The sequence below is a fragment of the Ctenocephalides felis genome, unplaced genomic scaffold (assembly GCF_003426905.1).
Source record: "Ctenocephalides felis isolate EL2017-DRISC unplaced genomic scaffold, ASM342690v1 CF-g0.4_SCAFFOLD_01886, whole genome shotgun sequence".
NCBI classification, from domain to species: domain Eukaryota; kingdom Metazoa; phylum Arthropoda; class Insecta; order Siphonaptera; family Pulicidae; genus Ctenocephalides; species Ctenocephalides felis.
The window spans coordinates 98,490,108-98,562,196 of NW_020538040.1; the positions used below are offsets into that span (position 1 = coordinate 98,490,108).

General features: G+C 28.9%; 3 protein-coding genes across 3 annotated transcripts; 2 read left to right on the forward strand and 1 right to left on the reverse strand.

Moving 5' to 3' along the window:
- Nucleotides 1-737: 737 nt before the first annotated feature.
- Nucleotides 738-38,979, forward strand: LOC113375580 (probable G-protein coupled receptor CG31760). The gene is made up of 14 exons (XM_026615512.1): nt 738-776; nt 6,070-6,256; nt 10,294-10,498; nt 24,180-24,323; nt 25,934-26,069; nt 28,150-28,261; nt 28,334-28,466; nt 30,446-30,599; nt 31,149-31,258; nt 31,377-31,521; nt 34,494-34,702; nt 36,564-36,669; nt 36,745-36,885; nt 38,773-38,979. The coding sequence occupies exons 1-14, from the start codon at nt 738-740 to the stop codon at nt 38,977-38,979; spliced, it is 2,028 nt and encodes a 675-aa protein (XP_026471297.1).
- A 6,885-nt stretch (nt 38,980-45,864) lies between these two features.
- Nucleotides 45,865-47,757, reverse strand: LOC113375226. Its single transcript, XM_026615171.1, has 3 exons — nt 47,649-47,757; nt 46,816-46,998; nt 45,865-46,531 (listed from the first exon to the last, which is right to left on the reverse strand). The coding sequence occupies exons 1-3, from the start codon at nt 47,716-47,718 to the stop codon at nt 46,317-46,319; spliced, it is 468 nt and encodes a 155-aa protein (XP_026470956.1). The 5' UTR covers nt 47,719-47,757; the 3' UTR covers nt 45,865-46,316.
- A 4,109-nt stretch (nt 47,758-51,866) lies between these two features.
- LOC113375228 lies at nt 51,867-52,686 on the forward strand. The gene is made up of 3 exons (XM_026615172.1): nt 51,867-52,008; nt 52,095-52,256; nt 52,459-52,686. Exons 1-3 carry the CDS (start codon nt 51,939-51,941, stop codon nt 52,677-52,679), a joined length of 453 nt encoding a protein of 150 aa, XP_026470957.1. The 5' UTR covers nt 51,867-51,938; the 3' UTR covers nt 52,680-52,686.
- The last annotated feature ends 19,403 nt before the right edge of the window (nt 52,687-72,089 follow it).

Genomic DNA, 72,089 nt, shown 5'->3' on the forward strand with positions numbered 1-72,089 from the left:
AGAAAAATTATATATTGCAGAAGAAATAGAGGATGCTTTTTGCGTATTAAACAACGTAAAATGGTTTTGCTGTGTTCGCGCTCTTCACGGGTTGATGTCCCAAGACGTTTTTAATGTTTTATATGGGCACACGACGGGAAACTGGGAAACCATGGCTGATTTCATAACAAATTCGAAGTCATTTAATGTATAAACCCTTTCAATTAATTACTTTTACAATACAATTAAATGTAACAACGATATTATTAGTGATAGTATTAAGAAATTGCTTTTTGTTTCTAGGCGATCTACTGTAAATTTGCGTTGTATAAAAAGTCTAACAGAATAAATTTTCTTGAAAAATTATAAAGATTCAACCTTTTTGGAATATATTAAATTCTTTTCAAATGGATGCTAAATTTGAAAATATGATACTTTTCAAGTACTTCGATCTCAGATGATTAGAAATACAAATCAGCGAGGCTCTCTGGAGAGCAAAAAATGTGTGAGATTACTTCAGGTGTAACACTATTGGGCGCGACTCAAATGATAGATTCTGGAGGTAAAGACTTTCTCATCTGGAAATGGTCAAGTACTCCCGTTTGAATATTCAAGTAGAGGCTCCGGATGGCAAAGCCATCGAGACTACCATCAAAGCTCCAGATGAAGGGTCGCCTTTTGGGTTATCAACGGAAAACCTGGGTAAAAGGCAGAGAGGTTGAAGTGTTTCAAAGGAAAACGTTATGGTCTACTTAAACATGTGGTTGTACAGAGGTGTGAAAGTACCAGGAAAAAGCGTACGTTATCAAACACTGTATAATTGACAAAAGTTGATTCAGAAACAGCATTGAAAATGTTAGGTTTTTTTCAAGTCGGTATAAAGAAATAAATTTGAAGAATGATTTAAAAAAACGTAGATGGCACCTGGAAAGCATTAGACTATATAACTTTAGGTAAAGGTCATGAAAATCTCCACAAAATAACAATATCACGTTTCTATAAATGCTCCTAATCGTCATATGATCCCAAGAAAAAATACAAACTACAGTTTTTCATTGTGGAGAAAGAAACCACATATTTGGGACCAATCACATTGCTTTCTGCTCTATTTTTCTCACCTGTGATAGATTTTCTTGCTTCATAAGTTGACAAGTTAAGTAGACCAGAAGTAATTTCACTAAAAGACAAAGACTGACGCTATCAAACCAGCCACATTTATATATTAAGCTCCAAAGTCTGAAGCATCAGATATATTAACTAATGATTAAAATACTCAACTTGGATCATCAGTTTAGAATTTTTAGAGTAGGCAATTTATGCAACAACCATTTAACGTTCACAACCAAATGGTCTTATTGAATGCACACAACCCTAAAAACTGAGTTTTTCTGAATCTTGGTCTAAAGTTCTACCTTTTGTGCTACTTGGCATCATATATAAAGAAAAAATAAAAAAAAATCTGCTGCAGATTTGATTCACAAAACTACCTTGGGAATACCAAGTTTCTTACTTCCGGAAACATGTAAATTTATTATTATTATTTTTATTAATTTCAGTTCATATTGATTGATTATGTCTTTTATATACACATTTCGGAACAGAAATTCGGAACAGAAAATTAAAGATTTACTTAATGTCTATGTAGGACAGTTGTAAATATATTGTTGAATAAAAAAAAAAAAAAAAAAAAAATATTTTTATTAATAATTATCGTCAGATCATTAAAACTGGTCATAATAACAAAACAAAGGTAAACAATAACAGTTGTAAAGAAATTTTGAATACTGTAGCTTATTTTTAATGTTGATTTTTTTTTTTTTTTAAAAAAAAGTAAAGGTAAAATGCGTTTAAATATGAGGTATTTATACATCCATAAAGGTTTTATGGAGATTATTTAAAATATATACGTTTTGTCTCATGTCTTAGTCTTCATTTCATGGGCAAGTACTAAAAAAATATATTTTTCAATATTTTTCATATATAGTTTTTGGTCATGTATAGGTTTTTAGTATGGTTATATTTATAATATTGAATACTTATATAGAGCAAAAATGTTGTGTCTCCGCCATTGAAATTGTCAATTTCCATGTAATATTATTGTATATGTATGAAAAACATGAGAGTACGATTTATTTTTATACACAAGTATGACCGAGCGTTTACTGAAATGAAAGACGTCATATGCTAACAAGTTTTTTCAAATGGCAGCTTTTTGTTTTATTAATGCAGCGTAGAGAACGACAACTACAATAATAGAAAATTCTGGAATGTATTTGTTTGTGTCACTAGAGATTTCTCGTAAATATTTTCTTTTGGCTTCTTACATTGTTGTCAATGGCACTCAACTATGAATTAGTAGCATTAGTTGCAGAAATAATTCTTTCTTTAAATTTGTTGAAACTACTCAATATTTTTATTCATGATATAAACTAATGTTGCATGTTGCATGGCATCGCGCCTTGAGGTAAACATATTATATTAACATTATTTCATTAAATTGGTCAACGGGCGTATTCTACAAACAATTTACGTATATCTTTACAAGATATGTAAACATATATGCATAAACAAAAACTAATCCAGCCAAAGTAGAATAAAGGCATTCCAGGAACTTCTGAAATAAAACTTTTTTGAAAAAATGATTTTTTGCAAAAATTTAAAATTTTTTGAAAATGTAAAATTTTTCGTAAATTTTGAATTTCTTTGTTTTTTTTAAAAAAAATACTAAAATTCTCAGATTTTTGAAAAATGCTGGATCTGCCTTTCTCTAAAATGTTTTTTAAATAATTCAAATCAATTCATAAAATAAACTTTTAATATTAAAAATCTTGGTATAAAACCCGCAAATAATGAAAGCAATTTCTATAATACAACTGATAATTTGATTTGCATATGAGCAAGGATTTCTTATGACCACAATTTTTTTTCTATTTTTTTTTTTGCATATCCAAACCCGATGAATCTATCTGCCACCTCTAGTCAATTCTTCATTTCGTCAATGCAAGTAAAACGTCTTTTAAATTATTCAAATTCGTTGATCCGTGCTTTCGAAATCGTTGACGAAAAATTATATCCGCACACGTACACACACACAAACACACATCCATTTCTTCTAAGATATGACAAAACGTTAAAATATGCAAAAATTTTAGTTTTTGATTTTTTTTATTGTTTTGCGATTACTATAACTTACCCTACGGAAAGTTAATAAATCGTATACATAACTAGTGGTGCATAGCATCGTAACTTAACGCAAATTGTTGTAACTTCTCGTACCGTGAGAAATGAATATCATCAATAAGCAATAAAAATAGTAATATATTGATTATTATAAGTAATTTGAAATTTTTATAAATACTGCAAATATGTAAGTGCTAATTATTATAACGTCTATCAAAGATTTATAAATGTAATACAAAAGTGAAACATGTTTTATCCTATGCAAATCGTTGAATAAATATATCCTTTTTCACGCTTCTTACATTTATAAATTAGATAGATTTTTCATAAAATATATTCTTATCAAAAGCATTTATTCTATGATAAAAAAATATGTATATAATTATATTTTTGTATTTCTTCGACAAAATTCAAACTACCAATTTAAATATTAATAATTTTAATAATTTTACTTTTATCATATAAAAATTTCACAGCACTATTGATAGATTCGGATAACACCACCTATATTTGACAGGGATAGAGGATAAATTAAAATCGGAATATACTTCAATATTTAGTTAATTAATTAAATGCTTAAATTTTGCAAATAAGAAACGAAACTAGCTGTAAGTGGAATTCTGTCTTGAGGCAATTATGGCATCGTGCCTTAAGGCAAATTGCTGGAACTTCCCGCACCGTAACAAAATGTTCGAGGAATACTGAATGTTTTCAAATAGATTATTATAAATATTGTAACATTGTGTAATATTTATAAGAATTATATAAACCGAATTGCAGAGTTGAAATTATTTGTAAAGTATATTAGAACTATAGTCAGAATTAAAAATAAAATCTGAAATATGTTCGATATACAAAATACTTAAAAAAAAAAAAAAAAAAAAAAAAAAAAAAAAAAAAAAAAAATTGGAACAAAATTTTTTTTTCCAAAATCAATTATTTTGTTAAGACTGTTCATTCAACATTCAACATTTAACATTCTGTTAAATCGGTTGATCCGTGCGCCCTAAAACGTTACTGGAAATTTGTATCCACACATACATACACACACACACACACACATACACACACACATCCATTTTTTCTGAGGTATGCCAAAACGTTCAGAAACCTTCAAAACGTCGAGAAATGTAAAAATTTTCAATTCCGATTTTCGGCCCATTACAATAACTTACCCTACGGGAAGTTAAAAAGTGTACGCAACAGAGCATTACATAATGTTTATAAAGAAATTACATCTTATCATAAATAGAAGTTTTCACGGTAAATAAAAAGAAATATTCGTTCTGTAAGTGTCCAAATCATTAACCGTTTTTCCCTAAGGGCTATCTATCTATCTGCGTTCGTCTGCCAGATCAGTCTCGGCCATTTTGGGCTGGTGGAAAACCGGATAAAGGAAACCGGATACAAAAGTCGCAATTCCGATTTACGACCAACTCCATAAAATGTTATTACTTTCTAGTATCTACTCTACGACGAAGAATGCCCGAGATACAGTTATTAGATTGTAGATTTCTTAGACGCAGCAGGAAATATGTGTATTTAAAAGGGTTTCGTACCTAAAGGGTAGGAATGACCTATTTGCGTTGGTTTTCGTTTTTGCTGTCGCGATAGTAGAATTTTATTATTTTTTAATGTGTCATTAATGTGCAACTGTTATGAATTATTCTGAGCAATAAATGTGAGAATAAGCAGTGCAGATATTTTTATCGTTGATTTTTTTAAACAAAATAAACTTCATAAAAATGTAAGGTTTTTGTTTAAATAAGCTGTTTTTTCATAATACTTATGAAAAAAATGCAGATCTCATCAACGGCGATCTTTTAAATTCAACTAAGTCGTAAAATATAAAGTGGGATAGATTTTGAAGGTCGGCGGATAAAAGGGTCTACCACCATTGTCTCAAAACAAGTAAAGAATATATAATTATTTAACGATACTAATCAAAGTAGAAGGCAAAGTATGTACAACTAACTATCCATAGTCTTAAATCTTACTTCTTCTGTATCAGGAACTAAACGGTCATGTATCAATACTTATAACAAAAAAACTTTATCCGATTTGAGCTTTTTTATTTATTTCATGATACCTGAATATAATTTTAATTATACGCTATTTAATTGTTTTATAAGATGCATTGTTATTCTTAAGTTATATTTAACATATTTTATATACCAGCTTTTATTAAATTTTCTTTTAAAAAAAACGGCTTAAACTTTTACACTATTGCAACTACGAGGATAATTTCTTCTGACGATTATCCATACGAAGGTTGTTTATAATCTTAGTTAAAAATGTACCAACAAAAATGTAGTAGTTCATATAAAATTTGTTTCACTTTATTTGTAATTAATAAAGAATAAGTCTGATTATGATAAACAGAAATACCTAACAAACAGGATTTGTTATAGTAGTGAAAAATTTGATGAAGATTTTTGTTTAATATGTTTAATGATATATGTTTACATTTTTTTTTTATTTTGTTCAGCTTAATAAACTGCATCGCATTGATTTCATAATAAAGCTATCATTTCGTAAAACCTCTGAGATTATCAATAAATAGTGGACAGTTTGCACCCTGTCTGACCTTTTTTATCACGCCTATTGGGGAAAAGAAAAGGGACTTTTACTGAACATAGTTTGATATTTGCTTTTCCGATATGTGTTATATGTTGTATATATATATATATATATATATATATATATATATATATATATATGTGTATATATATACTATTCTTTAAAAATGTAGGTATGAAAGTAAACTATCATTGAACTATATAAAATGCCTTAAATAAAGTTTTATTTTAGCTTCAACCTTTATTATTTGTTATATAGTGAATTATGTAAATAGGTTGTCGACGTAACAATTGTACGAATAACGTCCTAAATCAAAGATTTTTTTTTCAGGATAAAGTTGAGGCCTCGTTATCTGCGGTGCATCAGATATCGTCCGAAAGCCTCGGTTCTATATGCCTCACCAGGCGCTATAAGTCCCTTCAGGTACCAATCGCTACCGATAGATACGACAGCACCAGGCAGAAGGCCGATATGGCTGCCAAGATACTGCAGAACGTGGGATTTCGCAATAATAAAGGTAACTATAAAATCTGTTGTTCGCAGCAACCGCATACAATTTTTTTTCTAGCAACCCCTGCCCCCTATAATTTTAACTATTTGAACAGTTTATTATTAAAATTGTATAAATATTTAGGTTTTTTTATTAGATTTTTAATCATTCTGGATACTAAATCCACAAAAAATTATAATCCAAAAGCGTAAAAAATACATTGATTATAGAAAATCGAGGCGATTTGCGGGTTGAAAATAATCAGATATTTTTAAATGTTCTATTATTTCTAACGTATGTGTAATATTAATATTTGGGGTTTGAAACATTTTACTTATTTATTATGCGATTTATTCTATTGAGCTAATCATACCAAGAGAGCAAAACAAACTAACCTCATTTTTATACATAACACTCGTATTTCATGTTGGATTTTAAAAATTTTAATTCAAAATAATTTTTCATTATTTACAATATCCAGAAGTGCATCGTAAACTTCTCCTTATTGATATCGTAAGAAGCGAATTGTATTCACCTTTAATTTCCTCACCACATTCAGAGTATTATATCGTTGTTTTAAAGTTAAAATTTTAACGTATTTTAAAAATATTGTCCAGAAGTTAGTAAAAGGTGCAAAGGAATTACATATTTCTTAAACTATATTTAAAAAAACTAATTATTTTTGTATCTGTATTATTTCTGCATAGTTAATCATTAAGTTTAGGGTATAGGCACCACTAGGTATAAAAATGTCAACAATTTTTGATTCAAAGTAAATTATGCTTCCATTTTTTGTATTTGCACCACTTTCATAACCCTAACTACGCATGTCTTGAACGTCCAAAGTTCATCAGATGCGAAAACATTTGCAATAAAAACAAAAGTTTTTAATTCAATTTCTCGGAATAAATAAGCCAATTTCTAGGCACTGACTCTCCATTTTCCATTTTTTTCTGTTATAATCTTTATCCATTTTTAAACAATTTACGTTTCAACTAAATCAATAATTGACTAATTTGCAAAGTTATCAATAGGTTAATTGTTCCTATTGATATCACATTGCAAACTATATATGCTTTTTGTGTCTCCGTATCCATAGTTAAATTAGATTTTTGATTATAATATATCAAGTTTTCTTGATTTTATATTTAAAAAAAAATGTAAATAATATATTATAAATTTCATTTCCGAATCTCGTGTTGGCGCCCCCTAAGGCGCAAAATCCATTGTTTCTTCCGTCAATACAAATGAATCAAAATAAATTATTCAGATTGAACGCTCCGTTCTCTCTGAAACTAATTTGTCATCTTTGTACTTTTTGCCTCGTATCTTCGAAACCGCTGCACCTGCCTTTTCCAACAACTAATTACCAAGTCTCTTCATCAATATAAGTTGAATGTTTTTTTAATCATTCAAATCGGATGCACTGTGCTCTCAAAAACTTGATTTTTAAATTCTGCACTCTTTGCTTTGTACTTCCAAAATGGCTAGAATCGTCTTTGCCAAAAACTAATCACCACAATAGGAATCGAATGATTATTGAATTATTAAGATTGGTTGAGCAGTGCTCCCGAGAAAATCGAAAAGTTGTATTCATACATATATAAATACTACATACAAACATACGCACACACATATTTGTTCTGAGGTATGCTAAAATGTTCAGAAACCCCTAAATCGTAAAGATATGCAAAAATTTTCAACCTATTTTTGGACGATTACTATAACTTACCCTATGGAAAGTTAATAACATGCAGTATAATCTGCCACTTAAATTTTTAAAGACCGAGTAATTTGACTGTGCAAAGTTTGTATAATTTGGTTTGAAATTCATGCAAATGTAATGTGTGAACATGTTTGCATTTGAATATGTTTGAAATGAAATTACTGCTGTATTCTACAAAAAAGCTCAATAGATCATTTAAGTAAAACTCAATAGTTATTTAAGGTACAAAAGGCCAGAAAAGGGACGAAAATTGTAATATTTTAAGTATTATGCAGAAAAATTAATAAATAGGAGAATCTTGTCATATTTTTTCATTTATTTTTTTTTTAATTTTAAATCAGTTGATCCTCAATTTGGACTTCAGGATTCGTGTTCAGCGGTAAAAGATATATTGGAAAGTATATGCCGCATACCTATTAGAGACAACCTTTTTTTGGGGATCTGTGTAATTTTGCTGTTGCAAACTAGAATGATTGAATATAATAATAACTGTTTTAATTAAAGTATTTCTGATATAAATTTTTGCATTATTTATGACCTTAACTCTAAAGTAATGCATAGAATAAGTTTTTGTAATAAGTAAGAATAATTTAAATTTTTGTAAATAATTTTAATAATTTGTGAGTAGATTTTTTTAAATATAATAAATCACTCAATTCTCTTACTTATTTTGTAAATTAACACTATTCCTACCGGGACCGGTCCAATGACCGTTTTTAATTTTTCGATGAGTATTTTTCATATCAAACGTAATTGAATCGTCATCAAACTTTTTGACTTTTTCTAATATGTAAGAATGTAACATTTTTCAATGTTAATTTGTTTTTTCAATTTTTATTTTTGGAAGGGTATCTCTTACCTACCGCGACCGGTCATTTGACCGGTAGTAGGAAAGACGATGTTCGGACGGCATTTTTTGTTGTAATTGTTAAGAATATTATCAAACTTACTAGAAAATGTAAATGCAGAGGTATTTATAGTGGTAAAAACAGCCTTCTGCAAATTTATATGCATTTTTTTCAATTTTGTATGCACGCAGCGCACATGAGGCAAGGAGTATAAATATTGCACTTCTACGGTATAAAATGTGGGTTTTTCATTTTTGTTCAATTTGTATGTGTAGACAGATTATTACGAAGAAATCCAAACAACAAATTGATAGGTTTTGTTTTGAATCCAAAGGTTGGTTCAACTTCATTACCAGCAATCAAAATTGTTATAAAAGACCACGTATTACTATCGACAAATATATATTTTCAATAAAGGTAAGGTGTAAATTTATTCAACACATGATCAATAATATAAGGAAAACGTAGTATAACTATAATAAATTTTAGTAACCTTTCAATATACGATATAAATATAATTATGCCCAACAAATCGCACAAATGGGGTGTAAAATTTTGATAACCATCCAGTATACGTAGCAAACTAAGAAATTCTTTGTGATGGTAGGTACAATTGAAGCAATACAACAGCTACAGATACTGGTAGAAATAAAAATCAAGGACTTCATCACTCAAATAATATTGAAAGCCAAGAAAGAAGATTCTAATTTTCACTTACATACACATATGTTGAAAAAATTGCACTGATATGAGAGTCAATTCAATTGGTATTAGCGCCGCGTTTGGTGTAGATGTCATTCATAAAATAGTGAGAAATCATTTGGCAAATATGAATTTTAGAAAGAATTTATGGAGGATTTACATTACTTTGGATTTATTCAGGATAAATCCATAGTTGTCACATAAAGAAATTACGGAAAGACAATGTACAAGGCAGGAACTTTTTATTCCAATTAACTTGCCGTATAGTTCCAACAAGAATTCAGAAAAAAATCAACCAAGTACAAGTACAAAACAGATTCCCTAAAAAAATATTTTAGATAATGTTTTAGAAAGATGACAGGGCAAACAAAATCAGCCAAAAACGTAAAAAAATGCGTGTGCAGAAAATACACTATAAGAAAAAAAAATCGTAAAAAATTGATAAAACATAATAAAATGTAGATTTCGCATTCTAAAATAAAAGAAATATTTTTTATTTGTATTTCTAAACTCTTAAGCTAGCATTAGCCTTTCATTCAATACTGAAAAATATAGATTTTGCATGACCGGTCGTTTGGCCGGTCGCGGTAGGAATAGCAAACATGTCGGTAGGAATAGTGTTAAATACTCACAATCAGTACACACACACAATATCATTTTTGTGGAAAATCTATCAATAAGACAATATAAAATAATTTTGGAATGTTAAGATATTAATAAAAAAAATATTTTGGGTTAATTTGTGATTTATCAGCTCGCTATAAGTAATTTGAATCATTCCATTGCAGATGTTTCCGACAGTGTAGCGCGAAATCTTCTAAGATCGGAGCCGCGTGTTGTGGGCTCTAGAGTTTTAACTACAAACGCTAGTAGCGGTCAACTGACCGCAGTTTACTGGTGGACAAAACCGCCTGATGAACAAGATTTAGGTAGAAAGAAAAATATTAGTAAAGAAACGCAGATACGAAAGGGATTGAATTCTGAATACCCTTGGTAAGTCCGATTTTGTTATCATAAAGAAGAATAAATTTGTAAAGAAATGAATTTATAACATTTTATCATTTAAATCTTCTACTATATAATATTCATATTGTTTTATTTTAAAACTATATTGTGATATTTGCCTATATAACATATATTGTTAAGATAATTGACATCAATAGAATCAATAGTATAGGTGGCCTATTATCAACAAAATTAAGTTGCAACTCAAGATTCCAGTGGCATACAAGATTTTTTTTCTGAACATCAGAAAGTAGACCTACATGCTCTTATGATTATACTTTTTAACTACATATCTTTTTGAGAAAACAACCTAATCTATGTTTTTAGAGTTTTACCAATAATAATAATATATTTTTAACTTAACACAAAAATCTATATTATCAAGTAAAAATAGATACGGCTTGTTAAGTTGTCTGAAACGCAAATTAATGGACCGATTCTGCCGTATAACAGATTAATGTTATGGAAAGGCTATGTTATGAAGAACTTTCCATACTATTTCGTTCTAAATATTGATAAAAACCATGTAGTTACTGTGCAGTCAGGCATATTTCTCAGGCTGTCAGAACCTTACTTAGAAATCGCATAAATATCAAGAAAACAATCTTAGATAACAGGGTCTTTCTGACGCAGCTTCATAACATACGAGTGACATTGTAGTTTATGTGTAAAACGCGTGAAGGCACAGCAAAAACGTGACATGTTGACAGTATTCAGTATGATTCAGTACTATAATGTATGAAAGTTAGAGCGTAACATGGCCTTGCTATAAATTGGTCTGTTGTGGAGCAGAATCGGCCCATAAACCTGGGACTTCAGAAGTACGAAACTATGCTATTACCTCTGCGCTATAAACTCATTGTACAAAAATTTGAGATTTTGCATTTTTATTCAAGGGTTTTCAACGTTTTTCAACAAAATGAAGATTATCAATTCAACCAGTTAAAATTTTAGCTGTGTACGTTGGCTCGTTTTTGATTATTATCAATGCAACCAGTTTAGATGTTGACTGTCTACGTTGGCTGTCTCATGAGAAGTGTGAAAATGCTCTCGTTGCCTTCATGGCTTTACTTTACAGTAATATACAAGTTCCATAAACCAGTTTTTTGAGCTTTTGAATTTCATATGCAGATTTCTATTGCATACGAAAACTATTTTTATATTGAAAAATAGTTAGAGAAGTGAAAAAGCATAATTTCCACAACCAACACACCAACCGTGGGATAAATATTGCACCTACATACCAGAGAGAAAAATGCTCTATGTCTCTTGTTTTATGTAAACAATAATAGAATTAATGTTTTTAAGATTCATTAACAAAATGATGAAAGTTTTTTTTTAGTTTTAATTTTCGGTACGTGAAGTTCCAGCAATTTGCCTTAAGGCATGATGCCATGCATCACTACTTTGATAGTATTCGATTGAAGTACAGACTTTTTACGCATTAGTGGAGAAAATTATCAAATCAAAGAGGACTTTAATTCATATTGTGGATGCAACGTCGAAAGTTGTTCAAAATATAATAATCCTACAGTTATGTAGGATAATAAATACGATAGTTGCGAGAAATATGCAGGTTATTAGATTTCGTGGAAATTGAATGTAATTGCTTTATATCAAGGGCGAGCAACCTTTTTCATCCACGGGCCAATTTCAATTTTAAAATTTCATGGCGGGCCGCACGGATTTAATATATACTAGCTGACCCGGCAAACGTTTTGCCTCAGGAAATATTTTTAGAAAATCATTAGTATAAAAAATGGCTTACTAATTCTGAATGTACAAATATGTAGTATATAAATTGAAGGGACAGCTAACACAAAAACACATTGATAATTTACCCAATGCAACGCTAGAATACTAACATCCATATTTGTATTATGTTATGCTATGCTCAGCGAAACCAGTAAGCAGTAGCGGCGCGAGGCGTCGGCGGTGTCGGCGGCCGCCGACGGCCTCGCGCCTGGGGGGGCCTCGCAAGAGGCCCCGGAAAAATTTTAATTATTTAAAATTTAGTTAATTTTCATACGGATGTGCGAGTAAAAAAGGTGATTAGTGGTTTACAGGCACTATCATTTTACTCTTTTATCTTTTATGGACATTATCTAATATCGTCTGTCAACACTATAGATTATTAAATCTAAACAACTTTGCGCAAGCTAATTCTCTGGTTGTTTATATTTGTGTATTTCTTATGGGAGCACTATGTAAATCATCGAAACAGTAATTAAATATTCGAGGAATAAAAATTTATCAGTGAGAAATAACAATGAGATAATAGCAAAATCTGTTAATTTGAAACTAATCATTGTTTCACACCGTCAACACAAGCAATATATTTTTTTAAACATTCTATTGGGATGATCAGTTCTTTCAAATAAAATTGATAACCCTTTAAACTTTTTTTGTATCTCCAAAACCGCTAAACCTGCCTTTGACAATTTATCAACACAAATCGAATGTTTTTTAAATCCTTTAAATCGGTTGATCGGCTCTGATGTCGTCGACAAAAAATTAAAGCGTCTTAAAAAAACGACATTTTGACATTTTTGAACCAATTTTAAAAATTCAAAAACGGATCGAAAGTTTTCAGTTGGCGATCGTCCTGAATTGTTTTTCGTCAAGATCGACCGCACAGTTTCTTCGTAATTTATTGTAAAAATCTTTTTTCAAAAACTTGTTAGTTTCATCTAACATAAATTTTATGGAACTACGATAAATGATTAATTACAAAAACTCATTAAATTTTAGAATAATGGGACGAGCTTTTAGACCATGTGTACCTACTATGTGATGTGCGGATTTGTGCACTCAAATTAGTATGAACATAGATTTTTTAAATCTAATTAACCACTTGCAGATTGCAAAATTTTGTCTAATTAGTTATTAAGTCGGTGATTTCCAACCATTTTTTATTCATAATGATCGAAAAAACATAAAATTTACTAATCAAATGGTTGGGCAAAGGGAAACTTTTTTGCGATAATTATTTAATTTTAGTGCTTTTTAATAGCTGGAGAACAAACCATTTTTGCCGAAGAGTTTGTTTATTTTAACTTGTGTAATGTCTATTTCAATTGGTGTATTTATCTGATTAAAAATAAATCTCATATACAGTTATAGTAATCGCAAAAAAATCTAAAACAAAAAATTTTATATATCTTCAAAGATTTCTGAACATTTTGGCAAATTTTCGTCGGCGATTTTGCGAACATGGATCAACCAATTTGAAAAATTCAGAAAACATTTGTCATGTATTGAAGGTAAGAAGACGTGCTGATTTCGAAGCCGTTTCGAATATACGGGGCAAAAAGTGCCACCCTGATTACATTTTTAGGAAGGCAGGTCTAGCGGTTTTGGAAATCCAGTAAAAAAGCACAACAAAAGCCATTTGGCATATGCACATCAAATTATCAGATATTTTATAAAGATTTTAATTAATAGTGAGTTGTTAGACTGCAACGCGCCGTTTACGCACTTCGATATTTCGTCTCTAAGCAGCTAACGCAACGTGATTGCTTTGAAAAAAAGTTCGAAATTTTCAACAAAATATTTCAAATTAAAAAAAGTCAATTTCTTTCACTTTTCAAATTTTTTAAAAGCTTTTTAAAAATTTAAATTACGGCACGAAAAGTTTCAGCAATTTGCCTTTAGGCACGATGCCATGTACCACTAGTCAACTTGCAACTGGCAAAAAAGGGGGGCCTCGCAAACGAATTTCGCCGACGCCCACGAATGATCTAGCGCCGCCACTGCCAGTAAGATTTCAATAATTTTAAAAAAAATCTATCTTTTTTTAAAAACAGTTTTATCTTCAGATTTTAATATCGAATTTCTAACTTTTTTTTTGCTAAACTTGCTTCTTCTGCAAGACATTCAAAATTTGTGTACTTTTTATACACATCGTGAAATATTTGTACAATAGGATAACAGTTAACAGAAAATCAGTTAGTTTTATCGGAGGTAACCATTTCGTTGCCAATATCTATGAATCGTTTTTAAAATTTTGCAATGAATAGAGTGGATAAATTTAAGCTTTTCTATAAGCTCAGAAAAATCTTGATCGAATTTCAATTAAAAACAAAAAAGAATCATTGTTAATTGATCGATTATCGAGCTAAAATGACTATTATGAAATAAGAGAGTGAAATTTGGAGTTGTATATAGTTTTCCATTTCGCATTAAAAAAAATTAAATTAAAGAATAAAATTTAAAAAAAATTGTTACGTTTGTACAACTCATAAAAAAATAAATTGCTTTTTATTTTTGAATAAAATTTAAAATTTTCCATAAACTCAAAAGTTTGAACTAAAATTAAGTCAAAAAGATTCATTGACTGAGCGCGAGAATAATGTAAATGCAACAAAATTACAAAATTGCAACAAGAAAAGAATAAATATACAAAAATAGAAAAGTATATATTTTATATAATTACGAGTGTATATTATAAGTGTATATAAATATTAATACAAAATAAAAACAATAGTTAAATACAAAAACTAATTTACTTGAAAACTTTAATGAGAAATTTGCCACTGCTTTTTCATATATGCTTAAAATCAGCCGTTTTTCTTCATTTTATTTTTTTGAATGAGGAAAGTAGCAACGCGTATGCAGCTTTGATGTTTCACTCAATCTTGATCGATGGAAATTTTTTATGAATTTTATGGTTGAAATTAACAAAGGATCCACAAAAAGTTGTCTGGATTGGGTGTGTGACATATGTTTTCTCATGTACCTTTTGTACCGCTGAAGATAAATCTATAGCCAAAATTGGGACGCAAAATATTTAAAAACTGGTACAATAATCTATAAATTTTCCTAAATGAATTATTTTCCAGCGACTTTTCTTTTGTGGACCTGTGTAATTATTTGTACACATACGTACTTCCAAAATAATAATTTATCATATTTTTGTTTGTTTTTTTTTTTTTAAAGCAAAGATTTCTGAGAGCTGACCTGAGTTTTATAAAAAAAAATCGATTTTTACAAAAAAAAATACATTTTTTAATCTGTATAATTTTGTATGCTGATCACTTTCTGTGGTGGTTTCATAAAGTGTACCTACATCGATGTTAAATGGCAAAGAAAACAGCTGTCCTGCTAGCTTTGAACATTTGGAATCACAATTAAAATTTGTTCACGTTTCTTCTAAATACGGAAAGTGAAACCCAAGATTCTGCAGAAGCTATTATTCTTCACTACCTAAATCGCGAAAGTACTACAATTATTCTTTCATATCCAAAACAATTGTAGTTTTGCCATTTGGGTCATATACTTCTTTAAGCATTGCATTACTATTGAGATAACGAATTTTGGTATTAAAAAGCACATCGCCATGAACACGCTTTAAATTCTTCAGGAATTCTTTAAATTTACCATAATTTAACCCTCGCGACTTTATAAAATTTACTTATTTAATTATTTTAAATTTGGAAATGCGTTATTGCTATGTTCTTGGACAAGTTCTCAATTTTTCTTGCAATATTGTTAAACTGACAAAAAAATTAGCCTTTACAGCCGTATTTGATAAATTATCTAGAAAAATAATCTCTAGTTTATAAACGCTTGGCGGGCCGCAGAAAAACACACGGCGGGCCGCGGGTTGCTCATCCTTGCTTTATATAATCCCAAATAGAGCCATCCACGTAAAGTTTATGAATATATGTACAAGTATATGCAAATAGAAATAAATATCACGCATATATGCATATATATATATATATATATATATATATATAAAGCAATATATATATATATATATATATATATATATATATATATATATATATATTGATACAGGTAATTAATTCTGTTTTTTGCGTAACATTTTTTCAAAACTTATTTATTTATTATATATATATATATATATATATATATATATATATATGTTTGTGTGTGTATGTGTGTTTATATACATATTGTAGAATGTGAATTGCAGAAATTATATTTCAATATTGAGCCAACTAACTTGTATTTTAAAAGTTATTGCGACCTCTCTCAAGCTAGCAAGACCAAATTAGCAAAATCGATCCGGACCTGTTGTATTATTCAGTACTTATTTTGTACTAATTTGTACCAAAAAAAAATTGTACGGCGTACCGTTTAAAAAACACGCTTTAATATTAAGCTAGCAAGACCACTTTTTGTTTTGGAAGAAAATAAATAAAATAAAAGAGAAATTGATTAAAAATTATATTATTATATTAATTATTATTATATTAATTATTAATTATATTAATAAAAAAATTAAACCAAAAAAACAAATAACCAAATCATCCCCAAAATAATGATAAGGCATTTAGTACGGAAAAAATTAAATTGAACAAGAATAATCAAATTATATCAACACATTATAAGCAATTTACTATTTATTTCTAAATTATTTAATTTCAGATTTTGTACTCTTACCCTTACGTTTCCAATCATCCCCAAATTGTACTTACGTCTATGTTGTACGTTGAATCATTTTCAACGTACAAGTTTAAAGTATAGAAAAAATAATTGAACGAGCATAACCAAATGAAACTAATGCAGTAAAAACATTATAATATCTAGTATTCAAATAGAGAATTTTAGATTTTATATCTCTACCCTTACCTCATTAATCAATCCCTAATTGTATTTACTCCCATGTTGGAGCGTTTTCAACGTACAAGTTCGAAGTATAGAGAAAAATAAATTCAACGTGCGAGATCAAATGAAACTAATGCACTAGAAACAATATAATATTCAGTATTTAAGTAGAGAATTTTAGATTTTGTACCTCTGCTCTTCCCTCATTAATCAACCCCAAATTGTATTTACACTCATGTTGGGTCATTTTCAACGTACAAGATCATAGTATTGAAAAAAAAAATTCAACGAGCAGAATCAAATAAAACTAATGTAATATGAGTAAATAGCATCATGAGCATAAGACGCTCTTGATATATCTTTCAAAAATACATTAATAAAGCAAATAATAAAAAAATTATATACTTCAAAAATATTTTTTAATTGGTTTGTTGCTTTTTCGAAAATATTAATAATGAAGGAGCGATCGTCACATTGTTTTTAATTTTTATCTCTAGTTTGTTTAAATCATCATACTTCAGCTGGTGCCTCTTAAACACATTCCAGTATATTGGCCAGTTGTGCTTCTACTAACACTTTTGTATGATACAATTCCTATTAATTATTATACAGATTAATAAAATGTTTCTTGATGTCTTTGATGCAAGTTTTTTGAACAACTTTACTCGTTGAGTAAAGGTAAAAAACTATTGTATCACCTGAAAAGAGGGCAAGTTTTAATATCAAGCAATGATGTAGTTTCATGATAAAATTGTTCTCTGCATATTTATCTTTAAAAAATATTTAATTATTGATTTATATTACTAAAAAAATTTTGAATAACTCACCTGTTTCGGAAATCACTTGTCCCTAAACAGATATCCCGAATGCATGGACGTTCATTGAGATTTATTATTTCTGTGATTATTTGATCAAAATCATCGGTTTTTTTAGTATTTTCGAATGAAATAACTGGTCATTTCTTATGCCGCGGAAGTACAAGAAAAATTTAAAATAGCAGATTCGGTAAAGCGTGGAGTTTCATGTAAAAGAACACCCGCTAAATGTCCGACATTAGTTTCGCAGTTGCTCTATATCGCCCGCTGCCTATATGAAGTTTGGGTAATACCATTTGATATTACATCAATAATTAACTTAAATAAGGCAGTTTTGTCGGCATTGAACTCAAAATATTTTAAATTAAGGTTGTTGTCAGCTTAGGCGCTTCTTTGCTTAATAGTGCATCGGTTTTAATATGGGCATTTTCACCAAGATATAAGGACTTTGCATGATTTGCTTGTCCACCCCAATTTTCTCTTTGCCTACTTCCCATCATAAGTTTTGTGGTTGTTAGTTTTGTAGTTGTGCATTCAATACACACACTAGCTTTCTCGCACATATTTAAATACATTATTAAATTCTCCTTCTACATAACCAATCTTATCACTGAACACATTACTCCAGAGGGGTAACAGTTTTACATATTTTAACAATTGTTCGACCAATTCACGAAAGTAATGTGCATTCACTCTATTACCCAAATTAGCCTCAGTTATTAATTTGACATTCGAAAAGATGGATCTACCCCAAGTGCTCCATTCATTATCTAATAATAAGAGCACATTTTCTTCTGTGCATTGTGCATCAATTTCTAAATTTTCATTTTTTTTTCAAAATCAGTATTAGCAAATAATTTTAATAATTTTGTTCTTTGTTCATCGCAAGCGGTCCCAGTTCCGCTTTCTAAATTTCCATCTGTTTCACACAACGCAATTGTAAAAATCAATGTTAAAATAACACAAGCATCTTTAATATTTCTTCATAGTATCAATTGTCCAATTGCTCTTAAATAAAATATTTTACTGCGCATGTTGATGTTTTTAAACGAAACACAGCATATTTTTTTTATAAAATGGGCGACGTCGACGATAAAGCACTTGGGATTAGAATTTTTAAAACCATCTGCGTAGTCTTTGATATTAAGGTGACCTGTGAACGCCCGCGCAATTGCAATCAACAATGCTCGAGAAGCGTCACAAATCACCTCTTCGGGTACCCAAAAGCATCCAAACGCACCCACTCTGCTAGCCAAAAATGAATATTATTCACATTATGAAATTGTTCATTCTGGCAATGAACACAATGATACAAAAATATTCATCTACAAGATGAGCCATCAGGTTTGAGTAATTTTTTTATTACATTACCTGTCGCATCTATATGTACGCAGGCATTACTCTGCTTTGAATAATTTTTGTAAACATTAAGTTGAAGACTGGTCCAGTAATGGATAATACTGGGTCTAAGCCAATATTATGTATGATATTATTTAATGAGGTCGATTTTAATATTGATAATGCTAACATAGGATCCGGATGTACAAAACTGAATTTGGTAACTTTGCTCTTTGATGAGGAAGACATGAGGAGGCTCAGGATCACCTTCAACCATTAGCTTCTCTGGTTTCTTTGTCCGATATATGTGGGCAGGTTTTTTTGCAACTCTTTGCCAATTATCTTTCTACTAGTGTTTTTCAAATATCTCATACCGCATTTGCCAGTTCCTTTATTAAATTAATTGAAGAACTTGAATCATTTATCACACATTTCAGGGTACTTCCGCATCTACAAAACCCTATAAAATATGTTATATTATTTAGGAAAATACTTATAACCCTTTTCAAAATAAGCATTATATTTTTGTTCAATTTATTTGTTTTATTTTTATATTTTTATGAAAATATTACAATGAACTAGTTGAAAGTCACATTCAACCTTAAGGCAAGTTGCTTGAACGTTTCGATAAATTTAATAATTGACTTAATCAACCGAAATTTAAATTCTGATATTTAGATAGAGTTAGTTCAACTATTTATTTCGAAAATAAAGTTACCGCTCTCAATTAATTTTATAAGCATTGCAATTTCCAATAAAATTTTCTCAAACACATTTAAATTATCAATAATTATATTAATTACTAGCTGACCCGGCAAACGCTGTTTTGCTAAATAAGGTATATTCTAAACCATTTCTAGAGAATCAAAAATATTAATACTTTAAGTGCATAAGGATGTGTTGTTTGAATGCTGTATACAATTAGGTATTATAAAAACATAAACCCCATTAGTTTGTCTATATTTTATCAATACAATCAAACTGCAAGTTTTATACACTTTCTATAGAAAACATCGTATAATCCAATCCGAGTCTTTTTTGGTCTTTCGGCTTATTAATTACGTTTCAAGTTTTTCAGATTCTTTTTGGATTCTGAATTTTGTGTATAATTGTAAATAATACTACTGAGCTTATACAAAATTTTCAAATTTTTGCGAGGAGAGATAAAAAATGAATTATGTATTTCTTCTTTGACCTGCTTTTTGAAAAGATTTAAGTTACATTCGATGATTTAAAGTAAATTTAATAAAAAGTATATATGTAGAGCAGGGCGAGGCACACAGGTCCAATTTGACTTTGAGCAAATATAAACTTTATTGTGAAAACCATAACAATTATATCACAACAAATAAGACATATCAAACGAACAATTATCTGACTACGTTCAGTAAACTGACTTCTACTTCTTCATTGTAGAAATGTGCTTTTTTGATGTCTTCCAAAAATTTGTTATCTAGACCTTTTTATCCTATATTCGGGGTAACTTGTAACGGGCAGGTGGCAAAAGGTTTAAAGCCTTATAATAATTTTAAAGGTATTTTACAAAATAATTACATTTTTAACTAATGCTAAAACTACCAACGGAAGAAAATACTTTTATTATGGATTTTCAAAGATCACCGTTTATTTCCCCCATTTCAAAGATTATCGTTTTCATATCAAGTTTGTAGCTGGCTATACATCTTTTTTCCTCTACTTTCAAATATTGTTGTTAAACAATGCTTAACTTTACTGATTTTTGGCACATCGGTGGTGGATCTTTTTAATCACGGACCTTCATATATTACTATCTATTCTGCGATAAATTCTGGAAAATTATAACTGGATAAATGTTATTCGACAAAATGTCCATTAGATCGATACCAAATTTAGGTTCTGAATTTAAATAAGTTAAATAAAAAATAATATAACCTAGAAAATGTTTTATAAATACCAATGAGTATATAATTATACAAATGAGATCTTTCAGAGCACTGTGTTTGAGAAAAATATGCCAAAAAGTGCATTTTCATATTATCATATCAAAAAAGTTTACATTTTGAGTCTCTAGTAACACTTGCGGCCCGTTTACTAACGTTTTTGTATATAAATAAAACTACAAACAAAACTACTTACTACAAATTTATCATAAATAAATAATATTCGCGTAAAACATCCTATTAAATGTAATTGAACATCATCTGTCAAAAACGCTTTATTCGTAGTATTATTTAAATTACGCTTCTACAAAAAATTTCAAATTAAAAATCTAAAGTTTCCACGCGGATTTGAAATAATTTCTCACTTTTTGGACTTTCTCTGGATTGGCACGAATTTTTCAAGACTAAGACTGGCCAAATCGATTCAGCCGTTCTTGAGTTTTATTCGGACATTTGAAAGAGAGCTCCATTTTTATATATAAGATATTGCACAGACTCGTTCCTGTATGCCCCAAAATGGTATCTTATTATTTTAAATTTTAACACTTTCGACTCGGGAGTCGGACTGCCAGTCGGTACGCTGCGCTCGGAATATTATATACTTATCTCTCAACTCGGAATTTTTTTTGTATCGGATTTTTTCAAAATGTGGTTATATTGCATTTAAATATAGTTATTATGATAATAAAATAGAAAATTTTGAAAATTAAAAAAAATTGCACTCAAAACCATGCTATATTGTTTAAAAAATCATTTCTTCACAGATCTTTATTAGAATTATGGGAATCATGAGCTAATAAATTAATTTTGTTATATATTTATTTATAAAATTAATAAATCAATCAATAAATGAATGTAATAGTAAATTAATTTTTAAAAAATAAAAAAAAATTGAATGTAAGTTTAGTTTGCGACGAGTCGTCGCCGACACGATTTGCCGGCGGAGCGGCGACATCCGAGCTTAACGGTAAAACATATCATGCCGCCGGAGCGGCGGCATCCGAGCGCAACGGTAAAATGACTATGCCGCCGGAGCGGCGGCATCCGAGTCGAAAGGGTTAATATAAGTTTCATTTGATTCTGCTCGTTGAATTTATTTTTTTCAGTACTCTGATCTTGCACGTTGAAAATGACACAACATAGGCGTAAATACAATTTGGGGCTGATTAATGAGGGAAGGGCAGAGGTGCAAAATCTGAAATGTAAATACTCAATATTATATTGTTTCTACTGTATTAGTTTCATTTGATTCTGCTTGTTTAATTTATACTTCGAACTTGTACGTTAAAAATGACTCAACATAGGCCTTACGCCTACAATTTGGGAATGATTGGAGACGTACAAGGGCAGGGGTACAAATTCTAAAATTAAATAATTTAAAATTAAATATTATATTGCATAATTTGTTGATATAATTTTGTTTATTCTAGTTCAATTTAATTTTTTCCGTACTGAATGCTTTAACATTATTTTGGAGATGATTTGGGATAAAACAGTGATAGTAATTTTTATAAAAATCTGTGATTTTATAGTATTATTACCAAAGATTATTTAGTTTTTTTTTTGACATCAATACAGACTTCTGCTCTGCACTATATACCTATCTTCACAAAACATCTTATATTTGGGCTGTTCGGCCGTCTGGCGTACTGATTTTAGTAGCCATTTTCGATTTTTTTGGTTTAATTTTGGTGGTACAAATTAGTACCAATTCGAATTAATCAAGTAAGCATACTCATAATATTAACGGTTCATCAAATATATAATATTTAAAAAAGAGAAAAACTGGATCATTTGTCTTTTCTAAATATAGTATCAATATAGAAGCTATTCCGATGTTACATGTAACATTTTAACTATAGGCAAATTGCAAAAGCTTCATATAATATAGATGTGAAAGTTAAAAAACTAATTGTGATTAATGTAAAAATACCAACATACGACATGAATGCATCAATAATTCAACACGAGAAAAATCACATTTGTGCATATATGATTAAAAAGAATTAGTTGAAAACCTTTTTCATGATACAACAATTGAACAAATTTTAAAATCGATTTGGATTTATACTATAATGATTTCACAAGCGGATTTTAGAACAAAGATTGTGGTTATAGAGACATAATAAATAATAAATATTTTGAATTCAAAATAAATATAGTAAAACAAATTTCTTGTTTAATACTTAGAACTTTTATAAAGGTTAGAGTGAACTTAAATGCCCGCGGGTAAAAAGGTGCACCACCAATATCTCAAGGACCAGTAAAGTTAAGAATTTCTTTTAATTTAAATTAGATTAAACATTTTTTATATAAGCTAACACCAGGATGGGGTAAAAAAGACAGACTAAACCTTCACCCTAGCAAAGATGTAAAAAATACAAAATGGAAAATAAAAAAGTAAATTCAATTAAAACAAGCAATTGCACAAGAGATAAATTAAATAAATAGTTATTTTAACTAAGCTGATGAATATTTCTGACCAGATACCAGGTCAAGTTTATTTACAGTTATCCCTGTAAAAAATGCAACCATGTAATTTATATTTTGCATTGGTGGAATAATGTAGCTATTATTTAGTAAAATCCCTTTAAAATTAAAATAAGACATTCAACCTATTTGCACCCTGGCTGTACCAATTTACCCCGCCTATGCGGTAAGGATTTTTTGGAAAACAGCAAAGAAAAACATTTATAGAATGATGAATTAGCTGGGATTGTCACTGAACATAGTCAGATAGTTTGTGTGATATATATATATATATATATATATATATATATATATATATATTAGAACTAAAATTAAAATCTGAATTATTTTCGATATACGAACATTCGGTTAATAGAAAAAAAATCTATTTATCTTCTTTTTAATTCGACGATTGGGCGCAAACATAATATTTGAAATATGTATCAACGTCGACAAAACTATCATATATATATATATATATATATATATATATATATATATATATATATATATACAATTCTTCATTACTAATACTTTTATTAACATTTGCAGGTATGAAAACGAGGAGAGGGAGGCAATGAGCTCATTCAACGTATCATACAGTGGTTGGTGGACCTTTCCTTACTTTTCTTGTGAGACAAAATCTTGGTTGCTGTCTTACAGTACTAGAGTTTTACCTGTCAACCAATCCGATGGGTACATAAAATTTATTTATTTTAAAAATTATATTTTAAACGATGATCCATATATTAAGAATTATAGTTTTCTTTCTTAATAATAATTTAATGAAAATGATTATTAAATTTCAATATTAAGCTTTTGTTATATAAATATTAATAATTATCTGACTTTGTTTTCTACGGCGTTGTAACTCCGTCCGCACAATTTGGTATCGTCAGAATCGAGGTAAAATGTTCTTCGAGCTTTCGACAATTTTATATGATTTTATATCGATATAATAGCTCCAAAATATTGCAAACATCTTGAATTTTAAGAATATTTTTTCTTCTGTTTAAAAAATGCTATCTAAATAGCCAATGGTCAAAGATTTATACGCATGGCGTGTATATCAATGCACAAAGTTTTGCCACTTCTCCTTGATAAGTAACTAATCACATTCAACTGGTTAAAAATAGGAATTTTGACAAATACAATATAATGAAGGTTTGAACATATGCAATATATGATTATTCACATAATTCATAATTTTCACAATTATTATTAACTTCCCGAAGGAGAAGTTAATGTTTTCATCAAAAAATCCGATTCGCTAATTTTATGCTTTCTCGACATTTCAAGCCATTCTGAATCGTGTTTTTGGCATTTGTCAAAATTAGACCTTTCATCGACGTTTTCTCAAAAACGTCTGAACCGATTTCAGAAATTAAAAGCAGTAAAATAAAAGCCGTTTTTTATGGAAATTTGTTTGGCGATATATATCATGGTCTTATAGAACTTACTAAAATATTACGCCCTTGCGGCAAGTAGTTTAATTTTAAAAAGTCATCGAAGTTTGAGAAAATGATTAGTTTTTTTTTGACGTTTGTTAAAATTAAAATTAGACGATTTACTTGGTACAACGATAGAGTACTTGGTCTTAATGAACATACTAAACCATTAAAGTCCTATGGAAACTGGTTCAATTATAAAAATTATTGATTTTTGAAAATTTGCTTTTAGAAAATACTCCGAGTTAACGTGTTTGTTTGTTCGTTTTTAATTAGGTGTAATAAATCCACTCGGAATACTTTTAATCACTCATAAATTAATTTATTTTTTATTGATTAAGTCGTTTATTTACACATATCGGAAAGTTCACGTAACTTGCCTCAAGGCAAAATACCAATACCAACTAATTTAATAAATTTTTAATATAATAACTTTTCGGATCAAAAATCAAAGTCACATCATCATTGAATGATAGCAATTCGAGCTTTTTAAATCATTTTAAAGCTATGTAATATAGTAATTTTAAATTATGTAGTGATATGTAATGATAATTCTAGGAACATCAAATTTTAAATTTTAATAAAGATATAAATATAATTTTAAATATTAAATAGCATGGATTTTTTGTGTAACTACTTGTAAAACTTGCTTTTGCGATAAATATTCATACAATTATAGGTACACTAACACTAGGAACTTTTGTTATAACTACTTGTAGCTTTAGGTTGAAATTCCGGACGAGTTTAAGTAGATTTCAAATGGTAATTACTTGTTTCCAGTTTTATTGTGTCTGATTACTTGTTTATAAACAAATTTGTCTTGAGCATCCTATATAATTGGATCAAATTTGTTTCCAGGTTGAACGGATTCTTGAGCCTCGACATCGACTTGTCGAATCTGAAATTGAATCAGTGCGACAGAGCAAATGATTCCGAATCGCAGGAAATTCACGCGTTCTGGGGTTCGCACAAATGTCAACGGGAAAGCACCCAGGTACGTTCGCTCATCTACATTTCTTGTAATTTATATTTAAACTCTTGTAAGTGTAAGTGGCAAGTTTGGAATTCAAACACTTATCATAAGCTAATAATATTTTAGCATAAAGATCACGAATTTCATCGTCATAAAAAGTTGAGCTATTTAACTTCCCGTAGGGTAAGTTATAGTAATCGCAAAAAAATCGAAAATGAAATTTTTTATATATCTTTACGTTTCAAAGATTCCTGAATATTTTGGCGTACCTTAGAAAAAATGGATGTATGTGTGTGTGTGTGCGGATACAAATTTTTGTTGACGATTTCGGGAACACCGATCAATCGATTTGAATAATTTAAAAAACATTCGATTAGTATTGATAAGCAGACGTGCTGATTAGTCTTTGTCAAAGCCAGGTTTAGCCGTTCCGAAGATACGGGGCAAAAAGTGCCAAAAACGGTAACTCAGTTTTTTAGAGAACGGAGCATCCCATTTTAATAATTCAAAAAACATTTTGCTTGTATTGACAAGATGAACAGCTGATTAAATTTTTGGGAAGGCCGGTCTAGCGGTTTCGGAGACCTAGTAAAAAAGTAAAAAATTATCAGATATTTTATTGAGATTTTAGTAATGTGTATCAATTTTGTTTGCATTTCTATAGGTTCTGTAACGTCGTTTGTCCGCTAGACGGCTACGTGGCGCCTACGCGCTTCGATATTTTGTCTCTATGCAGCTAAAGCAGTGCGATTGCTTTGAAAAATACTTCAAAATTTCCAAAATATTTCAAAATAAAAAAAACATTTTTTGCAAAAGTTTTTTTTTCCAAAAATTCAATTTTTTCACAATTTAAAATTTCTCGAAAATTTAATTTCTTCAAAGTGTAAAGAAAAAATTTAATATTTTTTTTAAAAAAATAATTTTTGGTACGGGAAGTTCCACCAATTTGCCTTAATGCACGATGCCATGCACCCCACTAGTTTTACGAAAAAACGGCCCTACCGAGCTTTACCACCAATTCATCAAAATTCCTAACTGAAGTCTTGCAAATAGTTTTTGAATTTTCAAAATTGGTTCAAGAGTTTTGACTACTGAAAACAAACGGTTCGATCGCAAAAAATTAGCGCAAGTTCCTATCGAGTTTCATGGAATGGTCCTAAATTTTTGAAGTAGGCGCAACCGTGTTTATAAAAACGTCGATGAAATATCAAATATTAGCTTACATGGATAAACACACATAATTCTTCCAATTTTTGCCGTAAAACAAACTTCTCAAATCGGATAAAACTAGTTGAAAGTGGCATTTTGCCTTAAGGCAAGTTACATAAATTTCCCGACATATATACATATTAATAAAAAAACGTCAAAAAAAACGCTACTAATTTTTTCAAAGTTTGATAGATTTTTAAATATTCCGTAGTCCGTAATATTCAAGCATGTTCTATAAGACCATGATACCTACCATCGAAAAAAATGTTCAACGGATAATTACAAGGAAACGGCCCAGCCGATCTGTATCATTCTAATCAGCGCGATTCCCAACCAATTTCTTTCGAACAGTTTTTGAATTTTCAAAATCGATTCAGGATTGTGAGCTAGAACGGGGACAAAAAAAATACATTTTTTTGCTTATTACAAAGAAACAAATCGTTGCGCAAACAGTCGACGAAAGGTCAAAAATCGGCTTACATATACACTGCCATACATCCATATACACACACACATACTATTTTCAAATTTGGTCTCATTAGATTCAGAATGACGTGAAACGTCGAAAAATATAAAATTTGTAAATCGTGTTTTGTCGCTAAAACAAACTACTTCGAGAAATATCTAGTCTGATTTTTAAAAATCCTTTTTGCCCTTAATTTTGATACTGTAAATCTAAAAAGCTCCAACTAATAAATACCCTTGATCTAGATATCGGTTGAATTGTTTTCCTCAATTCCGAGTTACGATTTCAGTAACTTATCTCACGAAAAGGTAAGTTACTCTACAGAAAATTGTTCATTTTAATATACCATATTTTTTCAGTTTTTGTGTATTTTTTTATATGAAAAGCTTATTTTTTATTTATAACAAACCAATTATCTATCTATAGTGTGAAACGCGCTCTGGGAGCGAATGGTCTAAAGGGGCATATCAATGTGTTTGCCGACAAGGATATTATTCAATCAAACATCCGGATGGTTTTAATGGATCGATAGTAGAAGGCAATTAATTAATTAATAGAATTCTACTATATATTTTCAAAATATTTCTAACGATTTAATATGTTTCATTAGTGGCATACGAGGAAGAGCGGAATAACATTAGTACAATATACAGTGATGTATTTGTTTGCCAGAAATGCGCTCCTGGATGCACCGAATGCACAGGGCCGGCTCCGTGTTTGGCAGCATACAACTGGCCCTTCAGGTATATAAATCCCAATTATATATATATATATATATATATATATAATTGCTTTTTATTACACATTATTTGACAAAAATGCAAGTATATAATTTTATCGTTTATAAATTACCTTTACAAGTCCACTGCACTTTATAATCAAACAAATACTTTATTTTTCACCTGCATTTACTAGTACACTTTTATGATCTACTAAATAACGCATCTTGCTTTTTGCTTTTTGTGCACAATATGCCTAAAATGTGATCATCTTGCGTTCTATGCAGAAAATAATTATTTTAAAAATAATGCGTTTTCAAATATTTTACATATCTTTGTAAATTGTATAAAGAAATAATCTTTAAATTTTGACATAAACCAGCACATAAATTTCAAGATTTGAAATATTTTTCCCAGAAGAAATTAATATTTGTTGTAGATTTTTTAGAAATAAGATGTCGCCTTTGCTCTAAAAAGTAAAATCAATTTTTATAGATCTTTTATCATGTGTATTTTTTATAAAAACTTATTTATGAGTAGGGTGCGGTGGACAGACGCGTGCCACAGGTTGGAGTGGGCCACCCGAATAACCTTAAGACTAGTGACATGTATGTCGAACCGCGCACATATTTATCATATTTTGATACATACTCAATTTTAAAAAGCATTTGGAGGTTATAAACCTACTCTCGCACTGTACAGAGAAACGCGCTAAGAATTTCGTCGAGAAAGTTTTTACCGCCGTACGCTCTTACGTGATTTGTCATCGAATTTTCACTACAAAAATACAAATACATATGCAATATATTATATAGACATATAATCTTTAAAATGCAAAATGATTTTTGCCGAATGTTTACATTGTGTTTTTGTGGGATGCACATGCAAAAAAGGCGTTAGTAGATAGAATTGGGTCACTACTTGTGGACAGACGTGGGCCACTTGCGTAATGCCGTTCTTTGCACACTAAAGTGTTTTTATAAATTAATCTAACGTCTTATTTACTTATTTTTATCTCTTCTGGCATAATGCCTCCTTAAAACAAAAACTCCCAAAAAGTGCTAAATTATGAAAAATTGCAAATAAAAAAAATTAAGAAAATATTTTCATTTTTAACCATTTTACAACCACAAATAAAAACGTGGCCTATTTCTGTCCACCGCACCCTATGTATATGCAGGGTGTCCCAGACCTCGACATCACGCCGAAACGGTATGATAGTATTGACCGTAACTGTTCTGAAAAAATTTAGAAAAAAAAATTCTAGCCTTGTTGAAATTATGACCATTTCTCGGTTATTGTGGTTATTTTATACTAATTTTGTTCATTTTAACTTTGGAACCGTAACCGTGAATAATATTTCTAGGACTACAGTTAAGAATAATAACACAATTGCTCCAAATTTTCAAGAATTTGGATTTTTTGTTGAACTACAAATTTAAAATTTTTAAAATCGGTCGACTTTGAGAAGCTCTCTTTAAAAAAAATAAGTACTAATTAGTGTTGGCATGTTTCGTCAAAACTTGAGGCATCTAATCCGAATTGCAAAATGGTGAAATTTTTGATAATTTTATTATTGAAAATTTTCGACTAAAAAAATGAAAACCTAAGAAAAGGGATGATTTTTGCTAGTACATTTTACTCACCTTCGGTTCAAATGTTTCTCTCTTGCACGTTGTTAAGATAACGTCAAATTAAAAGTTAACCACAATAACCGAAAAAAGGGCCATTGTTTTACCAAATTTTCAGGTTGCACTTAAAAGGTAATAATTTCTAAGCAACGTGAGGTAATTTTTTTCAAGACAGTTAAGGTCAATACTATCACCTCGTTTCGGCTTGATGTCAAGATTTGTGACAACCTGAAAATATTGGCGCAATATAAGTTTCAACAAAATTTTGGAACTTTTGGTAAAAGTATTAAGATCAACTGTCAGATTATTTTTTATATCAAAATATATCATTTAAATCAAGAATACTAATTATATTTTATTATTCTCTCTAAGGATTTCCTTGCTCTCTGTATCTGTGGCATGTACCATATGCACCCTGATATTAGCAATTTACATGAATCAAAGTAGGAAAAAAAGAATATTTAGAGTACCCAGTCCGATATTTTTAACAATAACGTTGATGGGTTGTGCCGTCATGTATTTGGAGGTAAGTTGGAAATAAATAGCTAAATTAATAAATGTATGAACAAAAACTAGATTAACGTAATACATGACTTATAACATAAAGTTCTGGTAATATGTTAACTCTTCTAAATTTTCAAAAATATTTCGATGGTATGTAAGTCAAAAATTTTGGGAATTTTGTAATTTCAACATATTTTTAATACGAATGTATTACGCAAATAAAATAATACTACATATGCCAATACTGCAAGTATTTTGTAGACATGAAGAGAAAGGACTTTTGCAACTTTTGTTTCAAATCAATGCAAATGTTTTAATTAATTTAATAATTTAAAGTTATAAAATTTATTACAGAGTATTAAAATTTTATTATATTTAATTTTTATTAAAATGTCCCCGATTTTTCCAATATTGGATCTATATTTAGTTTAGTTTATTTCTACATAAAGAGAAAGGACATTTGCAACTTTTGTTTTAAATCAATGCAAATGTTTAAATTAATTTAAGAATTTAAAGCAATAAAATTTATTACAGAGTGTTAAAATTTTATTATATTCAATTTTTTATTAAGATGGCCGCGATTTTTCCAATATTGGATTCATATTCATGTATTGCCACCAAATGGTCGAGACATTTTGGATTTTGTGTAACATACACTGCGTTAATAATGAAGACATGGAGGTGAGTAGAGATGCTGTTTTTTTTTAATCTTATTGATCTTAATTTGATTTATTATTATTGTAATGTTGATGCAATATTAATTTATTAGAATTTAGTAAAAAAAAATGTTTTCATGTAGAGTTTCATTAACCTATCGAGTAAAATCTGCACATAAACTAAAACTCACCGATAAGCAACTGCTACAATGGATGTTCACAATTGTTCTAATTATGATAATTTATCTGGGAACATGGACACTCTCTGGGTCACCTAAAGCGGAAGAGGTAAAATACATTAGTCTCATTGAAATATTATCGAAAATTAAATTAATATAAGAAACAGATTTTAAGTGGCGATAGTAAATGCATACTAATAAGTACAAGCCTCTAGGCTGAAATAAATATATAAACTACTGGTGCATAGCGTCGTACTCTAAGGCAAATACCCTTCGAGAAGTTAAATATAATGTTTTCTAAATTTCCTTTTTGAATAGATCTTACCCTTCGAGAAGTTAAGGGGGTATTCTACTGTAGAATTTTGAAAAAATCGAAAAAATTTTTTTTCCATATTTTCAAAGTTTAGTTATTCAAAAATATGTCATTAAAAGGATTTTTCAAAATTACTATTATTTCCTGAGTTATAGCCGTTTTAGTGACGTGGCCTCGGTTCGGGTCCGACTTGTCTCAAAACTTTGAACGCGTTTTTCTCGGAACTACTTTTTTCGAGCTGGCGGTAAGGATATCTCGAGTTCTAATGAACCGATTTACTTCAAATTTGGAGAGGATCTTCTCTATACATCGCTTTATCGTATGGACCTTGCCCAAAACTATAACTTTTCATTTAGTATTTTTAAAAAATTCAGAAATGTTAAAAAAACATGAAAAAAAAAATTTTTTTTTTCAAACTGCCGCCATTCAACCAAAAAAAAATTGTTTAACTTATCCAAGGTTCATACGATAGCGGCATCTATTATAATTAAGAATCCGTCTATTTTTTATGTTTCAAATCACCAGGAGGGTTGGAATCATGTACGCCAGGACACCTTCTTTTTTTGGGAACCCCCACTTTGACTGCTCATAACTTTGTGAATTTTAATTATTTTTTTTTAATAATTTTTTATGTAATAACAAAATATCAATAAACAAATGACAAAAAAATCGATAGCAAAAATATTATTTGTTTCCTTTATACGGCGCTTCAAAAACCGGGCGAAATTCATGCGTCTACAGTAGAATACCCCCTTAAATATAATGTTTTCTAAATTTCCTTTTTGAATAGATCGTGCATGTTATTTACTCTATGAAAAATAAAGTATAAATTAAACACTTCGCTGATTTTTAAGATATAAATATATTTTTTAAATTGTTTAAAATTGCTGGAACTTTTTGAAACGTAATTTAAAATTTTTAAAAGCTAAAAAATGAAAAAAAAATTTTTTGATAATTTTGAAATTTTTCGAAAGTTTTTGATACCCTTTCATACCGGTTGGTTCATACTGTCGAAAAGATATAATTTTCAACCGCCAAATGGCACTTTTTTAAACATTTTTTTTTTATCTCCGAAGCCGCGAAATCAGCCTTTACAAGAATTTAATCGATTATTCTCACTCCTTATTAAAATGAATCGAATATTTTTTTAATCATTGAAATCGGTTGATCTTAGCTCTCGAAATCGTGGACTACAATTTGTATCCGAACACGCATTTGCCGTCGTATACATACATGCTACACACATACATCAATTTTCTCTAAGACATGCTAAAATGTTCAGAAACCTTTAAAAAGTGCAAAAAAAAATATTTTCGATTTTATTGCGATTACTATAACTTACCCTTTGAAAAGTTAAATATAATGTTTTCTAAATTTCCTTTTTGAATAGATTGTGCATGTTATTTACTCTATGAAAAATAAAGTATAAATTAAACACGTTGCTGATTTTTAAGATATAAATATATTTTTTAAATTGTTTAAAATTTAAAATTTAAAATTTAAATCTATGGTCCTGGTGGGCCATAAATATTGAATTAGTTTCTATTATAACATGAATATTTATTTATACTGTACTCAAAAAAAAAAAAAAAAAAAAACTAGTGGGGTGTATGGCATCGGGCCTTAAGGCAATTGAAAATAATATAATCTGCACAGTGTTCAGTAATTTAATGTTCACCATTGGTAAAAATATTTCTTTCTCTCATTTTCAGTGAAAGAAACTTCCGAAAGTTTGATGTATAGATTGGTAAGATAATCTAACTAAATGAAGATGATTGACTAAATATAGATCTAAATATATGAATTTTATTATTTTTGCTATGAAAAATATTTTCCTGTCAACTTGAAAATACTTAAAATATTTTTTTTAGAATTACTTATAGAATCGTAGTTATTTATTTTTATATTTGAACATAAGTTTGCCAAATTTTTAAATTTGTAGTCGCCTTTGAGATTAATTACAATGAATTTTAAAATTAGAACCTTTCTAAAAAAGGTTAGAAGTTAAAATTGCTCGTTTTTCAACTAACCGTAGGGTAAGTTACAGTAATCGCAAAAAAATGAAGAATGAAACTTTTTATATATCTTTACGTTTGAAAGTTTTTAAAACATTCTGGCATATCTTATTATTAGAAGAAATTGTTGTGTGTATGTGTGTGTGGTGTTTGTGTGTATGTGCAAACACAAATTTTCATCGACGATTTCGAAAGCATGGTTCAACCCATTTGAATGACTTATACATTCACTGGAAAGGCAAGTCTGGCGGTTTCGGAAATACAAATGAAAAGTTTTTATAAAAATACTATTTGCCAGTAAAAATCGTTATTAGACATATGCATATCAAATTGTTCTAATATTTGTCCAATTATGGGCTTGTAATAATAATTATAGATTTTGTTTGTGTTCCGTACCAAGATTCATAATGTACAACCGTTAGACTATAGCGCTAAAACAGCTATGCAGCACGATTACTTTGAAAAAAAGCAAAATTTTTATAAAAGTTCAACTTTTTCGAAAATTTCAAAATTCTCAAAAATCAATTTCAAGTTTAACATTTTCAAAAATATCAAAATTCTCAAAAATCTATTTTTTCAAAGTTTTTAAAACTTGAGGCACGATGCTGTGCACCAGTAGTTATAATAAAAGTTGTATAAAAAAGTCACCAAATATAGCAAACTCAAAACAATTCAGTAATTTCATATAAATTACTATTTTATTTCCATCTTCTCTGTATTACAAAATGCTTGCTAATTGATCATTTGTTACAGATAACAGACAGCCAAGGACTGCGTTTCAAGCAGTGTTCCTATAATTGGTGGGATCACAGTTTGGCCATAGGTGAGGTCTTATTTCTGGCTTGGGGCATTCGTGTTTGCAGCAACACGAGGAACGCGGCCCCAATGTACCGCGAAGCCAAACTTATAACGTACGCCATCTACAACATCGCTTTAGTCAACATCACGATGGTGACTTTCCAGTAAGTTTTCGAAAATCGATATTTTATAATATATAGTCATTATAGTAAGTTCACCTCGGAATTCGAGATACCCAGCTGTAAGACTGTAAATACACTCTAAAAGAGTTCTCAAAATCTACATATGGTAGGGTGTTCGTACCAAATGTAGGTTTTGAGACAACTTTTAGGGTGTATTTACAGAGTATTTACAGACTTACAGCTGGGTATCTCGAATTCCGAAGTTTCTTACCTTATTTATTTATTACCTTAAATGACGTGACTGTAATGGTAAACTCTTTTATGCTTATTTTATTCAAGCGATTTTTGGCGTTTGCGACATCAACAATATTGGTAATTTAATTTGATCGTAACGCATGCTAAAATAGTCAATATAAACATTATTATAAATATTACTGTAACAAAAAATATTTATTCAGAATAATATAATAGTAATTATTTTGAAAGTCATAATCATATTATATATGCCTGGATTGACATCTGCCTCGGATACTCCGAGGACAAGCAGTCGGTGACATCGGCTTTCATCTTAAAATATTGATTGAAATATGTTTCCAAGTGGTAATTGCTTTTTCCCTCTAATTCTAATATTCTAATATTTACTTTTACTCTATAATTTATTATTCTAATATTTACTTTACTCTCTAATTTATATTCTAATAAACATTTTCATCAAATAAAAATAGTCAACCGTCGGATTCCCATCTAATAATCTACGTAGTTAGGCAAAATCATCACCACGGCTCATAGTAGAACTGTAGTTCTGACCGTGCCTTAAAAAAAGTTGTTACAACTTTCCGTATCGTAACTCATAATATATGAAAACTATTTTTTTTTAAATTATGAAAAATTTAAAAAAAAAAATCTATTTTACAATTTTTGAAAAAATAATCGACTTTTTGAAATATTTTTGAAAATTCTGAAACCCATTCAAGTCGGCTAAATCATAGTGTATAGAATGTCGAGAACACTGAACTACATTTGTGAACTTTAAACTTGAAAAATCTTAGTACGAAACACAGAAATTGAAATAAAATGTGTACTTATTATTAAAATCTTTATAAAATATTTGATAATATGATGTGCGTATGCGTGATTATTTTTGGCCGCCTTGCATTTTTCTTAACTTTTTGCCAAAAGCGCTGGACTTGCCTTCACAAAAATTTTATCAATACTTTATTCTGTCTATTATACAAGTCACACTTTTTGCTCCGTATCTTCAAAACGGCTGGACCTGCTTTTACCAAAAAGGTAAAAGGGGATCTTAAAAAGTAAAATTATACAGAAATTTTCATTTAAAGTTTACTTATACGATTCAAGCAAATTTCAAAATTTTCAGAAAAAAAAATCAAAATTTTCAAAAATATACAAAGTATATTTACTTTAAATTATACTTCAAATATGAATTTTAAATTCACAATTCAGTTTGAAAATGTATATATTTCAAACGCCTTATTCTAATTGTAACAACTATATCCTCAGATGGATTCTTCGGCACCTCTTGCTAATGTAAACTTTCTCAAGTTCTTTGAGCGATAAGATCATATTACTGTATATTTTATGAACGATAAAATATTAGGTTGTCAAATATCTCCCTTTTGCTTTTTTGCTCTTTGTTTATAATACAAAAAGGCGGAAGGGAGATATTTGACAACCTTATATACAGTGATGAAGCAATTGTTATCAATCATTGATCAATATTTATTGATTACTGTATTTTTTTCTTATTGTTAGATATTTAATTCTGGTACGGGAAGTTCGAGCAATTTGCCTTAGGGCACGATACGATACACCACTAGTTTTATATATGTTCGATAGATAACTTTAATGAATTCAAAGAAAATCATATGCTAATTTATTACAGTTTGCTTATATTTCCACAAGTTGGTCCGGACATTAAATATTTGCTCGGATTTATTCGAACGCAACTTTCTGCATCAGTAACGATAGCGTTAGTCTTCGGCCCAAAGGTAATTTTCTTATAGTAATTAATCAACACTTAAATTTGTTTAGTATCTTTAGAATTAAGTTTTATATGTCATTAGGTGTTCAAAGTACTTCATGGCCAAGGTGATCAGTGGGATGAAAGGGGAAGTGCTAAAGGAGCGACTTCGTTTTCGCTAAATGGAATCGGATCGGGTCCTGATAAAGCTTATGATGTATTTGAAGAAAATAGAGAATTAAAGGTATTTTTTGATTAAAATTATTTGGTATTCAATAAAATTATGAATGCCAATGGAATGCCCTGATTTTCCTTGTTTAACCCCTTGATGCCTACCTTTCTCGACATATATGGAACGATTGCCGGCAGAATTGTGAAAGACCGTGAACGTTGCGGTCACTGTAATTTTATGCCTCAAAATATTACAGCTCTGTTAGAGTTAATATAGAAATATAATTTCCCAAATATTTTGAGTGTCACATTTGGTGATAGGCAATAATTTTTGGCATTAATTATTATATTGAGTGTGACGTGGAACTCTGCGCCTTGTCTTGTTTTAAAATTTACCATGCACAAATTTGTTAAAACATGCATAAGTAACAATTATTTGCAAAATAAATTATTCTTTCGACATAAATTATTTATTTTCAAAATGTAATAATAATTATATTACACTAGTTGCAAATGGCATTTTGTCTTAAGTTGAAAGTCTGATTATGTATAATTGATCGACTCAATCAATTTTGAAGTACTCAGATTTAACTAGTTTTAATAAAATCGTAACAATACAATTTTGAAATTTCGACTCGGCTCATTATTCCAATGTTTAATATTTTTTATAAATAAATCATTTGTCGTAGGCTCATATTATTCTAGGACGTTTATTTTGACAATTAACGAAATTTATTTAACAATTATAAACGGCTCGTGCAATTTTAACCAAAGACTAATCAGCAATATTCCCAAATGATATCTTTCAAACAGGTTTCGAATTTGTTCAGGATTTTTTGATAAAACTTGGGCAATTTTCTGTTGATTCTAACTAAAGAAACGGCTCAACGCAAACAACTAATCAACACGAGTCAAATGTCGACTTATATTCACCCAAATACTTTTTTCAATTTTGATCTCAAGCAATTCAGAATAACTTCTTGAAATGTCAAAAAAACAGAATTAGAACAGAATCGTCTTAAAATTGTCTTGTGTTAAAACTTAACATACGCAATTAAAATATTTTTTTCCACAAATTACCTAAATATAATAATAATAAATAAAAATTATTTGCAAAAAAAATAGATTTTTTATAACTAAAAAAATGCGCATTAAGGAGTTGGTTGGAGTTTTGTCACTTTGTTCAGTAATATAATAATAAAATAATAAAAAAATAGATTTACACAAGTTCAATCTAATCATCCAATTTTGATATGGAATCTGCGGATTTGAAAAAGCATTTAAATCCAGATTTATACTAGAATAAGTTATTTCGAAGCGCCTAATTTTAGAAATTTGATATTTGATATTTGATATTTGATGTTCAAAGTATATAAATAAGCTTCAGAACTTCAGCAAGAATTATTAAAATTAAAATTTGAATTATTTTCGATATACAAAAAAAAATTTTTTGAAAATTGTTTTGCCACACAAGCAGAATGTTTTTTGGATCATTCAAATCGCATACTCTGTTCTCAAAAACTGGGTTTTTATTTTCTGCACTCTTTGCTCTGTATATCTGTAACGGCTGGACCTGCCTTTGCCAAAAACTAATCAGCACATCTCCTTAAGTATTGAAATCGATTGCTTCTTGAATTTTCCAAATCGGTTCATCCATATGCCGGAAATCGTTGACGAAAAATTGTCTCCACACACACACACATACACATCAATTTTTTCTGGGGTATGCCAAAATGTTTCGAAACGTACAGATATGAAAAAAAAATCATTTTCGATTTTCGGCCCATTACTATAACTTACACTATGGGAAATTAATAAATTATATTGAATTTTAATCACTTTTATTTAAATAAAAACCTAATTTATCTAAGTCAAGTAATGTCTAACTTTTAATTTGAGCTAATTAATTACACTCTTAAGATCTGTAGCGTATTTATTGACACTCTTTGTTGCTGTTCAGGAAAAACTTCAAAAACTTACGGCGCAGATCGAATTCATGAAAAGCAACCAAAACGAGCCACAAAATAAGTCAAAGCTAACAAAGGCCATGGTTAACGGCCCAGAGGATCCAGGTAACCCATCAAATCCCAGTAGCAGTGGATGCAGCATCGCAAACAACAATCAAAAGGCACAAATTAGTAGCGATAACGCCTCCACTAATGTGTGACACGAATGTGACAATAAATCTCATTCAGGATCCTGCATCATTGATTGTTCTTGCTACGGGATTGAAGAGTCACGTCCAGCGATCTATGTATAGAAGTACAATATTTGCCATGTAGGGATTGAATCTTTGAATTGTCATGATCTCTGGAAACCAGAAGACATAGAAATATCTTTGCTTTCTAGCCCTTAACAAGTATGCAAAATGTGTATATACATAGATTTGGTCATGGGAAAAAGAAGTAATTAATAATACCAAATCAAAGTCTGTTTATCTAATTCGTTCATTTGTCAGAAAACGTATGTGAATTGCTATTAAATGAGCAAATTTGATTGTATCAACTTTTCTCTACAGAGAATTGTCCGCAGCACAGCAGGTCAACAAATAACATCGTAAAACAAATATTTTTTCATCGGATAACTTTTACTACCTCGTCCAGGAGGTAAAATTAGATACTGTATCTAAACCCCACATAAATTATATGTTTAAAACTGGCAAACTGGTAGAATATAATAAAGATGAGCATAAAATGTTACTATAATACTCTGCTTAACTATAAAAATAAAACCGTGCCAATTGTGAAAGTGCTGTTAGTCTGGAAATGATTACCTATATACACGGGCTAAATTTACAAATCTCAAAATCTTTGAAATAATCTGTGCATATAAACTCGACAAAATAGTGTGGTTTGTTCAACAGTAAAAGAAGCATGATCAATTGTAATTTCGATGAAAGTCAATTCCCGTATTAAGATAAAATAACTATGTGTACCTGTTTCATGTTGATATTTAGTGGAATAAAGATACCTTAACATATAAATAATATGTATGTATCGTAAATTATTATAAAAACACAAGTTTATATATAAAAGATGTTTGTATGTAATTGTATTGTTATTCATTTTAAACTACGGATCTGTAGTTGATCAAAAATATTAAGTTCAATTAAGTGTGTGATGTCATAATTATATGTGATTTTAATAAAATATTTTAATTCGTTGAAAAGCCAGTCAAAATGGGCGCAAATTATAATGAAATGTAGATAATTAGCACTGTGTGCCTTAACACGAGTTAATTCACATTTTCTTGACCGTTGTGCAAACATATTTTATGATGAAAATGCAAGTTAAATATAATTTCAATCTAAATGGCTAGAAAAAATAATTGTTCATCCATAATTAATATATAGCATAATAATGAAAATAATAAATTTCATGACTGAAATTTCAAAAATTAAAATCTTTATATGTATCCATAAGTGTAAGAATCGGCTAACTAACCGATTTTTCTTATTATTGATCGTATCGAAAACCGTCAATTACAATATTTATTTAAAATACAGAGCATATAGTTGATTAATAAATTTTTCGGTCAAATTTGTAATAACTAACAATAAGAACTTCTGCATAATTCTTATACATAATTTTGGCAGTCGCCGCACTACTACAAAGTACTGAAAAATAATCGTGGTAAAGGCGGCCGTGATATCAAGATTAATTGAAATGTTTCTTGAAATGATTTTAAAGATTTAATCAAATAAATAAATGTTATATGTGTGCAGATATTTAATAGAGTAATATATAAGATTATGGATAAATGCAAAATATTGTGTGAATAAATGCGAGTTATTCTGTATGATATTTGCTGAATATTCTCAATTTAATAAAACTACTTAACAAAATCATTCATTTTGCATCGCATGTTTTATGTGCATTAGAACCCTTGAAATTATAACGATGATATAATTGTTGCAAATTTGTTAATTCACTTATTTATTTAAATATATTTAAATATAATATATTTATAAATATTTTATAAACCTGAAAATAATATTAAATGTTAATTTATGTTATTACTAATTGTAAGTTATTTCATGTTTATATGACGTCAACTATATTTATACGTATTAATGGTTTGTATGTGTATGCGTTTAAGTTAAAAATGTAGTATGATTGTGTTACTCGATATGAATAAAAATATAAATGAGAAAGCTGTTATAATATAAAAGAACAATCTTCAGAATATAACAATACTTATTGTCAAATTAAAAATCACTATTTACTTACTTAAAATTAATTAAAATATTTGACATTTGTTATTTAATAGAATTATTTGTAAACAATCTAAGTAAACACCGTGTGACCTGGGCGGCGGTAGGAATCTGAAATCCACAAACTTGCCTTCAGCGCTGTGACATCCATGTGGAACCTATGTGGATTTCAGATTGCTACCTCTGCTAGCATAGATAAATAAGCATTGGCTGCTCGGTGTTTACTGGGACGCGACTTCCCAGATATTTTAAAATTTTTGCTTAAAAATTGAAGACGTCATTTTAAAAACATATTTCAAAAAATACATAAGAACAATCAATGCACACGGGTTTCCTGAGTAATAAATTTAATTAATAACTATAACTTTTGATAAAAGTGTATGTATAGAAAATTTGTTTTTAATAAACACAAATGTTGATTATGTGAGAATTTATCATTTAAGATTATTCTACAAATAACTCAATAGTATCACCATTGAGAAATTGTACCGTATACAAGAATTGTTAAAACAATATATAATATATTGTACAATGTGAAATCTGAAGATAATAAATATATGTTTATACATGTTAAAGACGTATTTCAATATTAAAGAATATTTGCATAAGCTTATATCAGAAGATCTAATAGTCATTTCCATTTTTTAACTATATTATTTCAAAACATATGTAATAAACGTAGACCCAAATTTAATACGGGTATTATTACGTCATCTGAACAAACAATTTGCAACAGTCAGCTCTCAACTAAGAAATCAATTATGAAAATAAATAAACAATCATAACTCATACCTGAGCAGTAAAGCGAATGTTCGCCTATCTTCCAGTTTAATATTTCTAATCAACGTTCTGATACTGAACTAAACACGCACTCACACGCACTATATATATCACAACTCAAATAAACAAATATCAAATGGTATCACTTCCCTTCAATAACAAATTGACCACTTCACCAAGAAAAAAAAACACGCTACTCTTTAAAACCTTCTTACAGTAGGATTTTGGCATGCAACATCTATTTGGTAAGGTATGCGGTATATATTTTATACCACGTCGCGACATCTGATATCAACTTGGTTATCTAATTATATATAAGGAAAAATTGAAAAATGTGGGGAGATTGAATCATTTAAATAATATAATGTGAAGAATAATTTATTTGACAATTCAATAAAATGTATATGTACTAACGTAACGTATTTCTAAAGTAATAAAATTTATAACAACATAATAATTAGGAACAAATGTTAATTAAAGTTGATTTTTGAATTTATGACCAAAGTTTAATTTATTATTAGTAACAAAAATAAAAATATTATTAATATAAATATATAATCTGTTTTTTATTTATAAAATTCGTGTTCATATTTCGTTGAAATAATGTTTTAAATAATAATTTTATTATATAAGTAATCAATTTACGAAACTGGTATCTATTTATTAATTATTTTTTCAATATGAATTATTTATTTTCAATTAGCACAAGTTGAACTTTCAGTTATGTGTAAATGATCGATTAATCAATTTTGAAGAATTAAGTAGTTGTAATTAACAATACAATTTTGAAATTTTGACCTGGTCAATTATTCCAATCTTTAGTAATTTTTTATAATTAAACCACTTATCCAAGACCATGACGTTCATCAAACAATTACGAAGAAACATCCCGGCCAATCTTTATCAGAAACTAATCAGCAAGATTCCCAACTTTAAAACAGGTTTTGAATATTTAAAATTGTGGTTCAGGATTTTTGGATCAAATGTGGACATAAAATTTTATATTTTTCTGTTAATTTGAAAGAAACGGCTAGACCGGTCATTGCAAAAAACTATTCTCAAATGATTCAAAATGATTTGAAACGTCGAGAAAACAAAATTAGCAGGTCGAAGTTTCGACTTCAAGCTCCATCCACAAGTTATTTTGTTTGATGTTAATTTCAAATACTAAGTTTAACAAACAATGTATTGTACACACTTTTATTTCAACCAATTTACAAATAGCCAATAAGTCAATGTTTGTTTTAAACCAGTTAAACAAACAAGCAAGACAGCCACATTATGGTCTCAAGCCGGAATAGCTGAGAGTCCACACAAAGGACTTCTTTGCTTAAGTAAAATAGGTCAACTGAAGAATTAGCAATATAAAGAACAACCAAAATATAAAATTTTGGTATGCACTTACATATAAAAAGCAAAATTATATTTTGATACTTTTATTTTCTATAGGTATATTGCAATTTCGATATAATAAATGGTTTTTAAAATCTTTTATAATTTAACAATATAAACAATAATATGACAGCATGCCTATTTATATTATATTATTAATATTCATATATCTAACAGGCTCAAATAAAAAGAATCGTTTTTTTAATATCAAAAATAGAAATGAAATTTTTATGAATAACACAAAGTTGAAAGTCGTTCAAATATCAGTCTTATAACTAAATTGAAAATAATCATATTAATATACATAACTGGTTATATTTATAGTATTTATATAAACCTATTATAGATTGGCATGCTCTTAAAAACCTTACTCTTTATTTACACCAGTGAGTTCGATAAAAATTTGAAGTTTATTACAACTAAATATAATTTTATTGAATTCAATAAAATTAAAACTTTTGCAATACAATACAATATTTTGCTTATATACATGTATATACTTATTTCAAGAGATTTTGTAGAAAGCATTTAAAAAAAAAATATTGCACAAAAAACGTCATATCAAATTAAAATACAGATTATTCTAGATAACAATAGAAATACAACCAATAACTTGAAATAAAAATAATTTTTCAAAAATGAAGTAGAAAATCTTAACCTACACTTTTATATTTATACAATACCTATTATTGTGAGCTGTTCATGTATATAAAGAATTACAAATATGAAATTATAATTAAAGCTAGTAATTCTTTATGTAAGGCACATTATTGGGCACTTATTTTTAATCTACTTGAACTATTTAAAAATTTCATTTTCATTCATAAATATAATACTACAATAATTTATATGGACGGATATCTGCTACTTTTATATTACAGTAAAATAATTTTCTTACTTACAAAAGCCTTATAAAATATATAACAAGAAGAATGTGGACGGAATACAAATTCACTTTGATTATTCTATGAGATTTGTAGAAAGCTCATGGATCTGACATCAAATTAAAATATCTTGTAATGCGTAATTTGCAAAATTTTAAAATACAAAATTGAATAGGTATAAAATGCATTGCCTGATAAGATTGTTAATTAAATGATGAGAAAAAAGCACAAAATTTATCCCCGATAGAGTTATCAGTGTTGATGAAAGTTTTCAATGGCATTATTCAAATATTCAAAATTTCTTCATTTCTATCGAGGCATTTATCCAATTGTTACGCAAAATAGGTGATTAATTTTCTGTCATGATTGGTATAAATCTTACTATTTAAACTAATAGGTATTTAATATAATACATTATTTGATAAAACATCTTATTTTACAATATTTAAAAGTTAAAATACATTGTTAATAGTCATTAAACTATCAATATATAAATTATAACTTTTGTAATGCCATTAAATAATACCACACAGGATCAGAATTGCAGCAAGACAAATATATTTTCATATGAATGCATTTATGCACTTCAATAAGGTCTTATACTACTATTACTATTTTTTAAAACCATATGAGACAATATGAGTGAATGAGAGAGCGCATCAACATTCTCTAGTCCACACAAGCATATATATCTGAGATAAAAATAATATTGGTCTTTCTTCAATATATGTCGCAATCATCAGACAGATTGTTTTGAAATTCAAACATTACATACAATATTCATTGCTTCCTATTTTCACTTCGACCAAATAATTTAAATGCTTCAAATCGTTAGGAAAAGTTTGTTTTTCTCTTTTGTTTTTAGATAGATATGGCTATCTGAATCTATAGTAAAATAAACAGTTTTTCAGGCATGCAATTGATAAATAATAACATAGTCCAATATTTTGAACCTTTAGAACATACAATTTTTTTGATTATAGGTTTGACTCATATTCTTAGTGTGAGTAGATACAACAATGAATGATTTCACACAATGAAAATGTATATAAGTAATATACTCAAAATAAAAAATGTAAAAAAGCTGAGAATGAAAATAATAAAGATATGAACCTCAATGATGAACTAGTTCATAAGTTTGATGATAAGTCTGCCCGGAAAACTTTTTATTATATTATTCTATATATATATTTTACGATATGTTAGAGCAGATCAAATTATGTATATATATATATATATATATATATATATATATATATTAGGGTGGTCCTTAAATTGGTCATTTTCGAATTTCCTTGCTCCCAGGGGCTCAAATGGTTCCAAATTGATAAAAAACAATTCTCTGAAAGTTTTAGCTCTTAATATTAACATTCAGATAGAGCGCAATTCAATCAAAGTTTGTATGGAAAGAGCATGGAAAATTTTTTGAAAATTTAAAAAAAATGTTTTAGGTATAACTTAGCGACAAATGAATGAGTTTTATTCATTCATTTATTCGCTAAATTACTTCTAAAAAACGTTTTTAAAATTTTTGAAAATTTTTTCATGCTATTTCCATACAAAATTTTGATTGAATTGCGCTCTATCTAAACGTTAATATAAAGAGCTAAAACTTTCAGAGAATTGTTTTTTATCTATTTGGAACCATTTGAGCCCCTGGGAGCAAGGAAATTCGAAAATGACCATTTTAAGGACCACCCTAATATATATATATATATATATATATATATATATACACACACACATGCAAAACACTGCTATAAAATTTCCATAAAAGCTCTCGAGTATTATCACTAGGAATTAGATTAATAATTTGAACACTTTGGTTTAATCTAACAATTTTAAAACAGAAGCTGCTAAAATCAATGAAAGAAAAACTAGAATATTACCAACCTAAATGCATCCCACTTATGTGCAAGTAACAAGAAAATAAATCTTGAATTAGTTACCAGAAGTTACAGAATTCGATCAATCACATGGTGGATTTAACTTTATTTTGAAAAATAGATTCTTACCGATTTCCAATTGTTGCCACTAGAAAATTACTTGTAATTTAGTCCTGGTAATAAATCTTATCTTAAAATCATATTTACACCAAATACTTAATGATGCAACTCCTACAATTTTCTTGTCAATTAAAAATTTTGCAAATGAAATGGACAATAAATATCGATCTATACAATATTTAAAATGATTTTCATACTCCTCCAATTATTTTCCGCAACATGCTCAGGATTATGTTCTAATTACCAGTAGTAATACAATAAATAATGCCATGTAGATTTGTTTATGATTAAAGAGTGTAGAGGAACCATTGCAGGAATCTGAAGAACAATAACATTCTTCCCAATATACACCATTTTCATAAACACCCCAGTTGCAAACTCCTGTCACACCAGTATCTGCTACAGATGCACATCGTCTAATAACTTGACGCCAGCGTCCATCCCCTATTTAAATATTAGATCAAGGTAAAAGTAGAACTATTTATTTTTCAAAATTCAATGAACTCAAACTTCAAATGTTAAATTTATGGATAATAATTCCTTGATACATATCATATTATAAAATCTTACACATAGCAGTTTTCAAAAATAATTCCTTCAAAACAAGAAAATATATTATCAAAAATGTACTTATCAGTATTCATTATACCACATTTGAATGAAGTATTGTTATGGTCAAAACTACAACCAATTATCAAATATACAGAATTACAATTATCACTGCTTACATATGAATCCTTTGGGTCCTTGTTGTGTAATTTTCATACAAAAAGATCCTGGTGAGTGAGATTCATCACTGTTGCATTCTATAGGAATATGTTCCTCTTTAACAAATTTTTTATAAGCACCACAATTATCTTCACCATCAGGGTCATCACTTGAGGCACACTGGTAGCACCTTACACTTTCACCTACATAAATCAAACTATGAGGCCTTCAATAAATAATTCTTCCACTAAACACTATTCTCATACAATAACATATTAATATACATAATTCACATGCTATTTTTGTACTTTCTTCAAATTTAGTTTACATTTTAAACATAAAGTATTGCTTGAATAGTGAGCTACATTGTATTGCATTTTGTAAATACAAAAACTGTGAATTGTTTGCACAAAGTAAATGCACAATTTGTTTGAAATATAACGATCTTCCAATTTTGTCATATTGTCATAAAATCAAGAAAGGATTAAAAAGAGAAAAAGATTTTTTTTATTTGCCATTACCACATTGAGAAATAAATTTGATTTCATAAATACTACTCTAAATGTTCAACATAACATTGCCATTAAAGTAAGCCTTCCATTTCATAGTGTTATCAGTTAATTATTAAAATTTGTAATGGATTCAGAGAGTGAAGCCACTCCCAAAGTAATTTTGGTTTCTAACCCTTTATAACTAATAAGTTGAATACAAAGATAAATAGGACTAAGGTGAAAAATAATGATATTCGGAAAATAATGAGTGAATATACGTTCCATATTTTTCATTATAATGACATTTAATTATTTAAATATAACCTAACATGACCACTCCCAAATATTACTCACTGTCTTACCATATTGTATGAAAGTACTTAGTACAGACATTATAGCTAATAATTTCCATACTTTGTGATATTCTCTCATTATGTTATAAAATCAATTAAAAGATCACAATAATAAAACAAACAATAAATAAACAAAGTATATTTAGCTTGCGTTTTGTCAATTGCTTAACAGTTTCACCACCAAAAGAAGTTTGAAAAATTAGTCTATTAATCTGAGAGCCGGTAATTATTTTGTAAGAAATATTTAAGTTGTATTTTAATATCATACGTAAAATATTTTATTTCCGCGGTTTCCAAACTTTGGAGCGCGTGCCTTTAGGGGGGCGACAGGCTGTTCTAGGGGGTCGAGTACATTTTCGAAAATGACCCAAAATATTTGAAATGATATTAAAAATAAACAAAAGATAATTTGTTTTAAATTATACATGTATATATATATATATATATATATATATATCAATTTTATTTTCAATAGCAATCAAAATACAGGACAATTCTATGAGCTATTTGGCTTATGTCATTCACTCGCACACATACACACAAACTATCAAACACACATCTAAATTAATCTGATAAATATTATATTGATAGAGAATCACTTCAATAAGTGATTTTACTTTATACTTGTTTATCTATGATTTTACTATTCTGTTCATATAGAGTTGTGGTAGTTCTAAGGGTCCTCCATATTATCTTTGGACAGCTTCTTCTTCAGTCTTCTTGAAATTGGTATCTCAAGAAGCTGAATGACCATAGAGTTTGTATGATGTTCTAGTTTATGAAAATGTTTTACACTATGTTCATAAATTCAACGCTAACGAACCACGGAGCATCTGTCTTAATATTTTTGATTGGGCACGTTGCATTAGCACTATGTTGAAAATGCTCGCACAGCCCCGCAATTCTATGCCATAAATCTACATTAGTTTTATTACTACCTTGTAAATTAGAAGTTTATTGTCAAAAGATAGAATTGACTTGCGTCCCAGAAGCCAGTAAAGTTCAGCGGTTCGAATTTTTATAGTATTTAATTTTGCGCAAATATGGTCCTTCCACGTCAGTCTGCGACCTAGATGCATACCTAGATAATTGACACAATCAGTGCTTGGAATTGCTTGGCCATAAAAATGCACTCCTGGGCATGTTGCTCACAATCTGTGTAAATGTTATATGGATAGTCTTGGTCTCATTTATTTTTATTCTCTATAAAAAATAAACGCGGTGCAAAAAAGGTTGGAAACCACTGTTTTATTTATATTTTGTTTGTAATAAAAAAAATTCCTTTAAATCTATGCTTACTAAATTCAGAAATAGCGTCAAGAAAAGCCGTCAAAAATTTAATGAAAACAAAACTAAAAATGCATAAGGAACAAAACACAAAACTAGCTGTAAGTGGAATTCTGTCTTGAGGCATTTATGGCATCGTGCCTTAAGGCAAATTGCTGGAACTTCCCGTACCGAAATGTTCGAGGAATACTGAATGTTTTCAAATAGATTATTATAAATATTGTAACATTGTCTAATATTTATGAGAATTATATAAACTGAATTGCAGAGTTGAAAATATTTGTAAAGTATATTAGAACTATAGCCAGAATTAAAAATAAAATCTGAAATATTTTTGATAAAAAAAAAAAAAAAAAAAAAAAAAAAAAAAAAAAAAATTGAACAAAATTTTTTTTTCCAAAATCAATTATTTTGTTAAGACAAGCAGAAAGTTCTTTGAATCATTTAAATCGGACGCTTAGTTCTCTCAAAAACTGCCATTTTTTACATATTTAGCTCCATATCTTCGAAATGGCTGGGCCTGCCTTTGCCAAAAACTAATAAGCACTTCTCCCAATCATTACTAATTGAATGCTTTTTAGATCATTCAAATCAGATACTCCGTTCTCTCAAAAATTCGATTTCTATTTTCTGCACTCTTTGCTCCGTATCTCCGAAACGGCTGGACCTGCCTTTGCCAAAAACTAATCAGCTCTTTTCCCTATCAATAGGAATCGAATGTTTTTTGAACCATTCAAATCGGTTGATCCGTGCGCCCTAAAACGTGACTGGAAATTTGTATCCATACATACATACACACACACACACACACACACACACACACACACACACACATCCATTTTTTCTGAGGTATGCCAAAACGTTCAAAAACCTTCAAAACGTCGAGAAATGTTAAAATTTTCAATTCCGATTTTCGGCCCATTACAATAACTTACCCTACGGGAAGTTAAAAATCAAGCAGATAACAAGAAATAACAAATTTTAGCTTTTTATATGAAGTTTCTTCACTTTTGTTGGCAAATTGCAACATTTGAGTATTGTACACGTGTATATAACGAAAGAAATATAATATAATTAAAAAAGTTTATGATATAATTTATGTAATATTTTGATTATGATGATTATTTGATATTTTCGGCATTAATGATTAAGATATTTCACGACAAAATATAAATAGTTTTTATTTCATATTTCACAATTATTTGAATATTGCAGATTATAATTAATAATTTTATTGTTAATTATTACTACATTATAGTAATCATCCAAAAATCAAATTTTTTTATGCCTAACTGTACATTTCAAATAGTCCAGTCATTTAAGCTTAAATTAGGTAATAATCTATAAATTCAAGATACCCAGCTGTAAGTCTGTAAATACTTGTAATTTGCACCCTAAAAGTTGTCTCAAAATCTTCATATGGTGGTGTGTACGCAACAACCTTACAGCTTACAGCTGGGTATCTTGAATTCCGAGGTTAACTTACTCTAATGACTGAATAGTTTTTATTTCATATTTCACCATTATTTGAATATTGCAGATTATAATTAATAATTTTATTGTTAATTATTACTACATTATAGTAATCATCCAAAAATCAAATTTTTTTATGCCTAACTGTACATTTCAAATAGTCCAGTCATTTAAGCTTAAATTAGGTAATAATCTATAAATTCAAGATACCCAGCTGTAAGTCTGTAAATACTTGTAATTTGCACCCTAAAAGTTGTCTCAAAATCTTCATATGGTAGTGTGTACGCAACAACCTTACAGCTTACAGCTGGGTATCTTGAATTCCGAGGTTAACTTACTCTAATGACTGAACTAAAAGGTTTCTGAACATTTGGCATACCTTAGAATAAATGAATATGCGTGTGTATGTATGCACAGATCCACCGATTTGAATAATTTAAAAAATATTTGATTCCTACTGATAAGGAAACATGCTGTACCGTTAAGGCAAGTCCAGCCATTCTGGAGATACGGAGCAAAAAGTGCCGAAAATAGAAATTGAGTTTTCGAGAACACGGAGCATCCGATTTGAGTGATTAAAAAAATATTCCATTTGTAATGATAGGGACAAGTGGTAATTAGTTTTTGACAAAGACAGATTAGTTTTTGAGAGAACAAAGCATTCGACTTGAATGATTCAAAAAACCGTTTGGTTGTATTCATAGAAAGATTATTTTTGGAAAAAGCCAAAAAAAAAGTTAGTTTTTTATTTTTTTTCTTTAATTTTCCAAAAATATTTGTTTTTGAACATCGAAAATAATTCGGATTTTAATTTTAATTCTAGCTAAAATTCTGAAGCTTACTTATATACTTAAAATAAATAATTATAATTTTGCAATTAAGTTTATATTAGATTGTCAAATATCTCCCTTCCGCTTTTTTGCTCTTGGTTTATAATACAAAAAGGCGGAAGGGTGATATTTGACAACCTATTATAATTCTTAGAATTATGAGGCAAGATCCTTCATTCTAACTCCCCTTCATTAAGTTCTGTTAATTTACTTTTTATGTGAACTTATATAAACGTCATCATCCAATATTTTGGACTCTTGAATTTTGTCTATAAAATACGAATAATGAAAGTTACAGTAATTATAATAATCTATTTCTATTTGAAAGCGTTTAATATACGTGAAATATTTTATTAAGGTACGGGAAGTTCCAGCAATTTGACATAACGAACCATGTTATGTTTACTTATCTATGTAACGAACGATGTCATACACCACTAGTTGTTAGTATTTATGGTATAGATTGAATAAAAATTTATATAATATTATGTTTAGTGCAACTAATTTCGTGCAAACGAAGCTCGGGTTTTAATTAACGATTTTGTGAATGTACCATCAACCCTAGACAATATAATAATTTGACCATCAACTCTCTGATTATAATACTTGTTTGTTGACACGCCTTACTTCTTTCATTCTTCTATTATTTTTATTTTTCGTAGTTGTAAATATTTTATAAATTGACATAAGAAAATTGTAAATATATTCTATGATGATGTTTTATAAAAATTCGGGTATTATATGGAATATATTAGTATTAAGTCTTTTCATTGGGACAGGTAACAATTAATTAAATTGATGATTTACGCCCATCATTTAGGTTATGTCTTTTTAACTAGTTTTTTTTTTCAAATTATAATTATAGCTTTTGGTATAAAATGTTGGGATTGCAGATCTGACACTGACCCAAAATGTGCAGATCCCTTTGATAACAGTACAGTTCCTATTAAGGACTGTAAACAAGAAAGTGAATTAGAGCATCTTCCAGGCATTCGACCAACCATGTGCAGAAAAATAAGACAAAAGGGTAAGAAATACCACATTTTTACTAGTATGCTTTTATATATAAAATTGAAAAACAAATAATTTCATTGTAGTTATTATTATTTGAGCTCCACATGAGTATTTAATATTTTTCATTTGCTATCTTATCTATTTGTGATGTGAAAATACTAAATGACGACATCTAATTTACTATTTTGAAAATTAAATATCAATACATTTTATAGTGAATGGTGAATGGCGGTATTACAGAAGTTGTGCATATATGGGAGAACCGGGAATTGCAGGTGATGAAAGATTCTGTTTAAAACGAACGGGAACATACAATGTATTTATGGAATTCTGCACTTGTAATAGCAAAGATGGATGTAATGGCTCAAGTTTGCTAATCCCACATGTATTTTTATTATCATCAATTTTGCTTAGTTCACTTTGTCTCATGTATTAAAATCAACTTCAGGCTTTTTTTTTAAGTATTATGTAAGTATGCGTCTCCTTTATTTACAATATACTCCACAAGGGGTTTTAGAATGATATTTTTGAAAATGATATTAATACCAATATATATATTGGCAGTTTTAATTTATAATGAACATTAGATTCCAATAATTGCTTTATTCTTTTTATGTAGTACTTGAAAAGCCCTCTTAAAATCATCACAAAGTCTATACCTTGCAAAGAATGCACTATAATCATTCCACTTATTTTTAATATAACTTATTCACGCATATATAAATTGCACGTAAATGTAATTTATATATGAGCCGCTCAGTGCACACATCGACTAACTCCACTTTTTGAAAAAACTGAGATATTAGTGGGAAAGAACTTGGTACAATCATAACTTTTAGTATTTATAATAACTTTCCGGAATAATAAAGATTAGCACCGTTAAATGGCAAATTTTTTTTGGTCATTGAATAATAAGTAATTTATTTCAGAAGCCATTTCGATTAACTTCATACTCTGTATAATGTTAATCGTTTCAGTAACGCTGTATCTGTTCTGGCCGTGCATCGACGCTTCTACATTTATATTTGAATTCATATTATCAGGGAAATTTTAAAAAACAATATACATTAAATCATCGCGTTTCTCAACTTTTTGTTTTATGGAGTTAATCGATGTGTGCACTGAGCGGCTCATATATAAATTGCACGTAAATGTAATTTATATATGATTGTTATTATTATAATACTACTTAGATTATTAAATGGTTTTTATCATAATAATCTCACAAAATGTTCATAGTTTTTGCAAAGAGCATTTGCAAATTTGAAGTACTATGGATGTTTTTACATTTCTTAAGTTTCTGGTGATTCCAAAATCATCAATATTTATTTTTTACTAATGAGTTTAGGCATATTAATTGGTTAAATGTCAGTTGAGTTGTTATTGCATTTTTGGGATTACAGCATAATTTTAAAATGAATATTAAAGTTGAAATGCTTGACAATAATAACAATCATGATTTACTCATTTAACTAATATTCAAAAAAAATCTACATACTAAAAAATTTCACATAGAAAACTTGTGTGAATTTTTTTTTGCTTATTTATGTATGTAAATCATGGTTTTATGAAATCTAAAAAATTATTTGTATCTTGTTAGGTGTTTTCTCAATTTATTGCTGCCATAATATATAATTGTATATGAATCTTCAGTATTTGAATAGTGATAAGATCTGCATGTAACCTCGCTATTAGGTTTTCATAATGAAGAGTCTCAAAATTTTTGTTGTCGATTATATTTTGCAATCTTTAAGTTTGTTGGTTCAAATTATATTTATTTAAAATATATTAAAATATAAGCTACAAACAATGTACCGACTGGGACTTGTCACAAGTTATGTTAATCTGGTCCTAATCATAATTGGGATCTTGCTGAAATTATGAACTGGCAATTCAGCATTATCATAGTTTTATTGATAAATAATTTTATATCATAGGCTATACTAGATATAAAGTTTACTTAAGATATTGTACATAAATGCAACTGTGCACAGGAAATAATGCCGTCCTTATTATATAATGATGTAGTTTTGTACCAGATAAACATATATTATTTTAATGAAAATTCATGAAGTTTTATTTTAAGAGTCAATGTTGTGTTTGTGATTTTTGAAACGACAAATTACTTTGAATTAATATGACCATAATTAACAAATATCAATATTTGCTGTAACGGTGCATGTTGTTTTCGTGAGTTACTATTCTGAATAACTAATGAAGCACATCTAAAACTATTACTCATATTAATTTAAAACGTATTAAATACATCATCACTGTATAACCATTATTTATCAGATATAATAGTGCATAGAAAAAAATATATACTATAAATATTTTTCTATTAATTCATATTATAATTATTGTTAGTTTAATTAACTTGCAGTAGAAAAGATTACAATACTTGACTTTAAGCGCTTATTTTGATTAATTTTTAATTAATTTTTGGATCACGTAACAATTGACAAAATAAATGAGGCAATTTCTCATCTAATTGAACCACCTAAAGAAAAGAAATTATTAAAGTTGCAATTAACAGAGTAAACAATATAAAAATTCTAAATAAGAAAGATGTAGCATGTATGAAAGTTTTTCGCATATTGTTTTTGAATGATAGTAAAAAAAAATTATCTCCTGAAAAACATATGTTGCCTTGCATAACTGAAAAAGAAAAGCGCCTAAATTTCACAGTAATTGGAAATAAATTTCAAAAAGACAAAAGGGTCTAAATACCTTGATAATAAAATTTATAAAACATTTTTTTCGGTTTTAAAAATTATTCATCAAATGTGTCAAACAATATTATATGTTTAACACAACCTGTTGCAAGGCGAATTAAAAGTAGAAATTCAATAAAATTAGACGAAAAGTATAAACAGTGTTCGTAGATATCCAAAGACAGGGTTTCCTGAAGACACTTACATAACACTCTTTCTTACAACCAGCATCGATACAATAACTACTACTATTGTTACATATAAACTAAACAGACACCTTTTCTTCATTTTGTGTGTAATTTTATGTTAATACATATAATCTTTAATTATACATACAAACCTTTAAAGTCTAAAACTCCAGTATTTTCTTAATGTCCTGCTGAATAACACACTGCTGAAGGCAAATACATATGTATTGAAGTATATATAAATATGGTGACACTCACATTGTATTCTATTCTTTAGATACACTGACACACCTTTATACACACAATACACAATTACATAACTGAACTACACTATAAAACTGTATGCATACTAAAATTTTGTTATCTTATTCATCAAAAATGTTGACACTTTATAAGAACAAACTTTATATTATCAACGTACAACAGTTTTTTTAACAACTCCCTATAAATCAACTATAGTTGAAAATTAACTAGGTTTTTTACCATGAGAACCTGTTAACCGTTTCGTTGAGGAAAAAATGAACAAAATGCTGCCATCCATGTACGCAAAACGAGTGCAAGTTAACAGACAATTAAATATGAAATAAATAGTGTTAAATATTATTTGATAAAAGTGATCGCAATTGCAATAAATCATACCTGCAATGGTAATACTATAAAACCTGTTTATGTAGTTATCCCTAAATGGTATGGGCGCATTGCCAATATTGCCATACGAAAACGGTTCTGGTCTTCAAATAATTTATATGCTATTTCAAAAGTCTTGAAGAAATACGATACATCAATTTCCAATTTCTTTTTAACTTCCCGTACGGTAACTTATAGTAATCGTAAAAAAATTGAAAATGAAAATATTTATATATTTACGTATCAAAAGTTTCTGAACATTCTGGCATACCTTACAATTAGAAAAAATGGATGTATGTTTGTGTGTGCGTTCAGATACAAATTTTCGTCGACAATTTCGGGAACACGGATGAAGCGATTTCAATAATTCAAAAAACATTCGATTCGTATTGATAAGGAGACGTGCTGATTAGTTTTTGGTGAAGGCAGGTTTAACCAAGTCGAAGATACGGGAAAAAACGTGCCAAAAATTTAATTTATTCTTGAGAGAACGGTGCGTCCGATTTCAATAATTCAAAGAACATTTTACTTGTAATGGCGAAATGAAGAACTTATTAAGTTTTTGGGAAGACATGACTAGCGGTTTCGGAAATCGAGTGAAGAGAGATTAAATAGATATTTTAAAAATAAGTATGAATTTTGTTTGCATTTCTATAGGTTTCGTACCAATGTTTATTTGTTAGATTGCGATACAGCGCTTACGCGCTTCGAAATTTTGATTTCGAAACAGTTACGCAGCGCGATTGCTTTGAAAAATTCTAAATTTAAAAAAACAAAATTTTCGAAAAAGTCAGTTTATTTTAATCCAACATTTTACTTCTTTACTACCGCTGTGTTAGAAATAGGAATTACTGTTCGAATTACCCCAATTTTATTACAAATTGAAATATTATTGAATCCTACATTCGTTCTTCTTACAAGCAAAAGATTATCTATTTCGTACAATCCATATAAAGGTTAAATAACATTGATGTAGATTTTATATATGCTGATGCTATAAACTATATACAGTAAAATGCAAGTAGTAATAAAACAGTTAGTACCCCGTAGCAGCTATAAAAGTTGCACGTGGCAGTTACGTAACCTGGGAGACACCTGGGCAAGCATTAGTATTTTGCAGTCAAACAACAACGTATCGCCGATGTCTGGAATAAGCAGTAGGATTTGTTTTTGCTGTTTTTAAATTTCAAACTCGGATGTATAACTTAGATGCTACCTAAAAAAATATTGATTTTTGCTTGTAATTATATATACATAGTATTTTGTACATAAATATAACACATTATTAATATACACATTATTTTCTTATGTATTTTTTTTAAAATGTTTTTCTTTAAAATTTTCAATATTTTATAATGCACTGTTGAAGGTATAAAATTACAAAATTTACCAGATGAGATCAAATTTCAAATATAAAAAAATATTAAAAAATTGCCTTATAACTATTAAAAACGTTAAACAAGGTTATGTTAAAATCAAATATTTAATAAAGATATATGGTTTCTGTTTTTCTAATATTCTATCCAGTTTAGTTTAGATACTTACTTAGTTGAGAATTCGCTTCGTATATGCTTACTAAACATACGTTTCTTACACTCTACAATTTATCCATTTAAAATTGTGATATTTGGCTGTAACTTTTTGGATGTAGAATTTAATTATTATTTGAATAGTATCTAATAAATAAATGTCCAGCAATTTACTGAACTCTTCTACAGAACATATACGTACTGTTTTCCACGCTAAATCTATGAAACGCGTGCAACGTAGCTGCTTCGTATACTACTATATATAATAGCCAAGTTTCATTAAAGCATTCCTCAGATTCGTAACAAAGTTACTGAAAGTTTCCTCTATGCTACATGGATTTAATTTTTGTGGTTATAAATATGTTGACAATATTTTTTAGTTAGAACGTCTAAATAAAATACATGTTGGTATACATCCAGAAATTTATTTCAAATATAATTAAAAACAAAAAATACATTAAATTTGCAAGTTAATTAACACTGTCAAAATATATAAATTTAATTTTGAAATAATTTTTGCAATTGCTTCATAATGATCTAAAATAATGAAATAACCAGGTACTTAAACAGTATTACAAAACTATATAAACCAAACACTGATTTTAATATTCTTTAAAAATTAAATACAATCCAACAATAATATATTAATTTATCTGTTATATACACTAGTCCTAAACCTAAAAACATTTAATTATTCCAATATTTAAATTACAGTATAATAAGAATGCTTGCATAAGCATTAAATTAATTATTACAAATAATGATTAAAATAATCAGAGACCGTTTTAAAATTGCGTAAAGCGGAATAAAATTTTTAGAATGAAAAGATACTGTAATAATTTATCTGAAATAGATCATTTAACTTGATTTGAGTTATTCCAATTATTTATGTAAATAGTTTGCATTAAATCTTGTGCTGCAGTTACAGAACAAAATAGAAATTTCATTGAGTACTTTAATAACGGCCTCGTATAAATTACAGTACCTTTATTTAATTACAATTAAATTAACTGTGCTAATATGTTATTTTTTATAAACAAAAAAACTACAACTTAAAATAAGGTACTTCAAATATATTACATCTTATATATGTTGCCAACATATAACTTAAATACGTACGCATATATATATATATATATATATATATATATATATATGTAATATTTGGATTTTTTTAGATAAAATAATATAAGCAACGCTTTGGATTTCTACGGTAGTTAGATATTTTAAAAATCTAAAGGCATCTACTAATTTGCATATGGCTATGCAAAATAATATAAATGTAAAAAAGAGATCTTGATGCACGATAGGTAGTTTTAAGCAGAAATACATCAATGTAAGTTCTCACAAAAGTTGATCTGCTTGTGAAGCTTTCACGTTAAACCGTTCCACGTTTCGGATCGGGTTTTACTTAACCGTTAATATTGCATGAATTTGATAATTGATTAAAGAAAACTCGTACTCGTAAAAAAACTCGCATTTCATGTTTTTAGCAACCAAATATTGTGATGTTTCAAACATCATATTAAATTATATTTTTATCTATAATCAAGAGATGTTTGTAGTTTCCTAATAAAAAGGTATACTGTCATTTAATATTCAAACACAAATACAACACTTTATATACTTTAGTTATAAATTTTGTATAAAATGTAAAAAAAACAAAATTGGTTGATTCGACTCTCGCGGGGTGTGATGTAATTCAACTTATCAAATTCACTCAAATCTTTATAACATTTTCCAAAACCCAATACCGATTATTGCAATTATAAAACGCAACATTAGCTTCTCCATGTTTTCAGAAGTTATAGACTTGTACTGATACAATATCAATCGCGTTATGAGTCTACCGTAAAGCATCCGAAGTGTGCGTCAAGAACGAAATTTGGAAGTCAAACTTTTACTCCTGCTCTCCAAGCGATCAGACCAGGCGGGCTAAAACCGCCGTGGCGATCGCGGCACCGAGGGATGCGATGGCAGCAGAAGGAGCGCTGTTGCAGGCGTCCGTAGTGCAGCTGCTGCACGATTCGATCTTCACGAACGATGGAGTCTTTTCGTCTTTGCAGTCATCACCTTGGTCGTCCATGGGCATGAAATGAGTTGATGTAAAGTCACGTTTGTGATTCGATGGAAGGATAGATAAACTTTTGAAGACGCGATACACGTTCGAACTGATTACTAGGTAAGACAGTGACAATGACGGTCAACATCTGACAGGATTGTGATTATTGCTTTTTTAACGTTGTAGTCGCAAAAACGTTACTGACCGTAGCCAATTTTTAAAAAAGGCCAATTTTTAACTTCCCGAAGGAGAAGTTTGTTTTCATAAAAAAACGATATGCTAATTTTATGTTTTCTCGACGTTTCAAGCCATTCTGAATCAAATGATAGCAAAAGTATGTGTGTGTGCGTGTGTGGGTTTTAATATAAACAGATATTTTACCTTAAATCGGCGTTTTTTCAAAAACGGCTAGATTTATTTAAAAAAATTAAAAGCCATTCAATGTATGTCAATGAGGACTGGTGGTTATATAATTTGCGCGACAATTAGCCGCATGTAATTAGCAAAAAAGTGTAAAATTTTATGTTCACTTTTTAGCTTCACCATACTGCATCGATTTTGAAAATTCACAAACCGTTCGAAATATATTGCTTAGGTATCGTGCTGATTAGTTTTTGGAAAAGATCGACCGGGCCGTTTTCTTGTAATTAACGGTTGACAAAATATTTTTTGTCGATTTTTATAAAACATTTTTGACCATAGATATTATGGTCTTAGAGTCCATAATAAAATATTAAGGCCATACGACTAGTCGTTCAATTTAAAAAAGTCATCAAAATTTGAAAAATTTATAACAGCAATTTGTTGACGTTTGTTAAAATTAGACATTTTAATTGGTATGGCAATATAGTATCTGGTCTTAATAAACTTACTAAACCATTATAATCATATGGAAACTAGTCCAATTACATATTTTTTTTGAATTTTGAACATTTGCTTTTAGAAAACAGTCCGAATTGTATTAGACACGGGTTAAATTTTCAATAATGTGTAATAAATCTACTCGAAATACTTATAAATCACTCATAAATTAATTAACTTCCCGTAGGTCAAGTTATAGTAATCGCAAAAAAATCGAAAATGAAAACTTTTGCATTTTTCGACGTTTCAAAGGTTTCTGAATATTTTGGCATACCTTAGAAAAAGTGGATGTATGTGTGTGTGTATATGTGCGTGTATGTATGTATGTTCGGACACAAATTTGCGTCGACGATTTCGGTAACACAGATCAACCGATTTGAATAATTGATCAAATTTTCATAAGGGCAGGTCTAGCGGTTTCGGAGATCTAACGAAAAAAGTGAAAAAAAATGCCATTTGGCGGTCAAAAATTATTTTTAGACATACGCACATCTCATTATCAGATATTTTATAGAAATTTTAACACTAAGTATAAATTTTGTTTACATTCCTATGGGTTCCGTACCAATGTTTATCCGTTAGACGGCGACGCGTTAAAGTACGATTGCTTTGAAAAAAAGTGAAGATCTTCCAAAATATGTCAAAATAAAGAAAAGAATTTATTTTCAAAAAAAAAATTAAAAAAAAAATTGTTTTTTTTTTTTAATTTTTTTTTTAAATTTGTTTTTTTTTCAAAAAAAAGTAATTTTTTGTCCAATTTATAGTTATTCAAAAATCTAATTTTTCCGAAGCAAATTTTTTTCAAAAATGTTAATTGTTTTTAAAAAAATAATAATTTTTGGTATGGAAAGTTCCAGCAATTTGCCTTAATTGCCTTAAGACAGAATTCTACTTACAACTAGTTTAATTATTATTAATAAGTCGATTATTCACACATATCGAGAAGTTCATGTAACTTGCCTTAAAGCAAAATATCACTACTAGTTAAATATGTGCATATACGAGTATACCATTTTGTCCGTATTTCCTTCATGTCTTCTGTCCCAATTTTAAAATTTTCCAAAATTATCAAATACACTATAAATATTTTGAAAAATATAAACTCAAAATGTCCACAATTCTGTAAAATTTTCAAAAGTGGCACATACATGAAAATTATCAAATTTTTCAAACTTTGATTGTTTTTTTTTTCTTTTTTACAAAGACTGATACTATTTTACGATTTCATTTATCTTTGTAAATATTTCAAATTTAAAGTGGCTAATTTATTTCATTCATTTAGTACTACTAGTTAATGTTTATTGTCACATATTTATATTTATTATACTAACTTGAAATACTACCAATGGGTAGTATTTTAAAAACTTATTTAATAACTAATCACAACAATTACTGAATGCCTTCTCAGGCAGTTGTAATTTAGATGAAAAAAAAAAACTAGTTAATGTTATTACAAAGTACTACAAACCCAATCGGATGCTCTTTCTGCAGACAGCACGTTGTTGTTGATAGAATTGTTGGTGGGCCGAGCTGGCACGGGCGTCACAGTCGACGAGGGCGTATTTGGGGACCCGGGATGTGGCATTGAACGGGTCGGCGCAGCTAGGATTAGACTCGCTGCTGCATAACCAGCAACGCAAACCTTCGCCTGAAATAAAGAAAAACGAAATATATATATTATGTTTTTATTTAATTAAGATACAGAAATGAAAATATTTTAATGATTTTATATTTAAGTTATACAAAAAATCAGAGAAATTAAAAAAAATCTAGGAGTTTTAAAATTTGGTTGAAAAAAATTGATAAAATAAAAAAAGCTTAGATATTGTTTCAATAAACAATTAATCATTGATGATGAACTTCTACATAGAACATTCAGATTTTAAGATGATCAAAGGGTTTTCTCAATTCATCAGAAATTTTAGAAATATAAAAACATTATATATATTAAAATTAGTATTTTCTATTTTTGATTCAATAACTAAAAATTATTGCGATCACATTGCTTATAAAGCACGTTTTTTACAACATCGATATTTAATAACTTACTATGTTTATTAATAAAAAAATCATAAACATAAAAGTTTGATAAAAAAGTAAAGTTAGGAGACACGATTTTTTATAAAGGAATTATACCTTAATAAAATAATAATATTTTTAAAATCTAAAAAATCATTCATCATTTATCTAACCAATTATTAGTATCGTTATAGAATACATATTTTTACAATGATTTTTCCCAATAACATATGTTTGTATATTCTAATCTTCACTTTATATTATATATATATATATATATATATATATATATATATATATATATATATATATATATTCTATTGTATAGGATTAAAAATTTATGTCGTATACCATTGTATACGATTATACTACAGTTTTTAGTATATACGATTTTCTATAACAGTTTTCAGTAGAATCGCAATAATATTTACGGTAGTTATAATATATAATGCTGCATTCAATACAGAATATGGTTGACTCATATATTAAAGAAACTAAATAAAACAAAATTTATTGTAGAAACTTTTGAATCTGTAAAATGCAGAATTTAACATCTTAAAGGTAGAGCGAATAACGATAATATTATCAGAGCAAGTTTTCTATATTCATTTTTATTTGAATTGATTTTCATTTTATTTTAATCGTTTCCATATCTATTTACATATGACATAACCGGTCAATTCTGCCGCAAAATAGACCAATGTTATGGCAAAGCTATGTTACGCTGCGTTTTTCGCAGAAAATGGTGCTAAAAACTAACAAAATGCTGTGTATTTTCTGTGGGATCGGGCGTTTTACACATAAAATTTCACTTCTTGCATGTATTATTATGACACTTCAGAAAGATACTTATGATAAGATTCTTTTTTGGCGTTTACTGAGTTAGGTTTTATATTTAAAACGTCTAAAACGTTTTATATCTAAAACCGGCCCAGAAATTTTCTTTTTTTTTTTTTTTGAAGTAAAACTTGCGTTACGGCAGGTAAGATAAGATAAGAGTTGAGTGCCAATGATTCATCATTCGCTCTCGATATCATTTATATACGGGTCGATTGTGATTAGTCGTCGCTTGTGTAAATAGAGATCTGTCGTTGTATGCGTACCAGCGTCAACTTTGTATACGTACCGATATCAACAAGAAAATCGGCGTATATAAATAAACATTTTAAAGTTACATCGTAGTACAAATCTTGATTTAATGAAAAATGCCTGAATCAGAAGGATATTTTACCCTGTCCCCCGTAAGTAACTATAATGAAAATAATAAAACAAATGCGGAATATGCGTCGTGTATGAAACATAAGCGTATTGAAATAATTTCTATATTATTCGTAGATTCTATAAATCTTTGAAGTTATTGAAATGAAAAATATTTTTTAGGCAATACAGATATTACAGCTGTTCAAAGAATGATTTTATATCGCCAGCAAAAAAGTGAAAAAAATACCATCAGTCAATGAATGTATGTTAATTTTAATTACATAAAATTCTTCAAGCACAATTATTATATGATGAGTGAAGTGGCAAAAACAATATTTCTTTAGACGTTGTTTAACATAATCCACTGGGTGAATAAGTATTATAGAAGTTATTAATCAGCAATTACTTCATTTCCGTAATCAAGGTTCATTTCTAAATACTAATTACAATGACAAACCGATCATATCATATTTGAAGTATGACTTTAATAACATTATTGTTTTTAAATATTATACATATTTTTAATGCTATTATAAATATATAATTTATAATTTATCATTATAAAAATGTGTATAATGGTTGACACTAATAAATGTATGCAACACGAGTGTTACCATATTACTAATAGTAGAAGAGCCAGTGAACTATTTGACTAACCTGTTTTCACAAAGCCAGAAATTTTTTTAATGATATTTTATTATCGGCCCATTAAGAAAGTACCATTCTGGCAGTCATTCCGCGGTTGCGTCATCATCCCTTCAATTTGTGAAAATGTAAAAAAAAAATTTTTTTTAACTTGCTCGCACAAGGCTCAAATTTTGAGGGTGTCTTCTTTTAACTGTTCAGAAAGCATATGTAAAAAGCCAGCCCATTCTGACGGTTGCAAGGGTCTGCCAGACGAGTACATAATAGTCACGACGCGCAAGGGTGTGGGCGCATTGCCATACATAATTGACTAATACCCTTGTATCTGAATAATTTATACGCCATTTTGAAGGTCATTTTGAAAACATCCGATATACCAAACTTCGACTTTGTATCTCACCATATGGCCGAGATATCATTGAAAATATGCCAAAGTGGCCCCTTTTTCAAACTCAATGTTTGGCGTAACCATAAAAGATATCGAAAAAAAAATTACGTGATTCTACTCATATTGGCTTAAACCAGATAATGTATAGTAATATATGCTAAATAATCCTTTATTATTAGCTAAAAAGGATAAAATAATTTTTCAATTAATGTTTTCGGATAGTGCGTTTTCTTTAATTACTTTATTATTAGCGTTATTGAAAAGCTTATTATTTTCTCTTTTAGTACTGCAAATATGGTTTAAATCAAATTTGTGGAACACATTGAAAAATTGAAGAAACCAGAACCAGTACACCCGCGCGTAACGCTAATAGTAGCCCGCATAGAATTCGTTCGGTCGGATGTGCGATGCGTTACGCGCGGGGGTACTGGTTCTGGTTTCTTCAATTTTTCAATGTGTTCCACAAATTTGATTTAAACCATATTTGCAGTACTAAAAGAGAAAACAATAAGTTTTTAAATAACGCTAATAATAAAGTAATTAAACAAAACGCACGATCCGAAAACATTAATTGAAAAATTATTTTATCCTTTTTAGCTAATAATAAAGGATTATTTAGCATATATTACTATACATTATCTGGTTTAAGCCAATATGAGTAGAATCACGTAATTTTTTTTTCGATATCTTTTATGGTTACGCCAAACATTGAGTTTGAAAAAGGGGCCACTTTGGCATATTTTCAATGATATCTCGGCCATATGGTGAGATACAAAGTTGAAGTTTGGTATAACGGATGTTTTCAAAATGACCTTCAAAATGGCGTATAAATTATTTAAATACATGGGTATTAGTCAATTATGTATGGTAATGCGCCCACACCCTTGCGCGCCGTGACTATTATGTACTCGTCTGGCAGACCCTTGCAACCGTCAGAATGGGCTGGCTTTTTACATATGCTTTCTGAACAGTTAAAAGAAGCACAACCCTCAAAATTTGAGCCTTGTGCGAGCAAGTTATAAAAAATTTTTTTTTTACATTTTCACAAATTGAAGGGATGATGACGCAACCGCGGAATGACTGCCAGAATGGTACTTTCTTAATGGGCCGATAATAAAATATCATTAAAAAAATTTCTGGCTTTGTGAAAACAGGTTAGTCAAATAGTTCACTGGCTCTTAGACTATAATAAGCATTATTCAAAATTGTTATATGATGTATTTATTTTTATTTAAATGCCATCTTGTACAGTAGCAAATAAGTTTTTCTTCAATTACGTGTGAATCTTACGCGCACTCTTTTTTTAGAAAGTAAGTACCTTAGGTAGAAGCGAGACTGGTGCCTTTTAAAGGATTTGTCTTAAAGGGCCTTATAATTTCATGCAACCAACAAATAAATTATTCGATTATTTAACTGGTTCTTTTAGAATTGTCCTCGATTTAATTTACTTTTTCCGTATATAAAAATATCGCAACACATAAATGCTTTTTCGTTGCAAGTTGCTCCCATTTGCCGTATTAAAGTTCTAGAAGATTATGCCGGTTACAAAGTAGAAGGTGCAATTTAAAAGCACGCGAATCCGTGAACACGTACGCAAATAACCTGCGCTGGGGTCGTGCACCCCGCACTTTTTACTCGAATTAGTCACTAATGACTGCATAGGAGGAATAGATATAAATTAGTGACTTGTAGTTACTAATAAGCACTATACATACCTACTGAGGTGTATTTATGCAGCTTTTTTGTAGAATTTGAAATATTGAATATTGAGCAAGTACATTGTTCACCAATCACCATGACATATTCTACTAAAATGTTTGAGTTACCGACCAATTTTTATAGATTTGGTAAATGCAATCATATATATATTAGGGTGGTCCTTAAAATGGTCATTTTCGAATTTCCTTGTTCCCAGGGGCTCAAATGGTTCCAAATAGATAAAAAACAATTCTCTGAAAGTTTTAGCTCTTAATATTAACGTTTAGATAGAGCGCAATTCAATCAAAGTTTGTATGGAAAGAGCATGAAAAATTTTTTGAAAATTTAAAAAAAATGTTTTAGGTGTGACTTAGGGACAAATGAATGAATTTTATTCATTCAGTTGTTCGCTAAATTACATCTAAAAAACATTTTTAAAATTTTTGAAAATTTTTCCATGCTATTTCCATACAAAATTTTGATTGAATTGCGCTCTATCTAAACGTTAATATTAAGAGCTAAAACTTTCAGAGAATTGTTTTTTATCTATTTGGAACCATTTGAGCCCCTGGGAGCAAGGAAATTCGAAAATGACCATTTTAAGGACCACCCTAATATATATATATATATATATATATATATATGTATATATATATATATATATTGATATATTTACGTTTCAACTTTTTCCGCTGATTTTAGAATACTTATAAAATATAAACGTATATGTGTAGTATATATGTATGTATATTAGGATCTGGTACGTTTTGGAGAGAACTGACCTGATTTCAATGACTTGTAAAATATTCGATTAGCATTTTTAATATGCTGAGCTCAATGATTTTTTGGTAAAAGCAAATCAGCCAGAAGAAGTATAATAAACGAGCGTGATACAAATGATCAGATATAAATGAGTATTAGCACATTTATTACACATATCTTAATAACATTTTTTTCTTAATAAAATTTTAGTTCCAATAGAAATAAATTATAAAACTCATAGTCAAAAATTGCTTAAAGATATAAAATATGAATTTTTTTCATTTTTTTAAATTGGCATATTCTTTAAAACACTCTCGTTTAAAAAAATCGACAATTTTAATCAAGATAATATTTTTATTTATGTAATACTTTCTAACTTTCTTTAGGATAAGTTATGGTAATTGCAAAAAAATCTAAAATGAAAATTTTTGCATACCTTTACAATTCAAAGGCATACAATCTGAACATTTTGGCATACCTTAAAAATGTGTTTGTATGTAGTATCTATGTATATATGGATACAATTTTTCGACTACGATTTCTAGAGCACGGATGTACCGATGTGAATTATTTAAAAAACATTCGATTCCTATTGATGGGAAGACATGTAGATTAGTTTTTTAAAAAGGCAAGTCCAACCGTTTCGGACATACGGTGCAAAAGGTACTAAAGAGAAAATTTCAGTTTTTGAGAGAACAGAGTGTCCGATTTGAATGATTCAAAAAATAGTTCACTTGTATTGACGGAATGAAGAATTGATCAAAGTTTTGAAAAGGCAGGTCCATCTGGTTCGGAAATCCAGAAAAACAATTTAAAAAAATGACATTTAGCGGTTAAAAATGATCATTAGACATATGCACATTAAATTATCAGTGTTTTATAGATATTTTAATAAGAAGTATAGATTTAGTACCCATTTTTATGAGTACCAACATTTATAATGTTTAAAGTTTATTTATATAGTTCAAACAAATTTTACGATACTACATTATGGGTCAAAATTAGATGGGTTTCAGAATTTTCAAAAAAAAAGAAAATTCTCGAAAAAGTCAGTTTTTTTTTTCAAAAAAACTTCAAAAATCTCAAATTTCTCAAAAAATTTACCAAAGATTTATAACTTTTCAAAAAATTTTAACTCAAAATCTAATTTTTTTTTTCAAAATTCTCAAAAATTTTTAAAGCTTTTCAAAATTTTAAATTACAGCTATTTGCCTTAAGGTACAATGCCACGCACCGCTAGTTTAAATTTATTTTATGTGGATTCGGTTCTTTGGAGCCAGTTATATGGTTACATAGATTTGTCAACATATCATAAATTCATAAATTAAGCATATAATTAGTCATAAAATTGTGAATAATTTTGTATATTGTACTATTATTGCTGATGTAATATTTGATAACAGTGCAGGAATAGGAAGAGTTCAGAATTGGATTTTCGATTACCAACTAATATTTTGCTGACCACGAGCAATCAGAACAAAGTTAAAAATAATATTTCTAAAACAATTGAGATAACAGAGATAAAATATTTTTTATAAACGATTTGGTTATAATGTTATGTGAAAATTCCAGTTCTACATGTTGGAATAGTGTACAACCAGGGCAAGTTGTGCTTTTGTCGTTATCAGTCGAAAGCGTTTACGACGCGTTCATTTAAAATGTATGATAGTGAAAATAATGGGTTTCGGGATTTGCTTTCTGCCAGTGCTGCGTTCAAAACTGGCAAAGTCATATCGTTGAAATGTTTGCTTAGATTCAATCTTTTAAGTCTTCACGTGAATCGCATAACTAATTTGATAATGCGTATGAATTGCCACGTGACCTAGAATTTAGCAAATAAAATTTAATCATAGTGTTGAATTGAAACCTTTTTAGCCGTATGGGCGTAGCATCCAAATCTGCTAACTTGATAAATTTATTCTGGCCTTAAAATGGACGTTCTTCTCCTTAACATACATGAATTAAAACTCTTACATTTATTTTCATAGGGTATGCCAATGTGATCAGAATGTATGGTGAATTTCTTTATACAACATGAAGAATAAAGGAATTTAGCCATAATTTATTAAATGATGTCTCGATTACAAATAGTTGTTAATAGTAAACACATAGTATTTATAACAAAAATGCTAACCTGCCCTTATGTATTCATAACAGCATTTATATTCCAATCAGCACCGCAATAAATTATGTCGGTACGAAATTAGATTGAAGCCTCACATGGCGACCCCATATTAGAGAAAAATGTATGGAATTTAGTCATAAAAGTATGTGAATGTGTAGGCGGGGCACAAAGGTACAATTTGAATTTCTAAACTAAATGAACTATATCACAACACATAATACGCATCAAACAACCAACTATAAAACTATACTTAGTAAAATTCACAGTAATTTCTAATTAAAGAATTTTTTTGCTTGGATATTTGTGCTCTGTCCTTTTTGTCCAATAGGCGGGATAAAAAAAAGTGACAGCCAGGAGGCAAACAGTTTCAATATCTTATTTCTAATTTTAAGGAAATATTACGAAATAAAGGACTACATTATTCTCTAACGCGAAATACAAATTTCATGGGCGCATTTTTTTACAAATATCTCACTGTATACAAATTTGATCTGATAATTCGTCAAAAATATTCATAAGTAGAGTCGAAATAACTTAATTTATCTCTAAAACATTGCTTTTCAAACTTGATTCACTTTTTATTTACTATTTTCTTATTGTTTAGGTCTTTGCCAGTGCAAAGGCTTAGTTGGTCCTTTTTACTCAACTCACATTGAAACTTTTATAGAGTTTATATAAAAAAAACTGTTGAACGTAACTTAAAAATACATATTATAAAACAAATAATTAACGCATACTCAAACATTATATCCAAGTATTATAAACTAAATAACAGAGCTCAAAACCAAAAAACGACCAACGAAAGAAAGTACTGTTATTATGAATAATGATACATGGTCGTTTATCTCCTGATAGTAACATCGTAAGAATATATTGCTGGTTATATATCTTTTGCCTTCTACTTTAAAATAATATTAGTAATAGTAGTATTTATTTTCCACTTCAAAATAGTACCGTTAAAAAATTCAATAGTGGTGGACGTTTTTAAACGCGGACCTTTAAGCCCCGCTCCACCCTATATCGAATACAACGGTAGTACAAAAAACTGTAAAGTTTCAAGCTTAAACGACAATGTGAGATATAATAAAAAATCCGAGAAACAAATATCTGGATGCTAAAACATACAAATTCGTTAACAGAAAAAAATGACTTAGCAAATAATAGTTAAACTCATAACTTGAATAAATCTATAAAAAGATATCTCAACGGAGACAATACTTGCTATTGTACAGAGACTTGTAGATAATCAGAAATATTTTCTTATTTTCTAATTTAAAAAATGCGGCATCAGTAACTTTTCCGTACGGGAAGTTAATAAGTAATGATAACAATTGGATATATTTAGCTTGAACTAACTTTTTAGGCTGATTGTATGGCATTTTCACGAGTTCGTTTATATAGAATTTCATTACTTTAAACTTTTACATCAAATGGTATCCTCAACTTAAAATATCTGATTTGTGTTTGGGCGGGCTTATAGTTGAACAAAAGTTTTAAATATTTATTCAGAATTGCTTTTACCGTAGTGTAAAAAGTTAAAAAATGTACGCAGCAACATATTTGATCTATAGAATAATGTTTAAATGTTTAATGTTCGTACTCGTTGCAGATATAAAATCGCATTTGTGAAATTAGCATGTTTACGCGTTGCCAGCAAACGTTTGTTAGTCCGAGTATTGTTTTGTTATTCGCAACTATTGTAAATTGCATGAATAAGTAATAGAAATATTGCATAAAATCACCAACAAACCGAACCATCCATCAGGCATATACGAGGCATGTACATAAACCGAAATTAGGTGGAACGCGACCTGGATAAATAAATGACCTATTTTACTGAAACCTATTAGATCACAAAGTATAATTTTGTTTCTACCGACACTTAAGCTGCATGATCACAATATATATTCCAGTGGAGTGTTGCATCGTGCCATAAGGCAAATTGCTGGAACTTTCCGTACCGTAATGAAATATTCGAGAAATATTAAATGTTTTCAAATAGGTTATAACAAATACTATAAATTATATATCTTTACAGAAAAGTAAATAAATAAAATTTAATCAATCAAATTTTATAAATTAAAATTGTCTAATTTTCATAACAATTACATAAAGTGAATTGCAAAGCTAAAATTAATTATTTCAAGTATGCTGATCTTTAGAACTTTAGCTAGAATTAAAATTAAAATTCGAATTATTTTCGATAACAAAAAAAATTTTTTTTTGGAAAGTAAAATAAATAAAACTCTAAATAAAAAAATAAAACTAAAAAATAAATTTTCTGCAGTCTTTGCTCTGTATCTCCGAAACGGCTGGACCTCCCTTTGCTAAAAACTATTCATCACATTTTCCCATCGATTGGAATTCAAATGTTTTTAAATCATTCAAATCGGTGCGCCTGAAAACGTGAAGAAAAAATTGTATCCATACATACACACAGACAGACACACATCTATTTTTTCTGAGGTATGCCAAAATGTTCAGAAACCTTCAGAACGTGAAGAAATACAAAAATTTTCAATTTCGATTTTGGGACGATTACAAAAACTTTTTGTACGGGAAGTTAAGGTAATTTTTAGTTAGTACCATTTAAATAATGAGCAGTATTTTTGCCATAATTTATCTGTATAACAGTAAAAAAGCTGTATTGGACAGAATGGTTGTGCAAAATTTTTATCCGAAAATTTTAATGAGAAAAAATCTACAAATTGAAGTAAGTTAAGCATTAGTTCTTTATGAACTAAAAAAATAATAATACAATGCTGCTGATTTTAATTTTTCGGAAAGGTCTTTGGGCCACTATTAGATCTATCATATTATTCCTAAGACAACTTAGTCAATATTATTTACTGAACAAAATCTACAATAACAATATCATGATCTGGAAGTAGATAACTAGTTATTTGTGTAGTCGATTATAAAGTAATACAAATGTTCATAACAATACATTTATGCTTTGAATAAATAAAAAAAAAGAATAGGGTTGGCCGGCGCACAAAGATCCAAATTGAGTTTGACCAATTATATT

Coding starts and splice junctions, on each gene's coding strand:
- LOC113375226 (XM_026615171.1), bottom strand. CDS start 47,718: ATGAGAGAATATCACAAAGTATGGAAATTATTAGCTATAATGTCTGTA. Junction 46,999..47,648: donor AAGTACTTTCATACAATATG/GTAAGACAGTGA, acceptor TGATTTATGTAG/GTGAAAGTGTAAGGTGCTAC. Junction 46,532..46,815: donor AGGACCCAAAGGATTCATAT/GTAAGCAGTGAT, acceptor ATATTTAAATAG/GGGATGGACGCTGGCGTCAA.
- LOC113375580 (XM_026615512.1), top strand. CDS start 738: ATGTGGTTGTACAGAGGTGTGAAAGTACCAGGAAAAAGC. Junction 24,324..25,933: donor CCTGTCAACCAATCCGATGG/GTACATAAAATT, acceptor ATTTGTTTCCAG/GTTGAACGGATTCTTGAGCC. Junction 28,262..28,333: donor TAATGGATCGATAGTAGAAG/GCAATTAATTAA, acceptor ATGTTTCATTAG/TGGCATACGAGGAAGAGCGG.
- LOC113375228 (XM_026615172.1), top strand. CDS start 51,939: ATGATGATGTTTTATAAAAATTCGGGTATTATATGGAATATATTAGTA. Junction 52,009..52,094: donor AAGTCTTTTCATTGGGACAG/GTAACAATTAAT, acceptor TTATAATTATAG/CTTTTGGTATAAAATGTTGG. Junction 52,257..52,458: donor CAGAAAAATAAGACAAAAGG/GTAAGAAATACC, acceptor TACATTTTATAG/TGAATGGTGAATGGCGGTAT.